This window comes from Molossus molossus, unplaced genomic scaffold (genome assembly GCF_014108415.1).
Source record: "Molossus molossus isolate mMolMol1 unplaced genomic scaffold, mMolMol1.p scaffold_m16_p_13, whole genome shotgun sequence".
Lineage (NCBI taxonomy): Eukaryota > Metazoa > Chordata > Mammalia > Chiroptera > Molossidae > Molossus > Molossus molossus.
The window spans coordinates 13,334,638-13,393,583 of NW_023425348.1; the positions used below are offsets into that span (position 1 = coordinate 13,334,638).

The 58,946-nt window shown below is 57.9% G+C and overlaps 1 protein-coding gene across 3 annotated transcripts; it reads right to left on the reverse strand.

The window, feature by feature from the left end:
* Nucleotides 1-22,556: 22,556 nt before the first annotated feature.
* TRIM29 (tripartite motif containing 29) lies at nucleotides 22,557-46,371 on the reverse strand. Of its 3 annotated transcripts, none has more exons than XM_036260148.1 (10): nucleotides 45,515-46,371; nucleotides 38,609-38,704; nucleotides 37,429-37,662; nucleotides 36,164-36,362; nucleotides 33,532-33,633; nucleotides 30,724-30,816; nucleotides 29,215-29,310; nucleotides 27,933-28,031; nucleotides 26,216-26,292; nucleotides 22,557-23,740 (listed from the first exon to the last, which is right to left on the reverse strand). In XM_036260148.1, exons 1-10 carry the CDS (start codon nucleotides 46,331-46,333, stop codon nucleotides 23,678-23,680), a joined length of 1,878 nt encoding a protein of 625 aa, XP_036116041.1. In that variant the 5' UTR covers nucleotides 46,334-46,371; the 3' UTR covers nucleotides 22,557-23,677. The 3 variants fall into 3 exon arrangements, with proteins under 3 accessions (XP_036116041.1, XP_036116040.1, XP_036116042.1); XM_036260147.1 differs by having other exon boundaries at nucleotides 27,933-28,034; XM_036260149.1 differs by lacking the exon at nucleotides 27,933-28,031.
* Nucleotides 46,372-58,946: the final 12,575 nt, after the last annotated feature.

Here is a 58,946-nt window from a genome sequence, read left to right on the forward strand (position 1 = left end):
CCAGGAAGTTTTTAATTTCTTTCTTGATCTCTTTGTTAACCCATTCATTGTTTAATAACATGCTATTTAGCCTCCATGTGTTTGAATGTTTTTGCTGTAATTCATTTCTAGTTTCATGCCATTGTGATCTGAGAAGATGCTTGATATGATTTCAATCTTCTTGAACTTGTAGAGACTTAGTTTGTGTCCTTACATGTAGTCTATTTTTGAGAATGTCTCATGTGCACTTGAGAAGAATGTGAATTCTGCAGTTTTGGGGTGTAATTCTCTGTAGGTATCTATTAAATCCACTTGGTCTTCTGCATCATTTAGAGTTTCTGTTTCCTTGTTAATTTTTTTGTCTAGAGGATCTATCCAGTGATGTCAGCAGGATGTTGAAGTCCCCTGCTATGATTGTATTGCTGTCAATTTCTCCTTTGAAGTCCTCCAGGAGTTTTTAAATATATTTTGGTGCTCATATGTTGGGTACATATATGTTTACCAAGGTTATATTCTCCTGTTTGATAGATGTTTTCAATATTATGTAGTGACCTTCTTTGTCTCTCGTTATGGCCTTCATTTTGAAATCTATTTTATCGGATATGAGTATTGCTACCCCAGCTTTTCTTTTTTCCTTTCCATGTGTTTGGAAAACTTTTTTCCATCCCTCCACTTTCAACCTATGTGAGTCTTTCGTTGTGAAGTGGGTCTTTTGTAAACAACATATATATGAGTCTTTTGATCTGAGCTTATAATCCATTTACATTTAAGGTTATTATTGATATGTACTTATTTATTGCCATTTTTGGTTATGTTTCTCTTCCCATTTCTTCTGTTTATTACAGCAGTCCTTTTAACATTTCTTGCAGTGCTGGTTTGGCGCTAATATATTCTCTTCACCCTTTTTTCTTGGTCTGGGAAGCTCTTTATTTCACCTTCTATTTTGAATGATAGCCTTGGTAGTTAGAGTACCTTGGATTCAGATCCTTGTTTTTCATGACCTTGATTACTTCCTGCCATTCCCTTCTGGCCTGTAGTGTTTCTGTTGAGAAGTCAGCTGATAGCATTATGGCATATGCCTCAGTTGCAGTTTGTCCTAGGCCCTGCTTGGTGTCATGCAGAAGACAACCAATCGATGTGTCTCTCTCACATTGATGTTTCTCTCTCTCTCTCTTTCTTCCTCTCTCCCTCCCTCCCGCTCTATCTGAAGATAAATGGAAAAAATATCCTCAGGTAAGGATTAAAAAACAAACAAAAAACCAAGAAGACAACCTAAGAGAACTGTGGGACACTATGAAACATTTTTTTTTTAGGTAACCTGTTGCTTATCTTTTGTCATCTTTAGGATTCTCTCTTTGTCTTTAATTTTTGTCAGTCTAATTGTTGTGTGTCTTGGCATGGGCCTCTTTGGGGTCTTCTTACTTGGAGGTCTCTGTGCTTCTTGAACTTGTATGTCTATATCCTTCACTGAGTTAGGGAAGTTTACTATCACTATTTCTTCAAATACATTCTCTAACCTTTGCTCATTTTCTTCAACTGGAACTCCTATGATGTGGATGTTGTTATGTTTCATAGTGTCCCACAGTTCTCTTAGGTTGTCTTCTTGGTTTTTTGTTTGTTTTTTAATCCTTACCTGAGGATATTTTTTCCATTTATCTTCAGATAGAGCGGGAGGGAGGGAGAGAGGAAGAAAGAGAGAGAGAGAGAAACATCAATGTGAGAGAGACACATCGATTGGTTGTCTCCTGCATGACACCAAGCAGGGCCTAGGACAAACTGCAACTGAGGCATATGCCATTGGCCAGAATCAAACTCGGGACTCTTTGATCCATGGACTGACAATCTAACTGCTGAGCCAAACTGGCCAGGGCTGTCTTCCTGTTTTTTAATTGTTATTTTCTTTTTTGGTTCTCTGATTGGGTAATTTTTTCTACCCTGTCTTCTTATTTTCTGAACCAATTCTCAGCTTCTTCTACTCTGCTGTTTATTCCTTCCAATGTGTTCTTTATTTCTACTATGTCATTTTTCATTTCCAATTGGCTGATTTTCAATGTTTCTATATCTTTATTCATGCCGTTGAGCTTCCTCGTAATCATTACTCTGAACTCTACCTCTGATATTTTGCTTAATTCCATTTCATTTATCTCTTCTGTAGAATTTTCTTGTTCTTTCATTTGGGATTTGTTTGTTTCACCATTTTGGTTGTCTCAGGGGGTTTTGGAGCCTGCCAAATTTTCCCTGTGGGTGTTGGTGTTCTGCTGATTGTGGCTCCCTGTCCTGGGTTTGGATGAGTGTGGGAGGGCCTACATTAAACACCACTGCCAAGTTTTATTTTTCTGGGTAGATTTTTAGGCCAAGGAAAGGTACAGTTATCCTCTAGTTTTTTGCCTGGAGTCTATTAGTCTCAGTTACTTGATGAACCTCGTTTTGTAGCCCTCAGCTGAATGAAAATTCTCTCTGCTGTAAGGGGATTTCCAGAGGGTGGGGCATTTGCTTGTTGTCAGACTCTATATGCTAATGAGCCTAAATTTGCATTTCTCTGGCCTGGTGTGGTGGTGTTGAATTTCTGAGAGAGGGGCCATTGCTTCTCCCCAGGGCTTTGAGAAGGGGCTCTTTGAATAATATGGCTACTGTCCTATGAAGAAGTGATTCAGCACAAAACTCCCAGTGTCCTCCCCTCCAGCTCTCTCCTGAGCCAGGAACCCCAGGCTCTCTCCACACAGGTCCAGTCCAGTCCACCCTCCCTCTGCTGGAGCCCAAGGTGAGTGGCTGTAGCTGATTTTGTGCTTTTTAATACCCCTGCTTTCTCAGCAGGAACTGCTCACAGGTAAAACAACCCTCAGTTGCTGTCCATGGGCTCCCAGCCCACCCTCTTGCACCCCTGTAGTTCCTATCAGGCTTGATTTGGTGTCCTCTTTCTGTCCCTTGTTACACAGTTACTCTCCAGCTGCTTTTCAGTTGGTTTTCCCCAATTATTTGTCTTTATTTTAGTTTTAATTCCAGTTTAGTCCTGGGAGACAGTCGGTGTAGCTTCCATTCACTCTGCCACCATTTTTCCTCTTCACCTTCTATTTTGAATGATAGCCTTGCTGGATAGAATAGTCTTTGTTTCAGGTCCTTGATTTTCATTATCTTGAATGTTTTATGCCATTCCTTTCTGGCTTGTAGTGCTTCTGTTGACACCTTTCTGGGAGCTCCTTCGTAGGTAACCTGTTGTTTTTATCTCATTGCCTTTAAGATTCTCTCTTTGTGTTTAATTTTTGGCATTTTAATTATGATGTGTCTTGGCATGGGCTTCTTTGGACCTTCTGTGCTTCCTGAACTTGTGTTACTTTTTCCTTCACTAAGTTAGGGAAGTTTTATGCCATTATTTCCTCAAATAGGTTCTCTATCCCTTGATCACTTTCTTCCTCTTCTGGTATTCCTATGGTGTGTATGTTATTATATTTCATGTTGTTCCATAGCTCTCTTAAACTGTCCTCCTGTTTTTCAATTGTTTTTTTTTTTCTTTTTGGTTCTCTTATTGAGTGATGTTTTTCTACCCTGTCTTCTAATTTGAAGATCTGATCCTAGGCTTTCTCTACTCTGCTGGTTATTCCTTCCATGTGTTCCTTATTTCTGTTATTTCATTCTTCACATCCGACTGGTTATTTTTCATTGTTTCTATATTGTTTCTTATGCTATTGAGCATTCTTATAATCATTACTCTCAACTCTATATCTGATAAATTGCTTATCTCCATTTCAATTAGCCCTTCTTCTGGAGAATTCTCTTGTTTTTTCATTTGGGACTTGTTTCTTTGTTTCACCATTTTGGCTGCCTGTTTGGGTTTGTTTTTATGTGTTAGGTAGATCTTCTATGACTCCCAGTCTGAGGAGGGTGATCTTATGTCATAGGTGACTTCTGGGACCCAGTGGTGCAGCCCCCCTGGAAGCTATAACAATGTCCCATGTGTGCTTTGTGTGGGTCCTTCTGTTGTGATGGAGCCTTGATTGCTATTGGCCCATTTATGCATGGGCTTGACTCCAGCTGGCTGACAGTGATGCTCAACCTCCAACACAGTGAGCAGACTGCATTGCTATTGCTTAACATGTGAAGCACCATTCACCTCATCAGGGTTTGGAGCCTGCCAAAATCTCCCTGTGGATATCAGGGATCTGAAGTTCCTGGCTCTCTCTGCTGAAGCTGAATATGCACAGAGCAGACCAAGCTGAACACCAAGGTCTGGTTTTACTTTCCCAGGACCAAGTGCATTCTCAGGCCAGGCAAAGATTCAAAGCACCCAGAGATCAATCTCAGTCACTTAATGAGCCTCAGGCTATAGTTCTCCACTAGATGTAAACCCCACCCAGCAGAGGGGGGAGAGAAATTCCAACAGGTGGGGCAATTTCTTCCCTCTGGGCTAAAGCTGCTTTGGTGGGAACACTTTCCCTGTGAATGATGGCTTCTGCAGCTTGGGGCAATGACTCAGCACAGAGCTCCTGGTGTCTGCCTTCCCAGCTTCTTCCCAGGGCCCCAAATCCCAGACTCTCCTTATGCAGCTCTAGTCCACACTGCCCTCCTCTTCCGGAGCCAAAGCTGTGTGGCTATTTAGTGCACTGGCCTTCCAAGAGGATGTTCGTGTTTCTAGCTCTCTCCCTGCTGGACAGAACCTCTGGTGCTTTTCACAGCCAAGTGTTATGTGAACACCCTTCCCAGGTCTGCCGCTCTGGGCTGGGGTGCCCAGCTTGGGGTTTAGGCCCCAGACTTCTCAGGGAGAACCCCCACAGCTGAGATATCACTTGCAAATTTCAGCTGCTGATTGTGAGAGCCCATCCAACCCTCTTGCACCCCCACAATTCCTACCTGACTCAATGTGGGCTCCTCTTTATGTCTTTGATTATAGGGATTCTCTCCAGCTGGTCTTCAGTTGGTTATTTTGGCTGACTTTTCTATATTTCAGTTGTTCCAGTTTGGAAGATCAGCGTAGCTTCCATTGGATCCTGTATTGTAGCTTCTTTTGTCCATCAGTGATGTGAGCGACTTCTTTGCTATATGAGATAAAAGTTTTCAATTACTGCAAGAGTGTTTTCTCAACTTTTTGTGCTATTTACAACATAATAACTGCACACAAAACTACACTTTTAAGTTTAATCTGCATTAAGATGTTCTCCATCACTATTTTCAGTCTAAACAAATAACAAAACTACAAACAAAGTCTCGACTTACAGCATTTGCTAATTTCATATTGTGAGTACTCCCACCCTAATGATTTTAAGGTGACATTACTGAGTGTGGGTTTGGGAAGAGATGCTTAGAAGTTAGGTATCATAGAGTATTTTCAACTTCCAGATACAATTGATATAAATAAGGGCATGGGTAATAGTGAAATAATTAGGAAGTAATGAGTTTTGAGAATGTATTACCTTTGTGTTTACTATAACTTAATTGTCGGTTTATATAATCTAGTTTTAATAATACCGTGTTTATCAACACGCTTGCAAAACCACTGAAAATTTAAGAGTCGACCCCTGTGAGCCGGTACAAACCAGCTCTAGGACCCAAGTGATTGCCTAATGCTCGCATGGAGATCACCCATTTTCCTGACTGAGAGGTCTGGTAGCTCCCTCTACCAAAAATTGGGGAAACTGAGGCTCATACAGCTGACATCCTGAAACAAGGATGGCCTCAAGGAAGCGTGTGAGAGGAGGGTTGTAGAAATTCAAGAGAGCCAGAGGAAGTCGCCTACCAGGGCATGAAGCAGATGGAGGAGTGTAGAAGGCACATCAAATCCCTGCCCCTTGTCACCACCACCAGTCCCCCCAGCCTGCTGGGCCAGCCTCACAGAACGACATCTTGGATCTTTACAGAGAGACAGCCACACAAGTTGTATAGGCTGTGGTTGATTAACAAATTAGATGTAAATCACACACCAATTAAGGTAAAGAACAAGTCTGTCCACAGGATGGAAGGGCTGCAGTGCTTGTCACAGTCAGCCTGTGGGGATTCGGTCCCAGGGCGTCAGGCAGAGTGTCCGGCCCTGTTGACCAAATAGAGTCATGTTTCATTGCCTCAGAACTTAGGAAAAGGCCAAGTGAGGTGCTGAGAGGCAGGAGCTGGGAGCCCCAAGGTCGCAGGTGCCTCTGACACCTAGAATCTGCTGTTTCTTGGAAAAGCTACCTCTAAATCCTCAGAATCCGTTTCCCAAGTTCCTTTGCTGCCCACCAGTGCACGCAAGGTGCCCGGCTGACTCTGGGTCCCAGAAATGAGCTGTGGCAGCAATGACAGCCCCCCAGCCTCCCCTGGCCCAGTCAGGTCCTGTGCAGGGAGGGAGGACCCGTGCATAGTCCTAAACAGCCAGGGAGACCAAGTGGTGGCCTGAGTGTGCTCCCTCTGAAGGTTGCCTTATCAGAAGCTGAGGGCAGTGCAGGTCTCTTGAGGTTCAAGATGCTGCACGGGGCCCGGGCAGCAGGGAGGGGGGCAGGGACTGGCTGGAGAGTAGCCCACACCCCAGCTGCTGTGCAGGAGGGTCAGCCCTCTCAGCCCAGAACTCTTTCCTGAACCCACCTGGACAAGTGAAAGAACCTCTCGGAGTCTCCGTTTTCTCCGTGTTAAAAATGAGTTAGTCATAGAATACATATTTTTATAAATTTAATATCTGTCTGTTTTTTATGGTTGTTAACTGTTTCGTGGTCTGCCTGTTTGTCTGGGCAACCCCCCCTTCCGGGTCCTCGCCGTCTACCCAGGACCCCTCTGTCTCCTGCTCACCAGCCCTGATGAAAGTTCAGGGAGAAGGATCTCGCGTCTGCGGGCAGCCTCCTGCCCCGAGTCCTCAGCCCCGAAGCTCTCTCCCTCTACGTTCTCCTTCCCAGTAGGACTCAGAATCTGGCTGCAGCTCACACCTCATGACTGGCGGCAAAGCACCGGGGTCTGCACGGCCCTGAGTGAGGCAGCTGTGCCCACCGTCCTGGTGCCCAGACTTCAACCACCCTGGGGGTGGAGCTCACGGCCCTGGGGGTGGAGCTCTCACGGCCCTGGGGGTGGAGCTCGCACGGCCCTGGGGGCGGAGCTCACACGGCCCTGGGGGCGGAGCTCACGGCCCTGGGGGTGGAGCTCACGGCCCTGGGGGTGGAGCTCACGGCCCTGGGGGTGGAGCTCTCACGGCCCTGGGGGCGGAGCTCTCACGGCCCTGGGGGCGGAGCTCACACGGCCCTCGGGGCGGAGCTCACACGGCCCTGGGGATGGAGCTCACGGCCCTGGGGGTGGAGCTCACGGCCCTGGGGGTGGAGCTCACGGCCCTGGGGGTGGAGCTCTCACGGCCCTGGGGGTGGAGCTCACGGCCCTGGGGGTGGAGCTCACGGCCCTGGGGGTGGAGCTCTCACGGCCCTGGGGGTGGAGCTCACGGCCCTGGGGGTGGAGCTCACGGCCCTGGGGGTGGAGCTCTCACGGCCCTGGGGGTGGAGCTCACGGCCCTGGGGGCGGGGCTCACACGGAGCCCCACAGGCCGAGGCTCAGAACTGGTTCTGCCACAGAACAGGTAACTGAGCAGAAGCACCTGCCTTAGCCCTTCCACCTCCAGGTCCCTGTTCTGCCTTTTCCATACAGGGCCTCAGGGAGACCACCTGGGACAACAGGGAGCAGGTCTGCCCCGGGCTGGGGAGCTCTTCCTTCTGCGCTCTCCCCAACCTGCCTGCCCACCTTCGGACTTCCCAGCTGCTAGAGACAGCTGGGCATCAGCTCCTTCATTCCCGAAGGGAGCTGACCTGGGCCCAGCTGGGCCTGGGGCGACCTGGCTGGGAGCTGTATGCCTGGGAGTTCACCCCAGGAACGGTGCCCATTCTCCTAACCCGAGAGCTGCCCCTCACCATGGAAGACTAACAGCCTTGGCCCTGCTGGTTTGGCTCAGCGGTTAGAGTGTTGTCTGGTCCCATATACCAGACAGTCCCAGGTTCAGTTCCCGCTAAGGGCATGTACCTCGGTCGCAGTTCGTCCCCGACACTGGTTGGGGTCGTGTGGGTGGCAGTCTGTCCGTGTGTCTCTCTCACATCGATGCTTCTCTCTCTCTCTCTTCCTCCTCTCTCCCTCCCACTCTATCTGAAGATAAATGCAAAAATGTCCTCAGTGAGGATAAAAAAAGAAGACTAACAACCTTGGAATCTAGGAGGCGTCCCTGGAGACAGCCCACACCCCAGCTCACACCCCCAGCATACACCCAGCCCACACCCCCAGCCCACCCCCCAGCTTACACCCCCAGCCCACACCCCCAGCATACCCCCAGCCCACACCCCCAGCCCACACCCCAGCCCACACCCCCAGCCCACACCCCAGCCCATTCCCCAGCCCACACCCCAGGCCACATGACTCCCCCACCCCTGTAATCTGGAACCATCTTACCCTGTGAGGTCCCCTTGCCCATTTCCCACGTAATAGCCAGCACGAGCCACCTGCCGGTGGGGAGCCGAGAGCAGATGTCAGGCTGGCTCACTGCTCTCCCCGGCCGCCCGCAGCGCTGGGGCGAATGTCCTGTGCGAGTCAGCTTCTCTCCGCTCCATTGTCTCGAGTGCTGACAGGCAGCCTGGGCCCGTTCGTTGTCCTGTTTCACGTTTACCCCACTGCTAAATGGGGAGCCCTGTCCCCTTCTCTTAGGTCTTGTACAGAGACTGGTTGAGTCCCCAGGGGCATCAGGGTGCCCAGGCAGAGGTGCCTGGATAAACAATGGGGTAGTTACTGTTATTTCTAACTATTAACTTCAAAACCACAGGAAGCAGATAGGGGTCAAGATGTCGTGTAGGTTAAAGCGTTCCTCGCCTCCCACAACCGCATCAAAATGACAACTGAACGACAGAACAACCGTCATGCAGATGCAGATCCGCCTGACATCTGGCTGAATGGAAGCCCCGCAACTGGGGAATTAAAGCAGCAGCCACATCGGAATTAAAGGGCAGGGGGTGGAGACGAGGAACAGGCTGGCCCCACACCCACGTCGGGAAGGGTATCTTGGGATACCGAGGGATCCCAGCCCTACACCAGACCCTTCAGCCCCCGTCCCAGTGCATGGAAGAGAAGTCCCCGTATCTGGGGCTGTGGTGAGTGACCCCAAGGCTGCTGGAGTCCCAGGCAGCTCCTCTTAAAGGGTCCGCGCACACGGACTTGCTTGGACTCGCTCCCTCTGAGCCCCAGCACTGGGCAGCAGCTTGAAAGGTGCCAGGACACATGGGGAGGAACTAACTTCTCTGCCATCTGGGCCAGGGTGGGGGGAGGGGAGCAGATTTCTCCCAGAAAATCGTGCTGGCAAAGGCCACTGTTCCTTTGCTGAGCCCTCCCCCAACAGAGTCCACAGGCAGGCACCCTGTCTGAGTCTCCGTCAACCTGGCTCACACTCTTTGCCCCGCCCTGGTGATGCCCCAAGGCCCCACCCCACCCAACTTGCAGGCTCATCCAGCTGCTTCCAGTGAATTCCAATTGAATGGCCTGTCTTGGCTCAAGCTTCAGACTTTCCTAAAATCTCTCAAACAAGCAGCAGCTGGCCTCAGCGAGCCCCACACCTCTCGCAAGGCAGCCCCAGGCCCTGCACTAGCATCAGCCTGCCTTGGTTCCCAACTGGGCCCCTCCTGGGCACCTCCAAGCCCAGCATGAGTAGCAGCATCTGCAGATCACTCTGTAGCTCGTGCCTGGTGGCCCCGGGCAGGGCACAGGCAGTGGCTGACTTTGCACCTCCCAGGAAGCGCCAGACCCCATGCACCCAGTGGTCAGCCTCAGACCACACTGGATGACAACCCTACCACCTCCACGAGTGACACACTCAAGGGGTGGACCGTGTAAGCACCAAAGCCCCACAGAAGCAAGTCCTGCTCCACAGGGTCGGCTCCTACACAGCAGCTCTTCAACTGTAGTCACAGCTGGTCCTCACAGCCTATTGGCCTGGAGGTCAGCCCCTCCCAGTGATGCCAATCAAGGCTCAACTACAGGACAGTGCACACAGCCCACCCAGGGGTGCACCTGGAGGGCCCAGCTCAGGGGACTGTGGAGGCTGAGCCACTGGGCCCTACAGGAAACCTACTGCACAGGCCACTCTACCAAGTCCGGGAGACACAGCAGCTCTACCCAGTACATAGACACAAACACAGGGAAGCAGGCAAAATGCAGACACAAAGACACATATCGCACATGAAATAACAAGAGAAATCTCCAGAAGAGAACTAAGTGAAATGGGAGCAAAAAAACTATCAGATACAGAGTTTAAAAAAATTAGTTATAAGGATGCTCAAGGAACTTAATGAGAACTCTAAGGAGCTTAGTGAGAACATCAATGACATTAAAAAGACCAGTCAGAAATAAAAGATACACTATCTGAAATGAAGAAGCATTTACAGGGAATTAACAGTAGAGGACACTGAGGACCAAATAAAAGATGTGAAACATAAGGAAGCAAAAAACACCCAATCAGAATAGCCAAAAGAAAAAAGAATCCAAATATATGAAGATGGTGTAAGGAGCCTCTGGGACAACTTCAAGTTTGCCAACATTCACATCATGGGGGTGCCAGAAGGAGAAGAGAGAGAGCAAGAAATTGAAAACCTATTTGAAAAAATAATGACAGAAAACTTCTCTAACCTGGTGAAGGAAACAGACATACAAGTCCAGGAAGCACAGAGTCCCAAACAAGATGAACCCAAAGAGGTCCACACCAACACACATCATAATTAAAATGTCAAAGGTTAAAGACAAAGAGAGAATCTTAAAAGCAGCAAGAGAAAAGCAATTAGTTACCTACAAGGGCGCTCCCATGAGACTGTCAGCTGATTTCTCAAAAGAAACTTTGCAGGCCAGAAGGGAGTGGCAAGAGATATTCAAAGTGATGAAAAGCAACAACCTACAACCAAGATTCTACCCAGCAAAGCTATATTTAGAATTGAAGATCAGATAAAGAGCTTCCCAGACAAGAAAAAGCTAAAGGAGTTCATCACCACCAAACCAGTATGATATGAAATGTTAAAGGGTACTCTTCAAAAGAAGAAGGAGAAGGAGAATAAGTGGGAGGAGGAGGAGGAGGAGAAGGAGAGGAAGAGAAGAGGAAGAAGAAGAGGAAGAAGAAGGAGAAGGAGAAGGAGAAGGAGAGGAAGAGGAAGAGGAAGAGGAAGAGGAAGAAGAAGAAGAAGAAGAAGAAGAAAGGTTTAACAAATATGAACAATAGCATGGCAATAATACATATCTATCGATAATTGAGCCCTAGCCGGTTTGGCTCAGCGGTTGGAGCGTCGGCCTGTGGACCAGATAGTCCTAGATTCAGTTCCCGCTAGGGGAACGCACTACTACTACTACTACTACTAATAATAATAATAAAAATAGAGTCTAAAAATCAAAATAAATCAACAAGCAGAAGAGAAACAGACTCGTAGACACAGAGAACATTTTGACACTAGCCAGAAGGGAGGGGGTTTGAGGGGATAAGTGAAAAAGGTGAAGAGATTTAGAAGTACAAATGACTAGTTATCATGTAGTCATAGGGATGTCAAGTACAGCAGAGGGAATATAGTCAATAACATTCTCATAACTGTGTGTGGTGTCAGAAGGGTATGAGATCTTTCGGGATGATCGCTTAATAAATTTTATAACGTCTAACCACCGAGGAACTTAGTGAGAACTAAGGTGTACATCTGAAACTAATATAACGTTGCATGGCAACTGTAATTGAAAAGTAAAAAATAATTTAAAATACATTAAAAATAAAAATCACAGGGAGCTCGGAACATGACTGCTCCAGGTTGCGGGATAACGATGTAGCGACGGCACATGAAGACACGGCCCTGCGTGGTCTCCCCCTTGACCTCCACCACACGGTAGCAGGGCAGGAAGGGCAGGGTCCCCTTTCACGATCTTCCAGGTCCACAGCCACCGACATGCCAGTCAGAGGACATCGCCAAGGTGCCGGTGTCCTGAGCGGAGGTGGAGGGAAGCAGGAATCGAGACCCCGGGGAGTTAAGAGGCTTCTGATCTGACCTTGGGCTTGGAGCTGACCTGAACCCAAGCAGGTGCAGGACAGGAGATTTGCTCCTCACCATGATGAGAGAGGACGCTTGGGGCCGTACCAGGAGTATGGGCTCTGGACCCTGACGGGTCTGAAAACTAACTTCGACTGTTCCCTCCATCGTGAAGTGGGATTGTAACAGTCCTACTGGGGATGGAGTGTGGTTATCTGGTCAAGGGCACCCCTCCCTTCCTTCACGCGGTCAGGATAAGGCCAAGATGCGAGACCACTGGGCAGACCTGCCTGAAGACCGGGCTTCCCTGTTGTGTGAGCGTGTCCTGGGGTCGGTTCCCTGACACAGACCCTCTTGTCAGACCGGGCTGCTGGGGGGAGCACTGTTTGAGGCCTCTCCCCTTCCCAAGGCACGGCAGCTACCTCAGCCTTTCAAAATATACCCACCCACCTGCCGCTATGACCTCAGAGACTGCACTGTCTCCCTTGATGGCTTCTCGGTGCCTGGTCCCCCACCCTCTCCCAGGGTCCCCTACACCACCTTTCCCCGTGTGGGCATCACACGAAGTCTCCTGCTGGCCTCAGCCCTGCACAGGGGAACAGCCAGGTGGCTGCCCTGTGGCTCTGCAGCTCCCGGGCAGCGGTGTAACCCAGCCCAGCTGCACCTGCACGCGGTTCAATAGCCCCGTTGGCTCCTGGGAGCTGCCTGCTGCTTATCAAGTGTGTGTGCTTCCTGTTTGCTGCCCCCCTCCGTGGGTGCAGACGGCCAGTCTCCTTCCTCCCACAGGACAGGGCCCACGGGAGGGGACGCCAGAGCCACTCACCTTGGCCTGGCATTGACCCACCCGTCAACCTGCGCCGGACCCTCCGTCCTCAGCCCAACCTGGGCTCCCCTCTCATCGAGAGGCCCTGACCTGTGCTCGGATCAGGGTGCGTCTGCTGTGAAGCCAGCAGGAGTCGGGGTGCTCTGAGTAGTGATCAGAGATCTGTTCCCAAGCCTCTGTTTTCTTACCTGTGAGACGGGGCGGACGATACCTGTCCTGAAGGTAAAACGAAAGCAGAGTTGGTACCGCTGTGGAGGGTCAGCCCGCCGGGCTCTCAGGTGATAGACGGCAGGGCCCAGCTCCACCCTCTCTCACCGATGTGTCATTTGGTGAGCCCCCAAACACGCGGCCTCTCCGTTTCTTCATCTGTGAAATGGGCACAGTAACACCTGCCCTCTCTACTCATGGGGTTGATGAGAAAACCCACTGAGATCAATTTTACCCATTCTTTAAACTCTTACCACGTAGCACCTGATTTTCTCCTGGGCAACCCAGTGAGGGAGAAATGACCGCCCCAGTCTACTGATAAGAGGCCTGAGGTCAGAGGGGTCACACTCTGTAGGTGTGTCCTTCCGCCATCTGGGCTCCCCTGAGCCCGGTTCTGTCCTGTGCAAGTCCCTTCCGTGGTGTAACTGCCTCCCCCTGGGGAAGAGAAGCAAAGGCCACTCTCCACAAACCCGCTCACCTGTCATCAGAACCCCAACTCCCCCCAACATTGCAAGCCCTCCCTTGCTGGAGAATCTGAGAGCTGCCAGAGGTCACTGGCTCGGCCCTCTTTCTGCCCGGGCCTCACCCCATGAAGGCATTCCTCCTGTTTCCTTCTGTCAACCCCTCGGGAAGTTCTCCCTGAGCCCGGTCACCCACCTCCTGGTCTGCACGCGTGACTCCCCAGCCTTGTGCTTGCACCTCACCCCTCAGCCTCGGATGTCTTCCATTGGTTTATTTCTTTGTTTAAACAGCTTTATTGAGATAGCAACTCATGGATCGCTTAATTCATCCATTTATTTTCCTTTTATTTTTCTTTATTGATTTGAGAGAGAGAGGAAGGGAGAGGGAGAGAGAGAGAGAAACACTGATAAGAGAGAACATTGATCAGCCGCCTCCTGCACGCCCCCCACTGGGGATCGGGCCCACAACCTGGGCATGTGCCCTGACCAGGAATCAAACCAGCGACCTCCTGGTGCATGGGTCATGCTCAACCCCTGAGCCACACCAGCTGGGCTAATTTACCCATTTGAAGTGTTCAAGGTAATGGTTTTTAGTATATTTGCAAGCATTACCACATGTGCAAGCATTACCACAATTGATTATAGAACATTTTCACCGGCTCCGAAAGAAATCCAAGCCTTTGAGCTCACCCTCTGCGCCCCCCCCCCCCCCACCAGTCTATTTCCTGTCTCCGTCTCTGCTTACTCTGAAATTTTATAGGAACAGAGTCATTGACTATGTGAACTTTGATGTGCTGACTTCTGTCACTTAGGCTAATGTTGCCGAGGCCCATCCATGTCGTGGCGTGTAACAGTACTTCATGTCTTTCTGCGGCTGAATCACGTTGTAACATGTGGCCAGCCCACATGTTGTTGATCCGTTCATCAGCCGATGGCCAGTTGGGCTGTTTCTGTCTTTGGGCTGTCATGAGGAAATGCTGCTATAAACATCAGTGTGCAAGTTTTGTGTGGCTGTCCATTCCCATTTCTTTGGGGTATATCCCTGTGGTTATAGTACAGTTTCAGTTATGGTAATTCTACGTTTAACCATTTGGGGAACTTCCAGACTGTCTTGCAACGTGGTCATACCTTTTTCCATTCCCACCCAAAATGTGTGAGGGTTCTGATTGTCCCACATCCTTGACGACACTTATTGTCTTCTTTTTGCTCGTCACTGTCCTATTGGGTGTAAAGTTGTATATCATTGTGGTTTCGATGTGCATTTCCCTGATGGCTAATGATGTCGAGTATCTTTTATTTGCTTATTAGTTATATGCATATCTTCGTTGGAGAAATACACACACACACACACACACACACACACAAATCCTTTGCCCATTTTTATATAGAGTTGTCTTTTTATTAGTGAGCTGTAAGTGTTCTTTATACATTCTAGATACAAGTCCTCAGGCTCAGATTTGAGCACCTAACTGGACCTAGGCTCATGGTCGAGGGAGGACCAAGGTCTCTGGAATGAGACCAACTTGGGTTCAAATCCCCACTCAGATACTAAGTAGCGGAGAATTTATTTAACTCATCTAAAGAATACAAGCAGCTCTGGCGGGTTTGGCTCAGCAGTTAGAGCATCAGCCCACGGACAGAAGGGTCAAGGGTTCGATTCTCAGTCAAAGGCACGTACCTGGGTTGCAGATTTTCCCCCCGACCCCAGTAGGGGTCATGCAGGAAGCAACCAGTCTATGTGTCTCTCTCACATCAGTGTTTCTCTCCCTCCCTCTCTCCCTCCCTCTCTCCCTCCCTCTCTCCCTCCCTCTCTCCCTCCCTCTCTCCCTCCCTCTCTCCCTCCCTCTCTCCCTCCCACTATCTAAAAATCAATGGAAAAGTATCCTCAGGTGAAGATTAACAAGTAAGAGCACCTGGGAAGCGGCACCTGCATGTTGCTTGCGTTCAGCTGTGCTGGGCCTGAGAGTCTTCACAGTTTCCCAGCAAGGCAGGTAAGGAGCCGTCAGCCATCCCGTTTGGCAGACGAGGTGCTGAGAACATGCTAAAGACAGTGAGTGGTTGTAGCAGAGCAGTGACCCCGCGGCTGCAGGATTCTGGAGCTGACGCACAATGGTATGATGTCTCCCCGAGGCAGAAGATGGATGTGTGTTGAATAAATGAATGAGTGAGTGAATGAATGAATGCCTTCCCTGATGGGGACCTCACTACCTCACAAAGCAGTCTGATCTACTATTGGATACTTTTAGTTACTGCAAAATTCTTTCTTCCATTGAGTAAAAATCGCCCACCTGTCATCATAACTCCCACCCTGGTTCTGCCCTGTAGCGGACTTTTGATGCCCAGGCATGTGGGCAGCACTGCTGACTCCTCCTAGTCTACAGCAGGCCCCTCCCCCACTCATAAACGCACCAGCCCAGCCCTGCCTGTGCACCCCAAGGCTGAGTTCGGGGTATTCCAGCCCTTTCATGGGGTGCAGGCAGAGCCAGATCCGCATCCCCGGGGGTCAGGGGCTAAGGTCTTCACAGAGCAATGAAGCCCTTGTCAGTGCTGATGTGGGGGCCATGGATACTGGCTTTATGACCCCTGGAAGCCACCAGGTCAAGTTAACACAGGGACAGGACTCTGGCAAAGCTACAGGGGCCTGCAGCTGTCTGGGGCGGGGGGGTGTTTGTGTGGGGAGAGGCACTGAGCAATCCCACGTTTGGTTAGCTCTTCCAGTGATGTTGCTGCCCCCCAAAAAGGCCGTGAGACTCAGTCTCAGGCTGTGAGGCCTGGACAGCCGTAGGTGATTGGGGGGACCTCAGAGCATGAGACTTCTCCCACCCCCATCTGAGAGTGAAGTCAGTTAGGCAGGAGAGCACCCCTGAGTCCAGCTGCCAGCCCCCTGGATGCAGTGGGAGCTCCTTTCTGTCCCAGGTAGCATCGTCCCTGGTCCCCTTCACCATAGCTGGGGTCTCGGGGTAGGGAGCCTCTTCTTCCTGCCCTTAAAGTGCAGCTGGGGCAGGGGCAGGTTGAGACTGAGGCCTCCAACAGTGCAGGGTCAGGACCTCCAGCTCTGCTGAGGAGCTCCCCTGACGTGGGGAGAATCCTGGGCCGTGTACCCCAACAATACTTGCAAGTCAGTGTTACAGTTAGAGCCTGTTTCCGGGGTTAGAAAGGCCAGGGCTCGCATCCTGCTTCTGTAGGTTACTTTGTTGCCCTGGTGCTTCTGTTAAAATGAGGAGAGTGATATTTGCTCAGCGAAATCGTTGTAAGAATTCAGTGAGTCATTCAAGCCGACCCACAGAGGATATATACTCTATGATTCCATTTATTTGACGTTCTTGAATAACAGAACAATAGAAATGATCTTGATGTGATGAATACACATCATTAGTGTCCAGGGGGCAGGGAAGAAGGAGGAAGGGGAGATGAGGGTACACATGAAAACAGAATAGGAAAGATCTCCTGGTGACGGACGCTCTGCCTCTGACCGTATCCTGTTAGTGTCTCGCACTAAGGTTGTGCAGAATGTTACCTTTGGGGAAAAGTACATAAAGGTGCAAGGATTTCTCTCTGTGTGATGTCTTACAACTGCATGTAAATTGCCTCAAAATTAAAAGTTTCATTTAGAAAAGCGTTGTTACATATAGACCATGAGATGTCACTGCGTCACAAACATGGATACAATGTTGCCATCTGTAACAACATGGATGGACCTAGAGGATACTGTGTTGAATGAGATAAGTCAGACAGAGAAAGACTAACACCACCTGATTGCACTAATATGCAGAATCTAAAGAGCAAAATAAATGAACAAACAAAACAAACACAGACTGATGGATACAGAAAACAGGCTGTCGCCAGAGGGGAGGGGGTTTGGGGGCTGGGTGAAAAGGGGGATTAAGAACTAATTGGTTGTTACAGAATAGTCACGAGGATGCCAAGTACAGCAGAGGGAAAATAGTCCATAATATTGTAATAACCGTGTATGGGGCCCAGGGGTACTGAGAATATTGGGAGGAACACTTTGTAAAGTATCTGCTTGTCTAACCACTATGCTGTACACCTGAAACTAATACAATGACACCGAATGTCCACTATAATGGAAAAATAAAATGTTTTTTAAAAAGACAGAGTTATTTTGTGTCTGGTGAAGAGTAACATCTGCCATTCATGCTCCCCAAGTCCCCGCGTCTCTCTGTGAGCTCCTGGGGGCTGGGGGTCAGCATCACAATAAGGCGTCAGGGCAGATGGGGAGTTAAAAGAGCTGACTGTGCGTTTAGCATCTTTTATTTCTGTGTCTACCATGACTGCTTCACAGACGCACATTTCAGTGACTGACTGAATGAGTAAATGACCGAATGACCATCACCGCAGGTGAACTACGGACTGTGGACATGTCCGGAAAGGAAATGGACTTCAAACAAGAGAGACTTGGGGGAGACGCAGCCCCCGGACCAGTCAGCTCGGGTCCCAGCCTTGTCTCATCCACCTCGGGCTGCATTTTGGGCTCAGGGGCAGGCCGCGTGCCCACGGGGACAGCAGCAGGACACCCTTTTATTAGTAAACTACTCGGGACACAAGAGCTGGCCCTTCTCCCGACGGCAGGGGAAACGGACACCTGGCATTTCCGACGTGGCCGCCGCCTTGGCTGCAGAGGGGGCATGAGTACTGCAGGGCTGGGCACTGGAGCGACGGGTGGGCCATCGGCAGGGAGCTGCTGGCAGGAGCTGGCCCGCTGTCCTCAGCCGACAGAAAGCCTCTGGGAAGGAACCAGCAGACCCGAGGCCTGCAGTTCCCACCTGCGGCTGCTGGAGGACTCGGGATCCGGTGACAACTGAAGGGGTTGGAATCCTTTCTCTTACTGGCTCCCTAAGCAAATTCTCTCCACGTTAGAGGTCCAGATGCTCGGGCCCAAGGGCGCCCCAGGTCCAGGCAGGCAGAGCAGGAAATCTCATTCCGTCTCGGTTAGCTCCCCCTCTCCTCCCCATCTGGTCAACCCCCACACTGCCTGGAAAATTCCTCAACCTCCCACGTGGATGCCTTTCCTGTGAGCCCCAGAACTCTGGATTTTACTCCTCGCTCGTCCATCTCCACCCAGGACTTAGTCTGCTCCCTGCCCCGCTCTCGAAGGGCCAACCTACAGGCCCTCACCCCCAGCAGAGACGAGCCGCACAGACGAGGCCTTCACATTCGATTTGTAGAGTCTGAGCCCCCACAGCATCCGAGACACAGAAGGTGCAACCACCCGAGCAGAAGCACCCCACCAGCAGCTCTAACTCCCCCTTCACCCCGGTTCTCTCCAGATCCCTCTTCTTTGTTTATTTTAGTTTTTAAATTGTTTTTCTTTATTGATTTTAGAGAGAGGGAGAGAGAGAGAGAAACATGGATGAGAGAGAACATCAATGGGCTGCCTCCTGCACGCCCCCCACTGGGGATCGGGCCCACAACCTGGGCATGTGCCCTGACCGGGAATGGAACCGGCGACTTCTGAGTGCAGGGTGGACGCTCAACCACTGAGCCACACTGCCTGGGTCTTCTTTGTTTTGTTTAAAAAGGATTTTTATTGGGGTGACATTGGTTAATAAAATTATATAGGTTTCAGGTGTACACGTCAATAGTCCATCATCTATATTTTGTGTGTTCACCCCAAGTCCAGTCCCCTTCCACCCCCACTATCCCCCCTTGCCCTCTCCTACCTCCCCCACCCCCAGACCCTTCTTCCAATCATTACTCTCCCATGGAGGCAGCTACTGCAGTTACAGTAAAATCCTTACGAGGTGGTGTGTGATCAGCCCCCCAACCTGCTGTCTGTCACTCCCCCCCCGCCCCCCGGCCAGCTGGCCTCTGTCCTCCTCACACACAGAGCTCACTCTGCAAGGCAGGTCCTTCTGCTCCCACCTGCTCCCCCAGACAGTCTCCAGTGCAGCTGTCCATGGTCAGAGGAGACCCACCGCCCCGTCGTCTCTCACGGTACATGTGCTGGGCTCGGCCTGGCCCCTCTCTCCCTCCGGACCAGCCCTAGGTTCCCTGGCCGCTCCCTCCGCTCCCTGAGAAGCAGCAGCCTGTGCCTGCAGTACTCCACAGCCAGCTCTTGCACCCCACGGGTGTGTGGGAATGAATGCAGAGCCCCTCCGTCCTGCCCCACATGAATCCTCGCGCCCAGAGGACAGCTGTGCCCCCCTCTCCCCCAGCCTGCTCCACGACCCAGTCCTGGCCTCCGTTTTCTCGTCCAGTCCCCCTCTCAAAGGAGTTCCTCACCGCAGACCAGAACCTGGCATCTCGCGGAATGATTGTGATTCCTTTCTGTGCCGGGCTCTGCGGCTGGAGCCCCCTCTGCCAGTTGCCAGTCAGAGGTCTGCGGCCGCAAGGCAGCTCCAGGGAGGAGCCAGCCAAGGGCCAGGGAGGACATGCACAGTCAGTCCGCTGGGATTAATTTCCTGATTACTGTGAGCAGCCCAAGACCTCCCCCCTTTCTCCGCCCTGCCCCCTGTCCTCCCTGGAGAGCCTGGGGCCCAGTGTGTGACTCCCAGCACCTGGGAGGAGTTTCTGCTCCACCCGCACCCCGCACCCTATTGTGAGAGGGTCGAGCTGGCCCCCTCTCCTCTTTCCCTTCGCCTCTCCCCAGCCTCGGCCTCCGCAAGGTGATGAGTTAGGAACCCGGAGTCAGCACATGAACCCAGCAGTTAGGGTTCGTCTCCCGGTTCTGTGGCCGAGCGAGTTTACGTTTAAATGTAACAGTCAACACTCAGAAAGAGACAACTGCCCGGGTCCCTCATGGGAGGGGACGGGAGGCTTGGTGGGAAAATGAGGCCGGTCAGGAGCTGGGCCCCCACCCTGCCTTCAGGTTCCCCCCCAGGTTGACCCTTCCCAGCTCTGTAGGTTGTGAGTCAGAAGGGAGGTACTAGTGTCCCTGTCCGCAGGTAGGACATCTGAGGATGGCAGCCAAGGGTCTGCAGCTGCTGGGCCTCTGGGACTCCGCAGCCGACTCCTCACTCGGGTCTGCCTTGTGCAGAGGCTGCAGGACTGAGCCCTCTGCCGGCTCAGCCTCTCCCTCAGGCCCACCCTCCAGTCCACCGAGAGCTCAAGGGCAGCGGCTCGGACCTGGAGGGGCCGCCCTGCCCCCACTCCGCCCCCTCTGGCCCTGAGCAGCCTGCTCAGCTGGGGACCTGCAGAAAGAGGGGGGACACCGGACTCCTGGGCGGGGGAGGCAGGCGCGGTGCCGACCGCTGGGTGAGATTCTGCCACCTGCTGGCCTGTCTCAGAACCGCAGGGAGCGCTGGTGGGGTCACTGGCTGGGGAACCACCCAGCACCTGCAGAAGGTCCACGAGAGAGACACGAGCTCGGGCCCAGGCTCCGCTTCCCAGTCCGTTCCAGCCACCCCACTCGAGTCTTCACCCCACAGACTGTAAGAACCGGGGAAGGGCCTCGAGAACGATCCAGCGAAAACAGCTCGTTGGGTAGCTGGGAAGGTCAAGCCCAGAGCTGGGACAGAACCCCAAGTCCCCCCAAGTCCCCTCCAGGCTCCCTGCTGAGTCTCAGCTCTGCCTCCCCCTCCTCCAGTCCCTTCCCCCGCCTGCCCACGGGCACCCACAGCCCTGGGGACCCCCAGCGCGCGAGCTGGGAGAGGCCACGACACAGGAGAGGGCCCAGCCTCAGGGGAGCGAGAGTGGAATGGAGTCTACGTGGTGGTTCGGGGGAGACGCCTCCCCTTCCCGGGTGTCGCACTCATGCTGAGGAGTGGGGCGTCCTGAGAAGTGGGAATAGAGGTTCCCCCACATTGCTTTGTGACCACGGGGCCAGCGTTGAGGGGACTGAGGGGGGGCCACGCCTGGGGATGTCCCCATGGAGGCTCCAGCTGGGGTTTGTTTTTCTTCAGATAGAGCAGGAGGGAGAGAGGGGGGAAGAGAGAGAGTCATCGATGTGAGAGAGACACGTCAACTGGTCGCCTCCCACACGACCCAACCGGGGCCGGGAACAAACTGCAACCGAGGCACGTGCCCTTAGTGGGGACCGAACCCGGGTCTCTCTGGTCCGCAGGCCGACGCTCTAACCGCTGAACCACACCGGCCAGGGCCTGACACGGCTGTTTTGTCTCCCCGCCTTCCTGGTTTCCTCACTGCGATGGCCACTCCCCGTGAGGCCTGGACGGGCAGGGACCCAGCTGCCCATGACTGAGCCTGGGGAACTCAGCCGAACCGGACCGGGCCCTGTCCATTGCCCTCCTCGGGAGCCCACGGGCTTGAGGAAGGACCCTGTGGGCAGCAGGGCCTCCTTCAGGGTCGGGCATCCCTGGAGCCAGGAGCGTGGCCACAGGGGCCGCAGGTCCTGCAGGAGGTCGGGGAGCGCTGGGTGGTGTCTGTCCTCACAGGGCCCTGGGAACCAGCCAGGGCATGGCCTCCAGAGCGACAGCCCCCCAGGGCACCTGCTCCCAGCTCCAGGAAGGCCCCCATGGTGACCCCGCTTCCTGACAGGGCTGAGGTCCTCCTGGTCCTGTCCCCTCTCCCCTCCTTTCTCTCCTTCCTGTTTCCCTCCCTGTCCCGAGGCCAGGGGGAGGGGTGTTCCCACGAGGAACCAGTGGAAAGTCTTTCAGGTGCTTCACCTGGGGAGGGAGGGGCTGCTCTGGTGGGAGCAACGCAAGAAAGGACCGGAGCCTGGGGCACCAGCCACTGGGCGGGAGGGGGTGTGGTTTCCTTGCTCCTTCCTCTCCCTAGTCAGTCTTACTTCCTCCTGCCTTGCTCGCCTCCTCCAGGAAGCCTTCCCGGACTGTCCCCCAGCCTCTTGGGCTCCCAGGGCCTGGAAGTGCTCCTTCCCTTCCTCGGCGCCCGCGCCCAGCACGCCGCCCTCAGGACCCGGCTCCCCTCCCCAGGACCCAGAAGGCTCTGAGATCAGGGCCTCCGAGCAGCCTGCTCTCCTGGCCCCTGGCACTTCTGGAGACTCTGGGGCAGGTTTGCCACGGGGTCCGGGCACTCATGGGCCTCGGGCCGTCCACACGCCCCAGGACCGCTCCCCACAGCCCTCCCTCTGCTCCGAGCCGGCCTCCGAAAGGTCAGTCCCCTCGGCACCCCAGGGACCCTGATGGGGGCAGGGCTGGAAGGGAGGCCCCAAGGAGCCACGTCTTTCGGCGGAAAGAGAGACGGCCACACTGTCGGAGTGGAAAGTGTATTCAGAAGAGCTGCAGCTGGTCCCTCTGGGACCCCGAGGAGGCACTTGTTCGGCACAAGCAGGTGATCGAGGGTTGGGGGGGCTGAGCTGAGTGTCTCCCTCCCTTTGCCCCACCCCTGCCCGCCAGGCCCCACAGGCCAGAGGGGCTGAGAGGGAGAACCACCCCCCTTGCTGCTCCTGCTTTGGCCCCTGCCCTGTGGCAACACGCAGTGTGGAGGGTGCGGAGGGCAGAGGGCGGAGGCCTGTGGTGGGCGGCAGGCGGGCGGCACCGGCGGTCACCAGCCCAGCCTCCATCCACCGCAGGAGAATTCAGAATCTTCAGCTCGTGAAATCTGCAGGTAAATGATGTTTCGCTCGGGGCAGCTGGGCCCTGGCCACCTCCCCTGGTGTCAGGCCAAGGGAACTGCTGATGTCGGCAGGTGGGAGAGAGGCGTTTGGCTAAGACCTGCCAGCCGGGAGCCCGTCCTCAGGGACCCAGCGTGGACGTGGTGCGACCGGGCTGGGAGGGAGATGCCGACACGGTGAGGCCTCCCTCCTGCTGGCCACGGGCTGTGGCTCCGCCAGGCTGGGCACTGCAGGGAGGGCCAGCGCAGGGCACACACAACCCGTGTTTCCCCGACGGGACCCTGCTGCTGGAAGGAAAATGAGCAGCTGCCTTGGCCAGACACTGACTGACCACACCATGGGGCAAGGGTCCTCGGAGAGAAATGGCCAACAGGCCTGAAGCCAGCAAGCGTGTGGGTGGAAGAGGCAGCTGGTACATGGGGGCCCCCGCTGCTAGCCCCAGTGACCCCATCAAAGAGAAGGGCAGTGGGTTAGGGGAGGGTGGCCCATCGACCACCCACCCTGGTGATGCTTGGCCGCTGAGCTCAACCAAGACGATGACCGTTCGAAGCTTCAAAGCAGGAGAGCGGCCTGGGTGGAGCGTGGCTAATGGGGGGCGTGGGGGAGGCTGAGACGGCCCCCAGTGGGCTGGCAGGGGTCGGGGGACAGCAGACATAGGACCGGTCTTCCTCCAATGCAGTAAGAACAGTAGCAAGAGCAGCAAGGTCAGCCGGGAGGGCAGGGGTGGCCATGCCTGGTTCCGCCCGTCCGGAGCTCATGGGGCCTCGTTGGACCCGATCCCATTGCCTTTGTTCACGTAGAATGGCCGGTAGTGAGACTGTGGGAAACAAGGGCGGTTAGGGGGGCGACAGTGGTGGAGCCTGCTGGCCAGACCCACGCTCCCCGAACCCCACCAGAAGCAGCCGTGGTCTGAACCCCAGCACCTCTACGGGCCGGGCCTAACCTGCAGGCTCCGTCTGCCCCACGACCAGATCGGGCCGTCGTGTTATCAGTCTCCAGGTTCAAACCCCAACTAGAGGTCACGTCCACCAGTCGGCCGGAGAGCTTGGCCGCAGCCCTCGTCAGACTCTCTCCCGGCCCAGGAAGGCCCCCGGCGCCGTGACAAACCCCTTCCCTCAGGCAGTGCCGTCTCCTCCGCGGGACCTCAGACGGACTCCTGGGCTTTCTAACCCCCACGGAAGGGGCTACTGCTGTCGTGCCCACTTCATAGATGAGCAGCCCGAGGCACAGGGGCTAAGCAACTGGCCCCCAGCGGGTGGGCCGAGGCGCCGGACTCCAGGCCCAGCAGTCTGGCTCCAGAGGCCAGCCGCCACCCCATCCATTTCTCCAAACCGCGTCCCGAGTCGAGGGCTTCTGTCTTCTTCTGCTGTCTCTGCGCACAACTCCCTGCGGGAGGCGCAAAGGGGGCGGGCACCGTCCAGCCCGGCACAGACCAGGGCGCCCCATCTCCCGCCCCCCCCCTGTCCTCTTCAGAATCCGGGAGCGTCTCTCAGGACAGCACCTGGCACGGGGTCCTGCCAGCTCCGTGCCTTATATTTTGTGGCCGTTTCCCAAAACCAGCACCCCCGCTCTCCCCAAAACTTCATCACGGCCCGAGAAGCTGCCCGCCCGGCTGACGGAACAGCAGGTGTTAATGCTGGCTTCCCGGGCAACTGAGCCTGAGAGTCTCTGGGAGGGACTGAACCCAGCAACTGCCCGAGACACCAAGGGGGCTCCAGCCCTGTCCCTGGCCAGCCCAGAAACTCGATGTCCTGGTAGCTCCCTGCCCACATCTGGTCCACAGCAGGGCTGGGCCCTTAGCTCGGACGTAGTGAAACCAGAGATTAAACAAAGGGAGAGATGGCAGCCCATAGAAGGAATGACCCAAAGTCCCACAGCTACTCAGTGGCAGAGTCTGGGCCAGGTCCCCTGACCCCCAGGTGCCAGCCTGGACCCAAAGCTTTCGATGAAGCAAAGTGGACCGAGCAGGCTCTGGCTGTGGCCTTTCTTTCGAGGAGGCTGGGTCGGTGAACAGGGCTGTCCTTGCAGAAGCCCAGAGCGGGGAGGGGCAGACACCGAGAGCCCGTGGCATCTGGGCGGGGTGCTCGCCCTCTGCCTCTCCCACCCCGTTCCCGCCCCGGTGGCCACGGCCTGGGAGGGCTGTGACATCATCCCAGCCGTCTGCCTCACGCCTCAGATGGAGAAACTGAGGCCCAGAGGGAGAGGGACTCCCACGAGGTCACATAGCACGTTGGTGAGAGGGTTGGGGCCAGAGCCCCGGCGGACGGCCCCCAGCCCTCCTGGCACATCGCCATCTGCCCCTCCTCTCCCAGCGCTGGGTTCGAGCGCAGACACCCGAGCTCCTTGGCTGGGCATCTCCCGGTGGCCATAAGCCTTCTCCAGCGGACGCGGGCTCTGGGGCGGGGATGGGGAGGAGTGTGCAGACCGAGCCCGGAACAGAGGCTTCTACTTCCTCCCGGTGTCCGCGGGGTACGGTCCTGCTGCTGCAATGCCCCGAGCCCAGCTCTGAGTCACACAGTCACTCAGCTCCAACTGCCAGCAAGGGGTGCTCCTCTCCCACCAAACCAGCCTCAGCCACCCCTTGGGGCCCAGGTCCATCGCCTCCCGGGCTCTGCCCTCCGTGGGCAAACAGGGCGCGGGGCCGGGAGCCGCAGCTCTGGTTCAGCAGGACCACACCCCACCGCTGGCTGACCTCCCCGGCAGGACGGTCCCTCCCTGGGAGGACGGTCCCTGACCTGTGAGGTCTTGGACAGGGGTCAGGCATGTCAGGACGGCAGAGTATGAGGAGCTACCTCCTCTCAGCACCACTTCATAAACAGAGAAACTGGCCCAGCTCGGGCCATAGCTTCCCAAACCGGAGCACATCTATTCCTAACTGCAGACTGCCTCTCCGCCTGGTCCCCCTGGCCACCTGTGCTGTCCCAAGCACAGGGGGCTCGTCTCCAGGATGCCTGCCCCCTGCACTGAGCAGGTCTCACCACGTTGTCCTTCAACAGTCAGGCGCCCAGCAACCCTTTGCCGAATGAACAAGCAGGCTGCCCATTTTGCAGATGAGAAGACCGAGGCTCAGAGTGTGCGCTGACTCAGGCCCCTGCCTATTGCCTGGGCTCCTCCTGCCCTTTGCTGTCTGTAGGTACCCAGGCCACAGCGCCTCCTCCTCCTGTCCCGGGCCCAGAGACATCACCGTCCTGCCACAGGCCCTGGGCATCGAGCGGTTGTCCCTGGGGAGCCCAGGAGCACCCCATCTGGACATGCCAAAGCCAGGCCGCTCCCCTGGTCCCCGCTCACTCACCAGCAACGTCTGCTTGCCGGATTTCCAAGTCTGGGGCTGGACCTTGGGCGTCTGGCTCCTCATGAGGGAGGGGTAGCCTGGGGAGACAGGAGGCTCGGGTCAGAGGAAGCAGGGTGGGCAGTCGGGCACCCGGGAGCAGATGCCGTCTCCACAGTGACCACCAAGCTCCATCCGGCCCTTGACCAAGTACAGCCCCCCGAAGAGGCCACAGGAAATCCTGGGGAGGCTGGCCGAAGAGAGGTGGCCCCAAGGCAGACAGAAGGAGCAGGAGCAGGTGAAGTAGGTGGGCCAGGCAGCAGGGGTGTCACCCCCAAATCCAATCAGGCCCAAACTGCTCTGGGAGTTTCCCCCAGGCCCCCTGCACACCTCCCTCCCAAAGCCCAGGAAAGTTGCTTGGTAAGCAACCTGCCAGGGTTCCAGGGGAGGCGCTCACCCCGACCTCTGTGCTGCATGGACCCCCGTCCATCAGCCCCCCGTGCTGAGCACTGAGCTGGGACTTTGTATGTGTCTCGTTGAGCCCGGCCCGACTTCTGTGAGCTCAGCACCGGAGCTGCAGCTATGGAGCCGGACCTGAACCCAGGTTTTGCTGGGCTCCCAGCCCACCCTCGGGTCCCTCCTGCCCAGTTCTGCCGCAGGAGCAGGAGGACGGACCCAGGGAGAGGCAGGGTCTCCCCGCGGCTGTGGTCCAGGGTTCAGACTGCAAGCCCCCGGGCAGGAAGCACTGTGGGGGGCTCCCCCGGGAGATCGTGGGGGCCTGTGGTCTGCAGGAGGACAAGTGCCCAGCTGGCCAGCCACCCGCAGGGGCCGGAGCGGTGCCCAGGCAAGAGCAGGCTGGGACCGGGATGCGAGGAGCTCAGGGAAGAAGCAGGGCCCTGGCCGGCGTGGCTCAGCGGTGAGAGCGTCGGCCTGCGGACCAGAGAGTCCCGGTTCGGTTCCCGCTAAGGGCACGGACCTCGGTTGCAGTTCAATCTCTGGTCAGGGCACATGTGGGAGGCAACTGATCTCTCTCTCTCTCTTCCCTTCTCTCTACACATCAATAAGCATATGCTCAGGTGAGGATTAAAAAAATAACAGTATGGGATCCAGGGGATCAAAACAGTTTTTATTTTTTGGTATAAGCCCCCAGCGGGGACCGAACCCGGGACTCTCTGGTCCGCAGGCCGACGCTCCAACCGCTGAGCCAAACCGGCCAGGGCTCAGAATGATTTTTAAAACAAAGAAGTCGCTGGGTCTGTCTCTGGCTGGGGCCTGGAGTCCTGGTCCGCTCTCAGGGGCAATAAGCTGGTCAGACCCAGAAACCCCTGCGGCTCGGCCCGGACGCCCACTGGCTGCCCCTCCCTGGCTGGCACTTGGCAAGGGGCAGAGACAAAGCAGAGAACCCAGGTCTCTCCCTGCATCTGGGGATGGGACGACCTTGGAAAAGGGGTTCTACTGATGCTGCGTGGGGGGCTGGGGGATCCGGGTCTCCCAGGAAGAAAGTCCCGCACCAGCCGTCGGAGAGGTAGGAGGGGGTGTGAGGAGCGTCCAGGGGGCCTTAGCAGCAGGTGGAAGTAAAGGGCAGGGGAGCCAGAGACGACCGCGGGCAGTCACCCCTCTTCCCGAGGGCTCTGGGGAGGAGGCGCCAGGACACCCTGGAAGTGGCAGAGAGCCCCACAGGCCGCCCCGCCTGCCCCCGTGTGGGAGAGGAAGTGAAGGGGGGCGAGGAATGAACAGGTACCAGCATGATTTTTAAACAGCCCATTGCTGTCCAGTGGTTTGGGAAACTCTGTGGTGGGCTGCCCCAAGGTGGCGGACTGATAGGGGAGCCTCCCAGGGCCTGCTGGGAGAGAGAGGGGCATTAGCAGCTTGGCGGTGTCTCAGGAGGGGTCGAAGGGAGCCCCTCTCCCCCTGGGGTGCTGCCACCCACAGCTGGCTGAGCCCTAGCCCAGCACCCCGAGCATGTTCTCTGCCTCCCCCAGAGCTGCTGGAGCAGGTGCTGGGGTCCTCACAGGTGGGGTTCTCCTCGCACACATTCAGCCCACCCAGCCCCCTCCAGGGCCTTCCCAGGGGATCTGGTGGGGGATCTGCATGACGGTGGACGTCCCGGGCTTCCTGAGGCCTCAGCTCCTTCCAGGGGAGGCCTACAGGAGCCGGTAGGCTGCAAACCACTCCTACTGGGCGGCCTTCGCCCTGGGCTTGGCCCCCGAGCGGGGAGGGACCTGGTAGAAGCCAGACTGGCCGAGAGGAACCCCGTTTCCCAGCAGTGCTGCAGGCTGGGACCCTCGAGTCTTATTCCCTCTTCTCCTTCACCTTGCTGGTCATTCCCAGGCGCCGCCCTGGACGCAGGCTGGGATCGCAGCTGGACGATGGAGCCACCCTCAGGGGCCATGGCTTGGGGTCTGCCTTCCCCTCCCCAGCCGTCCCAACCGCTATCCGTCCTGCCAGGCCAGACACCCTGGGCGCCCGACGACGGGCCAGGTTACTGACCCGTCAACTGACCGCCCTGTTCTTGGGTACCTCCAAAGACACGAGACTGCTGGCCCCAGCGGTGAGCTGGGGTGTGGCTCAAGCCCTCCCCGAAAAACGACCCCACCCGAGGACAGGAGGCCCTAGCGGCTCCCCCGTGCCGAGCGCTCTGGGGGCAGACTCGGGCTCGGGGGCCTCAGACCCCTCGGCCACCTTTCCAGCGGAGCTCGGCTGGTCTCTGGCTCTCTGAAGTGTTGGTGGGTGCCCTGTGCCCACAGGGTTCTAGAGTTGACCAGGGCTGGGAGTCAACTCTAGCTTTCTGTAGCAGGAAGACTCGGGGTTCAACCTGATGGAAGCACCCCGGGATGTCTGGGGGGCGGTGAGGGTGTGGGTGTCCCCACCCCTGACCGGGAGCCGGTATCACAGGTGTCCCTGGGGACCCTCTGGCTTTCAGTCCAGGCTCTGTCCCTGGACAGCGAGGATCCGGAGAGTGGGGGGGGGGACCAGTGCAGGGCTTGGGGGGCGGCCGGGAGGGCCAGGGGTGCTGAGCTCACCTTTCAGGGAGAAGGAGGAGCTGCCCTGGACCACGGGCAGGTCGTCGGGGCTCTGCATGGTGGAGGAGTACTCCCAGACTCGCGACGTGTAGTTACCTGCCAGGCAAGGGGAGGCATCTCAGCAAAGCCGTCGGGCGGGGCCAGAGGCAGGACCGGGCTGTTGCTGGGACTCTCTCCTTCACTGTGTCCTGAGCCAGGACAGTGCTGGGCCCAGTTAGCCTCCTGCCAACGCTTCTAGCCCTCAACCTGGTCCTGAACGTACAGGCTGGCGCGTCCCTGCCCTGCCCCCGTTATCAGATGAAAGTCCAAAGCCCATGATGCACGACCACAGCTCTCTCTGGGGGCTGCCCTCACCTCTGTCTCCTGGCTCCCCCTCCCCCGTCTCCATCGCTGACACCCCGCCCAGGCTTCTTGCACAGAGTGTGTGCAGACAGTGTGGTCGAGTGGGGGCTTCGGGGCCCATGGACCATGCACTCTTCTCTGGCCCCCTCCGGCAGGCCGGGGAGCCCCGTCCTGGACAGCTGGCTGCACGGGGCTGGGGCTGCCCTCTGGGCTCAGCAGTCAGAGACTCGGGCTGTCCACCTGCCCGGTGGGAAGCCCCTCCCACAGGGTCCTCCGTGGGGTGACCTCGTGAGCCTGCCCCAGGCTCTGCCCATGTGCCTGTCTCGTCATTCACTCACTCACGTGTCCACTCTCTTTCTTTCAACAAATGTGTCCTGAGCCCCTTCTGGGCCCTGAGGCTGCAGCAGGAAACAGGACAGACCCAGCTGCTGCCCCAGAGATCGGCCTGCCGTGCGTGTGAATCCTGGACAGAGAGGCCGCCAGGCCTGGGCGTGGGAGCTCCTGACCCTGCAGACCTCAGAGCACCCCAGCACGGCCTTCGTCACCTCTGCAGACCCCGGGCCCTGTGTCCGGGGGCCCTGGGGTGGCCCCGTCCCTCCCTCTCTGCACACGACGGGAAGCATGAGGAGCCCTCAGGGTGGACGGCGCCTCCCAGACCCGGTCTCCTCGAGCACACGGACCTGTCCCTGCACAGTGGTAACCTCAGCACACTGGGCGGAGGGGTTCTGCACACGGCGGGCCCCGGGGAGCCGGGTCCCGTTCCCATTCAGTCTCCTCTGGGTCTTATGGGTCATCCCACCCCTCACCTGGCAAGAGCACCTCCTGGGCACCCAGGGTGGGCCCATCCGGTACCTTGACAAACTCTCCATCTATCACCACACTAGCTGGTCGCAACCACCGGACGACGTCGCAATGAGGACACCGATCGGTGAGGGTCCTCGTGCCTGAGACTCACTGAGGGAGTCTCCCCCGCCTCACCCTCCAGGACACCCCACCTGGACGCGAGGTTTCCAGTGCGGCTGAGGTGCCCCCCGCCTTTCCTGCACCCGATTAACCGCGTCACACACCCTTTAAATGCAGGAGGACCCCTCTCCCCCTCCCGGAGCTCGCAACCCCGCCCCAGACCCCCACACCCCCCTGCCCACAGGGGCCCCGCCCACCCTCTACCTTTGGTGCCATAGAGATTGCTGAAGTTCTTCTGGCTCACGTCCTTGGAGAGGCGGTTGGGGGACACTGGCTGGTACGACGTCCTGGCCCCCCCTGGGGAGAAAGGAGGTGGGGCTGTCTCTGCGGAAGGGGGTCTGGCTCAGACGCCTGTGGCCTCGACTTGAAGGGCAGGGAGGCAGGACTCCTTGCCTCCTGGGGGCTCCCAGGGCCTTCCCAGGACCCCGATTCCACCACCACGGCAGCCCATGTGGCTCTAGAATACAGTGATCACTTAAGTCACCACCCAAGTCAGGGTGCTTTGGGGAGTGAAGGGGTGTAACCCGGGACAGTCCTGGGCAGACAGGTCCGAGGGTCAGATGGTCACCCTACTTGGGGACTTTGAGGGTCACCCGAGGTTAAATGAGCCGGAACTCCCTACTGAGCCAGTCCCCATGTGACTGAAACCCCTAAGGCTGGGAAATGGGGTGCCTGTGCGGAAGGGGGACCATGGCACCCAGAGGCATTGGGCCCTTGGCACCGGGGGGCCTGGTAGGCGGGCGCGGTAGACACGACCGGGTGCTTCTCCCCAGGAGTGGGGGCCTTGTGCTGCCCACAGGTGCTCACCGCCAGCACTGCCCCAAATCTGGTCCGACACCCATCTTCAAAGGATGGCAGAGTGGGGTACGCACCCCCACTTTATAGACCAGAAAACACCCCCACATGTGATTAGGGTTCTTCTCTCAGCTCCTGCCTCCGGCAGAACAGCTCCCTCCACGGCCAGCCCGACGGCCCAGCACTCAGGGGCGCTCCTCCGCACCCCTGCACCTCACTTCCCTCCCAGAGCTGCCGCCACAGAGGCCCGTCCTGGGCACACCCCCTTCTCTGCGGGAGACCAGCCCTCCTGGGAGCCTCGCTGACCGCAGCCCCGACTCCGCTGGTGCCCCCAGGCGCCTTGTCTGCGGCTCTCGCTGACTCCTTGGCCTGCTCTCGACCCCCCTGGAGTCTGGGAGCAACCGCCTCCTCCCTCCTGTCCGGGCGCAGGGGCAGGGCCCTGGGGAACCTGTTCCTCCACCTGCACGTCACAGGTTGACTCCGAGGCCCAGCGAGGATCTCTCCTGGCATCTGAGGCCAAGCCCCTGTCTCCAGACAGGGACACAGGGGGCAGTGCCACCCCAGGCTCTCGGGGCGACATCTCGGGGTGTCCGTGTTCTTCCCCCCGTGCCCTTCTCACGCCTGCAGTGGAGCCTCCGCTCTCCTCGGGCTTCTACCCAATGGGGCAGCGAAGCAGGGACAATTTGGGGGTTGGAGGCCACCCCAGAGTCTGGTCCTCAGAGGACTGGAGAGTTGGAAGAGCGAGGGCGGGGGATGCCGGGGCAGCCGCTTCCAGTAGGTCGCACAGAACTGAGTCTGAAGGGCAGCACCCCGGGGAGCTGGGGGCAGGACTGGCTGTCCCACCGCAGGATGTGGGGGTGGGGGTGGGGGCCTCCGGTGCCTCCTGCCTGGCCAGGCCTCCACCAGAACCCCACATTGTCTTCAAATGAAGTCGGGCAGCAGGGGCTCCTCCCACTGAGCTCAGGACTCCCAGGGCCCTGGCCCCAACCACTGTGTGTGTGTGCACATCCGTGTGTGGTGTGTGTGTGCGTGTCCATGTGTGTGGTGTGTGTGTGGTGTGTGTGCATGTGTGTGGGGTGTGTGTGCATGTCCATGTGTGTGGTATGTGTGCGTGTCCATGTGTGTGGTGTGTGTGTGCGTGTCCGTGTGTGTGGTGTGTGTGATGTGTGTGGTGTGTGTGTGGGTGTGAATGTGTGTGCATGTGATGTGTGTGTGGTGTATGTGTGCGTGTCCATGTGTGTGGTGTGTGTGATGTGTGTGGTGTGGGTGTGGGTGTGAATGTGTGTGCATGTGATGTGTGTGGGGTGAGTGTGTGCGTGTGTGTGTGGTGTGTGTGCGTGTGTGTAATGTGTTTGAGTGTGTTTGTGTGGTGTGTGTGGTGCGTATGGTGTGGGTGTGGGTGTGAGTGTATGTGAGAGTGTGTGTGTGCATGTGTGAGGGTATGAATGTGTGTGTGGTGTGTGTGGGGGTGAGTGGGGGGGGAGGTGAGTGTGTGTGGTATGTGTGTGCGCTTGTGTGATGTGTGAGTGTGTGTGCATGTGTGAGGGTATGAATGTGTGTGTGTGTGGTGTGTGCGCATCAGGGCTCAGGACCTTCTCCAGACTCCCCCCTCCCAGGCCTGCACACCCGTCTGTGAGGCTGGCAGCCCACCTTAAGTCACAGGCATTTTCATGCTGCTGTTGGTGCCCAAGAAGGCGACAGGCTGCCACAGGGCAGAGACAGGCAGACACTGGGCTCTGCCCGCCCTCTAGGCCGTCACCCCTGCAGTCTGGGACTTTCCGGGGCCTGGAGCAGGGTCCCCACACAGGGAGGGGGTGAGGAGACGGAGCCCAGCTCTGAGCCTCGCTGCCCCGAGGAGCAGGTGGTTCTGCAGGAGCCTTCCCACAAGACTCCGCGAACCTCAGCGGGGGCCGCGCCCCTCCTGGTCTGGCCCAGCGGAGGGGGTGAGACTGGCCGTCAGGGCGCAGGAAAGAGAAGGGTGGGTGTGGGTGGGCGGTGAGGGCCGGGTGGGCACGCACCCCGGTGTCACAAGGCACGGAGGCCCCAGGGGGCAGGAACCCGAGAACATGGCACCAAACTGGGTGCGTCTGAGACCGAGGGGGGGTTCTAACGGTCACGTCGGGACGGCAGGCACATGCCAGCGCCGACCCAGCAAACTGAGGGCACTGCTCACCCGGCGGAAGCCTGGCTGAGTCCCCCCAGAGGGGGGGCCCTTACCCTTGGGCGTGAGGTACATGGAGTATCTCTTCACCGTGTCTGGAGAAGTCCACTCGCTCCCGTAACTGTTGGTGTAGCTGTTCATGTAGCGATGGTCACCCCCTGGGAAGGACAAGGCTGGGTCAGCAGGGGGCGGTGGGGGGAGCTGGCTACTGGGGGCAGCCCTGGGCGTGGCCGGGTCAGCACCGTCACCTCTGTCCTGGGGAGAGGCAAGGGGCTCCTGCTCGAGAGAAAGTGACCCCCTGCCAGCTTCCCCTCAGCTCTCAGCTCCCCGAGGCTGCAGTGAGCCGCACACCTGCCCTCGGGCGGACCTGCTGAGTGTGCACAGCACTTCACAGTGTACAAGGGGCTGCTGAGGCCCACTTCCTGCGCGGTGCCCACCCCAGCCCTGGACTACGGCCAAGGTCCATCCCCACTTGGCGGACAAGGAAACCGAGGCTCAGGCGGGGAGCAGAGTCACTGCCCAATGGGACCTGGCCAACGAGGACAGAGCTGGGGTCTGAGCCCAGCCCCACTTCCGAACCCTGTCCCAGCCTCTGGCAGGTGGCTCAGGAGACGGGACGACGTCCCAGCGGCTCAGGGGACGGGACGACATCCCAGCGGCTCAGGGGAAGAGATGACGTCCCACAGGCTCAGGGGACGAGATGACGTCCCACAGGCTCAGGGGACGGGATGACGTCCCACAGGCTCAGGGGACGGGACGACGTCCCAGCGGCTCAGGGACGACATTATGTCCCAGGACTGAGCACAGCTCTGCCGAAAGGAGCTACGTTTCTCAAAACGAGCACTGGCTCCTCCCTACCCCCCATCTGACCCCAAAACCCAAACAGAGGTATGGCTCAGTGCTTGGCTTCCCCAGCCGCCCTCCACCCTGTTCCTTTCTTCCCTGTCTCCACTGCCCCCCTGCTACCTCCATCCTGGGCAGAAGGAGGAAGGAGCTGCTCAGACCCTCCCTCCTCACCCCACCACGGGTGCCAGCAGCTTCCGGCATGCACAGGCGGTGGGACAGACAGACTGTCCTCCCAGGCAGAGGCCCAGCCCCTCCTTCCCTGTCCCACCCTGTCCCTTCGCCCCCAGGCCTTGGACAGTAAATGAGGCCCTGGTCTGGCAGCTGGGCCGTCTCAGAGGGAAGAGGATGGTCACGCCAAGGCCTCCTACGGCCAAACACATTCCCATCATTGTCAACAAAGACCAGCGTGGCCCAGGCCCCAGGCTCAGGTGCTGCTGACAGAGAAGCACCCGTCCTGCTCCCGGAACCACCTCCCCACACACCTGCACAGGCCCAGGGCCACACAGCCGTGACCTAGAAATGGCACTGTGGGTGGACGGCAGGCAGGGCGTCTGCGACTCACAGGCCACCTGGACCGGGTCAGGGCCACCCTCGTAGGTCTGGCCGGATCTCAGCGGAGAGGCCGCCCCACCAGGTTGTACCCCAGGGACAGTGCTCATCACGCTCCCCAAACCCTGCGCATCACCGGCAGCAGCAGCGTCTCCCAGGAGAAGACAGGAGACGGAGGAGCAGGGTGTGAACCCAGCTGCTGCCCCCATGAGCCAAGTACCCTTTGAAAGCTGCTCCTCAGCCTTTGGGTCTGCGAGACGCAATACAACCCACAGAGAACATAAGACACTGCGCGGGGGGCTCCCACACAGCCGGCTACAGGGGGCCCCCATCTGTCAGCTGTCACCATTGATACCATTGCCATTGTTCGAAGGAGGATTTCAGGACACAGGTACCAGTCAGAGCCAAGTGCTGGTGTTGCTGCAATGGCTTATCCGTGCCCCCCGTTCACAGGGACCCTGTGTGGTGTGGACCCTGGTGCTTCCTTCCCCTCTCCAAAGAGGCGCGCACTTCATCCGGAGACCAAAGACAGGGTCCCCTGGGTTTGGGGCCAGAGCTCATTCACCAGGCTGTGTCCTCAAGGCCCGTGTGGGGCCTAGTGCCGGGAGGAGCTCTGGGTGGAGTGTCCAGGCCTCAGGCCCCAAAGGGACGGGGCTGGGACTGGTGGAAAGGACTGAGCAGGGCGGTTTCTCAGACTTTCTGTGAGATTATTCACTTAGCCTCTGTGGGGTGGAGCGTGACTCAGAGAGAAGCTGACATCAGGAGAGCTGGTGAGTCACCAAGACATGCTGTGTCCACCGTCCCCAGCCTGGCCCACCGGGCCAAAGCCAGCCTCTGAGCTCAGCTCCTCAACATGGTCAGGGCGACAGGTGTGTCCTCCCTCCGGGCACAGAGGTGCGTCCTCCCTCGGGGCACAGGGGCAGTTCTCCCTCGGGGCACAGGGCAGTCCCAGGTCACAGGAACTGGAGTTGCAAAGCCTCCAGTTTGCAGTCTGGCCCTGGCCAGCGTCGGCACCCACGCAGACGCAGATCAGAGTGAGGCCAACCCTGAGTTTGGTGGATGACCCCAGAGAAGAGACATCTGGCAGCAGGTGCTCAGACTCTCTGCCCTGGCGGCCCCTTGCGATGCGGCCTGACTTTGGCAGCAAGGTCAACGAGGGGCTGCAGTCTCTGAGTCCTGGTAGCAACCCCTGGGCGCCGCGGGGGCCTGGGCACCATCCCCTGCTGGAGGCCCGCGGGCACCGGCCAGGATGGACCTGGAGGAGAACGCGCGCCTCAGGCCCACGGGACCCACCGTTCTCCGCGTGGCTCCGCTCGATGAAGCTGCGGCTCAGGTCGGCCCGGCACATCTTCTCCACGTGCCGCATGCACACGTTTAGCAGGTCGTCCTTGAAGTTGCCCAGCGACTGCCCGAGCCCCTCGCCCTCCAGCAGCACGTGGTAGGTGGGCAGCGGCGGCGGCAGGGAGTAGCTGCTCATCAGGGCGCCAAACTCCTGCCAAGAGAGGGGAGCACCCGTGAATCTCCTGGGGTTTAGAAGTTTCGGGGACCCTCGCTTCAGGGGCGGTCACCGCCCAGCGGAAGACTCAGCACTGGGGGCCGGACGTGCTGCTGGTCCTGATCCAGCTCCGCTGGGAACCCCCCCCCCCCATTTCTCTCCACGGGGCACCGGCTCCTTCTTCCGTGAAATGAAAGGTTTGGCTGAAACCCACTCGGCGCGACACGGGCTCCGCGGTCCCCACCTCCGGCCCCTGCACCCCGCCCGTCTCGATGTCTGGGGGCAGCCCTGACGGCATCAATCCGGCACGGCCCCCCTCGATCTCCCTGCTGCCCTTTTACCCTCTCCTTCCTGCGCCTCACAGGGAGCCCTCGGGTCTGTCTGGTCCCAGGCCATCAAGGGCCGGTCCAAACACCGCCTCCACCGAACTGTCTCGGATCCCTCCGCCGGCCCCCCTTCCAGGGCTCCCACAGGCACGTAGCCCCAAATCCCATTTTCTCGGGTAATTACGCGCGAGTGTGTTGTGCTCTGTCCCCGGGGACAGAACCACACCTGACACGTCCCCACGCCTCCTACCACCTCACACGAGTGCCAGGCGTGCAGGGGTCCCCAGAATCTCTAGGAGACAGGACGGATGAACCAACAGACAGACCAGGTCAAGGACACAAACATGCAACGTGATGGGCCACCACCCCGCGGCCAAAGCAGGCGTCCCCCACCCCGGGGCCTGCCCACTGCGTCCCCCACCCCGGGGCCTGCCCACTGCGACCCCCACCCCGGCGCCTGCCCACTGCGTCCCCCACCCCGGGGCCTGCCCACTGCGTCCCCCACCCCGGGGCCTGCCCCCTGCGTCCCCCACCCCGGGGCCTGCCCACTGTGTCCAGCCCTCGGCGCCTGCCCACGGCGTCCAGCCCTCGGCGCCTGCCGGCTGGAGCTGGGACAAGGCGCTGCCTGCGTGCGTCTCTGCCCTGGACGGAACACTCCGCGGAGGGACGGCGGAGCGCGGACGGATGGGGCCGTGTCCGAGGAGGCGGGAGAGGACGAGGGGGTGGGGACAGGTCACCTGCAGAAACAGCACCGAGTCGCTGATGCTGTGCAGCTGCTCCCGGGTCTGCTTGTCGTCCTGCAGCACCTTGGCCCTCTGGTCCAGCGCGTCCACGATCACCTTCACCTGGTCCACGGCGTCCCGCTCCCGCTGCTCCAGCGCCGCCCTCACCTCCTCCTTCTGCTTCTCCAGGTCTCGCACCAGGTCCCGGAAGCTCTGCTCCAGCACCGCCTTCTCGTTGGTGGTGAAACTCTAGGTCCGAGGGGACAGGACGGAGGGGGTGAGCCTGGAGACCCCCCTGGGGCGTTTGCATGACTCCCCGCGGGCGCTCCGGCTCCCAAGACATCAGGGTTTTCCCACCGGAGGTCCTGTCCGGAACCTCACTCGGGGCATCACTGAGCCCTGGCCGGTTTGGCCCAGAGGTTAGAGCATCAGCCCGTGGACCGGAGAGGCCCGGGTTCGGTTCCGCTAAGGGCACGCACCGCGGTTGGGTTTGTCCCCGGTCCCGCTTGGGGTCGTGTGGGTGGCAGCCACTCGATGTGTCCCTTTCACATCGATGTTTCTCTCTCTTCCTCTCTCCCTCCCTCTATCTGAAGATAAATGCAAAAATGTCCTCGGGTGAGGATAAAAGTAGAATAAAATAAAGAAAAAGGCGTCATTGAGAAACGCCATTTTCGACAGAGATGACCCGGCTTATCCGTCTGGGGCTCCTCCCGACCACCCCTCCGCCCTGGCAACTCCGCGGGCCCAGAAGTGGCCCCACAGTCCGGGTGTGCTGGGCACAACCCCAGCCAGGACCGGGCGTCACTCAGAACGCGAACTGATGGACGCTTATGCGGGCAGGGTCACCGGCGATCATTTCCGATCGTGCTGTGCGGTTACCCAAACCATGGCCACACGGGCCCCGGTCAAAGAGGAAAGCCGGCACCCCGCGGCTGGGGGGTCCAGTGGGCAGAGCGGGCCGTGGGGCGTGGGCAGCTGGGTTGTTCCAGACATGTTACTTCCCAGCACCAAGTAAAATCCCTGCTACGTGATGGACAAGATCCCACCAGGAGGCCTGGCCCTGACCTGGAAGGGGATTGGTAAGATGCCGAAGCAATGGGGGACCCCAGGACAAACAAGGGTGGGAGACCCATGGGGCCGGGACCTGGCACAGGGTCCCCCGGAGGGCGCGGGCGCCGCGGCTCGAGCTGCTCACCTTGATACGGTCCTTCTCCTTCTGCCATTTCTCAGCCTCATCCTCGATCTCGATGATCTTCAGCTGCAGCTGCTCCTTTTGCAATGACAGCTCTGTCTGCAGGGAAGGGCCAGGGGGGAGAGAAGTCAGGGGAGGGAGGTGGGAGAATCAGGGAGGGGGCCCCCCAGGAGTAAATGTCACCGGCTCCCTCCTCATCCACTCAGTCCTTCATTCCACAAACACTCAGCGGGACCGCAGACGGGCCAGGCCCCGCGCCAGTTGCCAGGGATCCAAACCACGGTCTCATTGTGAAGGTGGACCTCTCGGGTTGGACATCCCGGCCATGTCTCTAAAGGGCGAACCCTCTGCCAGGCTCCTCCCTGTGAGCAGGAGGGAGCCCGAGTATGGGGTCCCCACTCCTGCCAGTGAACCTGCCTTTTTCGAGCTCAGGGGAGGAAGGGGTCCCAGCCCGGCCCGGCCCGGCCCTGCCCTGCCCAGGGAGCGGCCCGCACAGCAGGGCACATTTCTAGGGCATGACGTGGGCCCTGGAACATGCCGGAGCCCGGTTGCTGCTGGCTGGGACTCTGTCCGGGCCGGCACAGCCGTAAACCTGTTTATGGAAAAGGGAATGTCGTCTGCTGTTTGGACAAGGTGGAAACTTGATCCAGGCCAGGGGAGAGGCAGGCGCGTGACGCAATGACGGGGGCGAGAGAAACCTGAGGGGTTCTGGGGACCCGGAGCAGGAGACGACCAGGCTGTTGAGGTCCGGGGTGGGCTGAGAAGAGTTTATCAGGAATGTGCTGGGACATGAGCTCTCATAGCCATACTTCCCTTCCCTTCGGAAAAATGACCAGCTCTGAAAAGCAGCTACAGCAGAGACAAAGGGTGGGGGGGTCATGAAGCTAAGGCCGAGCCAATTCGGGCCAGCCAGGAGGCACCCCTTTGCTTCTGCTGAGCCCCCCACTAATTCTCACAAAGCACCTTCCAGCTTGGAAGACAGGTGGGTGGTCGCCGCCCGACAGGCGGAGAGAATGGGCATCTGAGAAAGCCTTGGGGTGCACTGGTCTCCCTGCTACTCTGGGTTTGAATGCAGAGCCCACCCCTTCTCCTGCCATCTCTGAAGAAGCCACAGGTAACCAGGAATGTGGCCCCTTGGCCAGGAGCCCTGAGCAGCTGGGCCCAGACTTCACCACACCCCACACCTGCTGGAAGTGTCCACTGCCCAGGGCGGGTGCTGCCCAGAGAGCCCGCTGCAGACCCCTGGGAAGCGGGCTGACGCAGGGGTAGCTGCCCAAGAGCTGGGGAGCTGGAGGACGAGGAGGAGGGGACCTGGGGCGGCGGAGAGCCCCCGACCCCCCTCCCAGCCCCACACTCCCTGCTTTTCACTGGGAGACCCTGGGTCCTTAGAAGCCACCTGCCAGCCACGGGCTGGAAACTCCACAGCATGGGAGATGCCGTCACCAGAGGCGGAAAATCGTTGTCAAGAGGAAGAGAAGAGAACAGGAGGGTGACTTGGCCTGGTGTCTGGAAACAGGCTGAGGACAAGCCAGCTGCCCACACGCAGCGGCGGCGGGAACACAGTGAGGGGAGTGAGCCCATGTGGACGCAGACACTCGGCCCCCACGCTCTCGGAGGGCGTAGCACCCCGGACGCAGAGACGGGCAGGGCCAGTGGCCTCGAAGTCCCCGGGTTTCTGTGAGGACGGGACCCGGAGGTCGGAGATGGGTCTGTCCCGGGCACCTTTCCGTCCCCAGAGAACTCCTGCCCTGGCGAAGGGGGAGGGGAGAGCTGACACGTCCCAACCCGGCCCCGGAGTGGAGAGTCATCCCCCAAACACAGTCTGATAGACAGGAAAGCAGGGAATGAAAGTGCAGACACGGACGCTCCCACCTCGGGGGGTATCCAGGGGGCACCCCCCAGAGCACAGGCCTGGGGACCCAGAGGCTCCATCCGGTTCCCACCTCCAGGCAGGTGGCCTCTGCGAGGTACCTGACTTCTCTGTGCCTCGGCCACTCCATCCATCACGGGAGAGGTAGGAGGGGGCGCACGTCCATGGACCGGCTCGGAGGGGAGTGCGGGGTGCCAGGCAGGCCAGCAGGGCACAGGTGGGTGAGGGGAGTGGGCAGCCATGACCAGGCGAAATCTCAGGTGTTGTGGGGAGCACAGCCCTGGCCGTGTGCCCAGTGAGCACAGAGGGCCAAGACTTTAGATTAAAGATGCAAACAGGGGGTTTCATCGTGGGTAACTGAAGTCTGGAGAACACGGGGGAACCAGAATGGAGGTAGGACAAGGGGGCAGGGTGGACCCCTCATCTGTGAGTGGGGGAGATGTGACCAGAGAAGGTAACAGCCAGAGGAGTCCAGTGTCCGGGGTGAGCAGAGGGGCTCGGGGACCTCCCAGGAGCCCTGGGGGGGACATGTCAAGGCCAGCAGGTGAGGTGAGGTCACACCCAGACACGCCCGGGTTCACCGGCCAAGCGAGAGCGAGAGGTAAGGAGAGTCCGTGAGGTTTAGGCCGAGGACAGAGGGACGGACGTAGCCCGGGGCTCCCATCCTGAGTGACAGGGAGAGAGGGGGCGGTGAGGCAGCTGAGGGGTCTGCCAGTGGCCAGGGCGGCGGGAGAGGGGCCGGTCTGGGACCCTGGGAGGTCAGAGAGGAGACACCATCTGCAGCAGTCGGTGTGGAGACTGGTCTTGTTTCTTTGAGGCCTAGAGAAGGTGTTAGGCTGGGAGGGGCCTGGCTCCCACAGAGGTCTCCAAAGACCGCATTCTCGGGACACGGCAGGACTTTGGAAGGGACCTTAGACTGGAAACTGCTGCTAGAAAGTCCTTTCTGGCCTGCTTCCAGGATGGGGTGCAGGGGGACCTCTGCAGGCGTGTCCGGCATCTGTTTACCTCTGCTCAGCACTCTGCTGCCTCCCCCCACACCCTCCTCATCGCCCCTTAAGGCTTCCTGTCTCCTCCTCCCTTGGGAAGGTGGTTGAAGTCCCTGGTGTCTGTGGGCCTCCCACAGCTCCCCGTGTGCCCCCCCGCTGACTGCCTCCTACGCCCCATCTCTCCCTCTCACCCTGCCCAGGCCCGTCCCTCAGTGTCTGCTTTGTTCCCTGCTCACACCTGTCTGGTTGCGTCTCGGACGGATGCCTGGGGAGGGCCCTGTGTGGGCCACCCAGCCTTGGGGAGCAGAGGTTTCCTGGGGAGCAGTCGGTGGGACCTCAGCCTGGACGGGGCCTTCGGGGGCAGACACCCCTGAAACGCACCGGGACCGGTGTCCTTGCCCTGCCCTCCGGGAAGGGAGGTGGGAGACCAGACTCTTTCTGTGGCCGAGTGAACCGCATGGGCCACTGGCTGTAACGTTTCCAAATGAGCCAGTTAATTGCCAATTTGTCCTCTCAGACAAATGGTGATTATCCGGATAAGAATCTGAACTGCTAGATGGAGCTCCCCATCTCCACGCAGCTCTCCACAGGCCCGGGGCCAGCCTGCCTCGTTGGGGACGCCCGTCCTCTGCCCCCAGGGGCGTTAGGGCAGGGAAGGGTCCAGACGGGAAGGCCAAACCCAGGCTGTCTCTAGAGGAAGTCACCCCACTTCCCCGGGCCATGGTTTTCTCCTGGTAAAACGGACGACGTGTTAGAGCCCTCGTGCAGACGTCAAGACCCCAGCTCCGCTCTCCTGCTCAGATCCTCCCGGGCGAAGCCCAGGGAACTGAGTCTCAACAGTTCGTCCAGCAACTCAGGCCAGAGGTCGGCTTCTAGAAGCCAGTGGACCCAGTGACCCCAAGGAGAGCCGCGGCCCTATGGGAACAGGGTGTAAGGGGGCGGCGAGGGACCAGCCGGAGCCTCAGCCACGGGTGTCTCCTGGCATCCGGGAGCCCATCACCATCTATAAGGTCAGGGCAGTGTCCCCACCAGGGCAGTGTCCCCACCAGGCAGGACTGCTGTCAGGAGCGATCGTGTAAACACCAAGGCCAGGGCCCCGCACACACCTGTGTCGCCTGCCCCTTCGCCTGTTACACTCCTCCCCCGCCTCCTGCCTCTAACCTCTCTCATTTCCCACTCAGCGCCGGAGGTCACCGCCTCCTCTTCCCACTCATCCTGAGCCAGAGCACCCCAAGACCCCTGGGAAAGCGATCCCAGCCCCCCACTGTGCCCGGGCCTTCGCCTGCTTCTCGTCCTGAACCCCAGTCACCGTCATCTCTCCGAAGAGGGCCCAGGCCCCCACCACACAGCCTCCAAGGCCGAAGGGCCAGGACTGCCCGTGCCCAGCTGCTTGGCAGGAACTGGGCAAAGGGGTGACAGCACAGCCACGGGGCACGGCGGGAGAAACACACTGAGCCAGGGACTGGCGGGGAGAGGCTGCTCCGCACTGAGGTCGGGGAGTCACGCCGGCAGAGCGATGCCCAGGCTAGTCCTCTCCCACACGGCTGCCAAGAGCCACCCAGAGCCCAGCCTGGACCCAAACAGGGAGAGGCCCCTGGCAGGCACAGAACCAGGCAGCCACCTGCCAGGAGGAATCCATTGTGAGTCAGGCAGCAGGAGGACCGGGGGTGGACAGAGGGAAGGGCACGAGACCCAGGACAGGTGACCATCATGTCACCAGGCTTGAGCCGGGGGATGTCCAGAGGCAGAGAGGGTGGGGTCTTTGGGACCCCTTGTGAATTTAGGTTGGGATTGAAAGAGTCTGGCTGCAGGCCCCCCAGAAGGACTGTCCTGTGGCCACACAGGGGACCCTGCCCAACACTGCTCAGCTCAGAGGCCCAGCAGACGGACACCCACAGCCCACGTAGCAAACCAAGATGTGTCTGAGCGGACCTCCCTGGGGTCCACCCACCAGCCCGCACGACAGGTTCTGGGCAGAACTTGTAAAGAGCTGCGTGGGCTGGTGTTTGGGCTGAAGGGACTGCCTCCGAAATATGCCAGGGTGAGGGCCTGTCCCTTTTGATCCACTGACCCCCAAGTCCTCTCGGCACCTGGTGCTCCAGCAGAGCCGGGCCCAGACGCTGCGCTTTTCGTCCGTGTCTGGCTGGTGGCCGCCTCTCCTCCCTGCCCACGCCTCTGCGGCTGGCACACGCGTTGCATGAAGCTGCCCCGTTAAAGTTATGCCAGAGGATGACACGCTCTGCCCCGGAAGCCCCCGGAAAGCCCCCACCTCCTGAATCCTACCCCCCCAAGACTTTCCTCCTAAGTCGCTCTCAGATCCGGCCAGGGAACCGAGGGAGGTTCTTCCTCCGACTCTACAGGCTGGGACAGGCCCTCCTCCCTCTGGCCTGTGCTCCAGCTGCGAGGCGGAGAGGAGGCAGCGGAGACGCTCACGCGCCCTCCAGCCTGGCATCTGGCTGTGCCCGCAGCTGCCGCCCGGACGTGTCTGTGTGAGCTCTGCCTCGGCCCCTGTGCTGAGGACCCTGAACCCGCCGCACCCTCTGCCTGCTGCTGCCGGAGCCGGGTCCAGAGTGTGAACCGCCAGCTCCCGGTGCCCCCAGGGAGAGCTGCTGGGACCCCTCAGTCCTCCAGGGGCACCTGGGCTGGTCTTACGTGGGGACACCGTTCTTCCAGGTGAAGTCTGGGGCCCAGCCCTCCATTCACACAGATAAGTAAGAGTGTGCTGCTTGCGGGGACCTGGACCCCTGCTGCTTGGCCCCAATTCCCCCTCCTCACCTCGAGGACTTGGAGACTCTCAAGACTCCTAGGGCTCCCTGAGGGCACCCTGAAAACCTCTAGTCGGAACCCTCGGTGCCCCAAAGGGGAAACAGGAGAGAGAGGAAGGAGTTGTCCTCAGCTGGTCAGAGTGAAAAGCCAGAGCGCAGCCGGTACCGACACCCCGGCCGAATCTGCAATGTCCTGGTGCCGGGACGCGGATGGCGCCCCTGCTCTGCGTGGGGCTCCCGAGGGAGCTCCTGGGGGTTCCCTGGCCCCTGTCCACCCCTCTCCCCGGATGAAACGTGAAGCAGGCTGGGGGAAAGTGGGGCACGGGGAACACCGTCTCCTGGGCCAAATGGGGCTCTGAGAAGCGCCCTGGAGTATTTCCCGCCTCCAGCGCGTCCCTCCTTGTCGGGGTGCAGACAAGGGCTCAGGGGGGGTCATCAGCCAGCTGTCCCGAGGTCGCCGGAGGGCGTCCTGAGGGCTGAGGGAAGCCACGCTGCTGGGGGCACGCGTGGGTCAGGGTCGCTGCCAAGGCCTTTACACCAGACCCCTTCCCGGGGTCACCTCACCCACGGCCTCCACCCGCCTCCGCCCCCCGGAAGTACAGGCGTAGCCACATACGCGGAATTTGCGCACACGCACGTACACGTCGCGTTCACAGACACACGCAGACATGCACACAGGCACATAAACACTCGCATGCGTGTAAAAATGCGCACACATGTATACACGCACCCACACTCCCATGCCGACACTCACTAACACTCCGCCCGCCGGCCCAGGCCCCTCCCCACGCAGCCCCACACCAAGCGCACGGACCGCTAAGAGGGTGAAGGGCCGAGGGGAGCCCACAGACTGGCTGGGGTCCAGGGAGGACCCCCAGAAGCCACTGTTCTGCAAATGCAGACTCTGAGCCAAACTAAAGGACATTTAAGGGCCACGCTTCCTTCTTCCTCGCCCATGACCCATTCCCCAGGGGCCTGTCCCTTAAATTAAAAGAAAAAGAACCCCCCGCCCCCCACCCAGCAGACCGAGCCCAGGATCGAGTCTGATTCTCCCATCGGACTTGAATGTATCCTACGATCTTGGCCAAACCCCAATCTTTTCTGAGCCTTGTCCGCTCATCCAGGAAAAGCCCCCGTCTCCTGAGGCCTCGGAGGACTGGGGAGCTGCCTCTGACCCCCCGCCTGGAGGTCCCGGGCCAGGGACGGGGGAGACGCAGGCCGACGGAGGAGTGGGGGGGGGGGGGCGCAGGCCGGCGGAGGAGCTGGGGGCGCGCAGGCCGGGAGGTACCTCCTTCTCCGCCTTGGCCTCCTCCACCGTCACGGTGCTGTGGTTCTTGTGCTCCTGGAACATGCACAGGTAGCAGATGCAGGTCTGGTCGGTGCGGCAGAACAGCTCCATGGTCTTGCCGTGCAGCGGACACTTGCGCGCCTCGAAGTCGCCGATGGGCTCCAGCAGCGGGTGGTCGCGGAAGGCGGCGCCCTCCAGGTGCGGCTTCAGGTGCAGCTCGCAGAAGGACGCCTGGCACACCAGGCAGGACTTGACGGCCTTCTGCTTGTTGCCGATGCAGGAGTCGCACAGCACCTCCTCCGAGCCCCGCTTGGCGCGCGGGAGGACGCCCGGGAGGGCGCCCGGGTCCGCCCGCGGGTAGCTGTTCCTCCGCACCTCGCTGGGCTCCACGCCGCCGGGCGCGGGGGGCTTGCGGGGCTCCGAGAAGATGGACTTGCGCAGCTCCCCCTTCTCCGCAAAGGTGACCGGCTGCTTCTTGGCGGCCCCCAGCTGCAGCCCAGCGTAGGGGGACCGCTTGCCCTCCCCGGAGTCCATGCTGAAGTAGTGCGAGCCCTTGTCATCCGTGGACTCCACGAACTGGATGATGGGGCGCCGCCAGTCCCCCCCCAGGAACAGGGAGCTCTTCCCCTCCCCGGGCTTCAGGGCGCTGCCCAGGCCCTTGCCCTCGGCCCCCTCCCCGCCATGCCCGTTGGCGGTCTTGGCTTCTTTACCCTCGGCCTTGGCCCCATTCTCCAGGCTGCCCGTGGGGCCGGGCAGGCTGCGCGCCTCCCTGGCTTCTGGGCTGGCCCCGTCGCTGCGGGCGGCTTCGGCGGCTTCCATGGCAGACACTGGGCTCAGGGGGTGCGGGTGCTGACCTCTCCGGTGGGTGTCTGAGCCGGAATGGGGCGCGCAGCGCGGAGCCCGAGACACACCTGCAGGCAGCGGGGGAGGAGGGGGCGGAGGCCCAGGGAACCTGACACAGCGCCGCCTTCCCAGCACCGCGGCTAATTGCGGGGGCCACACCCTGCACACCCAACCTGATTTTTAAAAGAACTGTGTTTTTTTTTCTCCCCCAGTTAACTTATTTTCTACAGCTCAGCAACCAGTTGGGCTGCTCCCTTTCAATGCACCTCTTTTCTCATCCGGAAAGTGGGGAGCCTCTGTCCTCACAGGTGGGCAGGCGTTGCCGAGCTGAGGGGCCCTCGGGGCAAAAGCTGAGGTGTCAGAGGAGGCCCAGGGATCAGGACTGTGAACTGGGTCACACAAGCCAAATCGCCTTGTAATTTGCGGGTCTGGGTTTCAGAGGAGAAATTCCCTGCCCTGGGACAGTGGGGTTGCTTCTCATCTGAAGGGGAATGACGGGTTCCAGGGACTTTAGGGTTCAGAATGAAGTGGCTACTAATTATCTCACCCACCTGGCCAACTTCCAGGCACTGTCCTCCATCCATTAGCAATACAGCAACCTGTTTGATGATCCCTTTTTAAAGTTCTTGTTTTCTTTTTTCTTTCTTTATTGATTTTAGAGAGAGAGGGAGAGAGAGACAGAAACATCGACGAGAGAGAACATCGATTGGCCGCCTCCTGCCTGCCCCCCAATGGGGATCTGGCCTGGGCCCTGACCGGGAATCAAACCGGCGACCTCTTAGTGCAGGGTCAATGCTCAGCCACTGAGCCACACCGGCCGGGTGATCTTTTTTTAATAGATAAGAAAACTGAAGCTGTAAGAAGATAACTCACTGACCCAAGTCGACAGACAAAACCGAGATTTGAACCCACAGCCTTTGAGATGCTAAAGTTCTTCTTCCACTGAGGGGGTCACAGGCCACCTGAATAACTCAATGGAAGGTGGCCCCTGAAAAGCACGCCTGTCCCGGGAGCTGACGAGGTACATACAGACCTCGTGTTGTTTCTGCAAGAGCGTGTCAGGACTTGGTTGGATCTAAAAGCCAGAAGCAGCAGCAAGAGGAGGTGAGGAATGCCAGCCGGCTGAGTCCCCAGGGCCCAAACACGTCACCCTCACCTGTCTCCACAGCGGGTCTGCCGTGTGACTCAGAAACGCCTGCCCCCACCCCCAGCTGGGCCTCCACCGAGGGGCATGTGGAGCTGAGACTGTTTTCAGAAGGGAGCTGCTCAAGTATGACTGTCATGTAAATACAGAGAGAGCTCAGGAAGAAAAGGGAGAGAAACTTCTCCTGCCCAGACACTGTGGCTCTGGACTGAGCACCGTCCCATGAGAGGTCCCGGTCAGATTCCCAGTCAGGGCACATGCCCGGGTTGCGGGCTCAGTCCCCAGTGTGGGGCGTGCAGGAGGCGGCCAGTCGGTGTTTCTCCCTCACATCGATGTTTCTATCTCTCTCCCCCTCCCCCTCTCTAAAAAAGCAATAAGAACATATTTAGAAGAAAAAAAAAGAAAACCCAGCAGGGTCCTCTCTTGGACCACCTGCGGGAACACAGGCCAGGACATGCCACTGGCCACTGCCATGGTCCTGGGAAGCCTCCCCAGCCATTGTAACTGTGCCTTTCCCAGGCTGGGCTGGATGGGACGGGACAGCAGGTGGGTGTGGCCAGGGCGCCGGCTCCGGGTGGTGTGTAGGGAGGGGAGTGGGTTTCCCTCCCTCCTCCTTGAATCCAGGTCAAGCCCAGGAGTCCCCACCCCTTGGGCTCACAGGTTCAACAGCTCATCCTCCGCAATAACATCCCTGGGTACAAGAGCAGAGACAAGTGTGGTTCACAAATATGCCCGAGTTTTAAGAGGTGTGGGTGGTGTTGGGGGGAGTGTGGGCTCAGTGATGGGAACTCCCTCTGCCTGGCGGCTCTGGTCTCAGGCCCCACGGAGGCCCGTCCTGTTCAAACTCACTGGGAAGTTGGCTAAGAGCTCACGGAGGCTTCTCGGAAGGGGAACCCTTTTTCAAACCCGGGGTCCTTGCCAGAGGCATGGAGGGACAGGGAGAGGAGAGGGGTGCTGCCCTCGTCTGCCGGGCGGGACATGTCCCCGCCTCTCCTCATGCGCCCCCCCCAACCTGTGAGAGCAGGCTGTCGGGAAAGAGAACGGGGAAGCCAAGAAGGAACAAGAGAGAAAAACAAAGGGTTCTGGTCTGGACCCCATACCAATGCTGGCTGAGCCTGAGGAGCTGCACTAGGAGGCTTCTGCTAGTCCTCAGAGTCCATGCACCTGTCCCCCAGATGTCTGGGCGATGATGCTGAGCCTTGGGAATAGGCTGACTCAGAAACTATGGATGGATGGATGGATGGATGGATGGATGGATGGATGGATGGACGGACGGATGGGTGGATGGATAAATGGATGGATGAGTGGATGGATGAATGGACAGACAGATGGATGGAAGGATGGATGGATAGGTGGGTGGATAAATAGATACACGGATGGATAAATGGACAGATGGATGGATGGATAAATGGATGGATGAGTGGATGGATGGATGGATGGATGGATGGGCGGATAGATGGATGGATGAATAGGTGGGTGAATAAATAGATACACGGATGGATGGATGGATGGATGGATGGATGGATGGATGGATGGATAAATGGATGGATGAGTGGATGGATGAATGGACAGACAGATGGATGGAAGGATGGATAGATGAATAGGTGGGTGAATAAATAGATACATGGATGGATGGATGGATGGATGGATGGATGGATGGATGGATAGATGAATAGGTGGGTGAATAAATAGATACATGGATGGATGGATGGATGGATGGATGGATGGATAGGTGGGTGGATAAATACATACATGGATGGATGGATGGATGGATGGATGGATGGATGGATGGATAGATGAATAGGTGGGTGAATAAATAGATACATGGATGGATGGATGGATGGATGGATGGATAGATGAATAGGTGGGTGGATAAATACATACATGGATGGATGGATGGATGGATGGATGGATGGATGGATGGATAGATGAATAGGTGGGTGAATAAATAGATACATGGATGGATGGATGGATGGATGGATAGATGAATAGGTGGGTGGATAAATACATACATGGATGGATGGATGGATGGATGGATGGATGGATGGATGGATGGATAGATGAATAGGTGGGTGAATAAATAGATACATGGATGGATGGATGGATGGATGGAAGGCCGGCTGGTTGGATGGATGACTACACAGTTGGCAAATTGCATAAAATAATTGAAAAACAGCAAAGGAGGAGAGGCAGGAATGCAGAGAGGAAGGAAGGAAGGTGGGAAGGAGAGAGTTGAGAGGGAAGAGACAGGGTGGAAGGAGATGAATAGGTAGCAGGTCGGGGGTGTGCCGATGAAAGTTTGGCAACAGGCTCTCCCTGGGTGGAAAAGCACCGCTGTGTAGTGTGCCGACTTCTCCCTCGTGGCCAGTTTCAAGCTACCAGCACGAGATGTGTGGGGAAGGACAGACGTGGGCCGTTCGAGCCATTGGGAGCCAGCTCCAGCGTGTCACAGAAGAAGGGTGGGTACCTGAGGTGGAATGACAGACTGTAAGGGGGAATTTGTCCCCCGGGAGGAAACAGGTCCGAGTGATTTCGGAGCCGTGGAGATAAGGTTTCCTCGGACCCAGGGCCAACAGTGATGGCTCCTTCCTCTGACCCTGTGACATCCCCGTCTGTCCCACTCAGAGACGTTTAGCTCCGACCACTCGATATTGCCGAGTGTTCACTCACGGACACAGATTTCTTGAGCGTCCTAGGATGTGCCGGGCTCCAAACAAGGGACGGATCACAAAGGCACGGGGAGCTGGGGGCGCTCGCAGCCCCGTGGGGAAACAAACCAGTGAGTCAACTATTTGAATTCGGCGTGAACGGGGAAGAAGACACCTCCGTCCGAAGGGCTGGGGCTGCCTAGAGGAGGAAGAGCCAGGACGTGCTGAGAGAGTCCTGTCCCTGCAGCCGGGCTAAGCGTGGCAGGCACAGAGCGTCCTCCCCAGCAGACAGCTGCCATGGCCTCTGACTCCGCAGATATCTATTTAGTGGAATGCTTGTTGACTGGTCTTTTGATCCCCCTGGGCAGGGGCCCAGACCCCTTCCTCCCTTGGGGGAGCTAACCCTTCCAAATGCCTGGTGGGTGGTAGCGGCTCCTGGGGACCCCCAGAGTGCACGGCCTGAAAAGATCTCAGGGAAAGCCAAAGAAGTCACTGTTCTTCCAGGACTGGCTGCAGCCCCGACACTGATACGCCCTGGGGTACCCCAAAGAGAAGGATTTCTATCGGTCAAATGCTGAGGTCAGAGATGAGCACTCGGGACCGCTCTGGAAAGCGGGTTGCTCCCAGAGCCCCCCGGGCCACTCCCTGCAGCCACCTGTGCCCGTCAAGCACCTAACAGCACTCAACCCATCTACCTGGGTGCCCCCTCCACCCCGAAACCCAGCTGCACAGGTCCCACAAAAAGACACTTCCTGACCATCTGCAGAGCCTACATGTCACACGCTAACTGGCAAGAAAAGACCCCAAAAGACATCTGTCCGACACTGTAACCAAGGGGGCCTGGAAGCAGAGAAACCTCTTCAATTTTATTTTATTTTATTATTTTTTTTATCCTCACCTGAGGACATTTTTTTCATTTTTTGTTCAGATAGAGCAGGAGAGAGAGAGAGGAAGAGAGAGAGAGAGAGAGAAACATCGATGTGAAAGGGACACATCGAGTGGCTGCCACCCGCATGACCAACCAGGGCCGGGGACAAGCTGCAACCGAGGTACATGCCCTTAGCGGGAACTGAACCCGGGTCTCTCTGGACCACAGGCCGACACTCTAACCGCTGAGCCAAACTGGCCAGGGCTCCTCTTCAATTTTAAAGGCTTGAAAGAAAGAGACCCCATGAACCCTTCAACCATTCATCTTCTCTCTCGCCCTGTTCTCCTTCTCGTGCAGTGTTACGTCTTCCTCCTACAACAGTTCTCCCTGTTCGGGGCGGTGGTGGGGTCTGAGCCGCCCCTACTCCTTCCCTTGCCAGGAGGTGAGGAGAGCTGGCAGGGGGCTTGCAGAGAAGGGTCCCTGTGAGCGGGGTGCATTCTGCCTCTTCGGACGGGGCATCCCCTGCCAGCCAGTCTGCACGAGGTGCCTTCCTCCCGCCATCCTCAGGCCTCCTCCGAGGCTTCTTCCCCGAGGCATCGGAAGCTGTTCCCTCCTGACCCACCCGCGGCTGTGCTGGTGCCTCCCCACCAGCCACCTTCAGGTGAGAGAAGACACCCCTTGAGAGGAGCACCTCCTTAGCTCCTTGGAGCGCAGGGTTGGGAGAGAGCAGCCAGCCCCTCCTTTCTCTGAGCAAGACCGCACTGAGAACATCTTTTAAAAGGCTCAAAAGAAGACGGCAGAGTAGGTACACCCAGTGCTCGCCCCCATCAGAACACCAACTAAACTGCAGAACCAGCGCCGCCGCAGCACCTGAAGTCTAGCTGAACAGAGTTCCTCAAACGAGGGCTGTGAAGAGGGAGCCGTATAACACGGCAGGAGGGATGGAGACTTGAACCCGCACACCCACAGGTGGTGGCTCAGAATCAGGGGGACACCCACCCTCAGAGATCCCCCTAAAGAGCAAAGGGATCCAGCACCACACTGGTCCCCAGCTTGGAGGACCAGAGCTGGGAAGAGAGGTCCCCACGCCGTCTGGCTATGAAAATCTGTGGGGGTTCCTCCAAGGTGAGGTGGATCCCCAAGGTGGAGGGCTGCAGCAGACCCAGGCCTCCTCCTACGGGGTCCGAGCACAGACTCAGGAACACTCACGGTGCTCAGTGCAGGGACAGCACTTCAGGAATACATGGGGGAAAATGAATTGTCTGGTTTTGGGGTGAGGGCCGGAGGGGCAGGACCAAAGTGCTGACTGGCACCTTTGTTCCTCGGTGGAGGCCTCCCCCACACAGCCAGCTGATGCAGGCCGGCGCCCAATCCGAGCCTCCATTAACCTGGTTAACACTGCTCACCGCACCCTGCTTATCCCCTGAGATTCAGCCCCACCCAACTCACCTGCCTGGTCCAAACATCTTTCAACGGCTGTTCCACATACATCCCCAGTCTTGCTTGCACAGTGATCTTTCCTAAAGTCTCTCGAAGATCCACAAATCCCAAACAAGCAGTGGCTGGCCTTGGCAGGCCCCATGCCTCTTGGGAAGTGGCCCTACGCCAAGCACTAGTGGCAGCCGGCCTCTGTTCCCAGCATAGCTTCTCCACGGTCCTTCAAGGCCGGCACAGGCAGCTACCAACCACGGATCACTTCGTAGCCAACACTGGAGACACAGCAGCTCTACCCAATACGTGGAAACAGACACGGGGAGGCAGTCAAAATGAGGAGACGAAGAAACATCCCCCAAATGAAACACCAGAACAACACTCCAGAAAAAGAACTAAACGAAGTGGAGACAAGCAAGCTACCAGAGGCAGAGTTCACAACACTGGTTAAACTCCTGTGCACTGTGGGTGGGAAGGTACATTGGTATAACCACTATGGAAAACTACAGTTTCCTCAATAAATTAAAAATAGAAATGCCATGTAACCCAGCAATCCTACTTCTGGGTGTTTATCCAAAGAAATCCAAAACTCTAATTCAAAAATAGATGTCCACCCCTATGTTCATGGCAGCATCGTTTACAACAGCCAAGACATGGATGCATCCTAGGTGTGCATCGACAGATGAGCGGATAAAGATGTGGAGCCCTGGCCAGTTTGCTCAGTGGTTAGAGTGTCGGCCTGCGGACCAGAGAGGCCCAGGTTTGGTTCCCACTAAGGGCACGTACCTCGGTTGCAGTTTGTCCCCGGCCCCGGTTGGGGTCATGTGGGTGGCAACCACTCGATGTGTCTCTCTTGCATCGGTGTTTCACTCTCTCTCTTCCTCCCCCTCTATCTGAAGATAAATGCAGAAATGTCCTTGGGTGAGGATAAAAAAGAATTCTCTGAATCAAGAAGCTCTGTGCCTGCTATCATTAATTCCCTTCTTGAAAGCCCTTAAAAAACAGGACTGATTTCTCCATCCTAGAGGGATTTAGGCACCTGCCTGGGAGGACAATGGAAGAGAGACAGGCAAACATTTGTAGCAAATCTCCAGTGGGCCGCGGTCCCGGGCTATGAAGAAGAGAAGACATGTGTCCACCCTCAAGGCTCTTGTCCTATGTGAGCAGCAATCTCTTACTCCTCCTGTAGGGATTGCCCTTCGAGCCTTCCCAGCCTCTGCCTCCTGCAAGGACACCAGGTCTTGACAATAGCTCTCAGGTGAGCCGAAGCCAGGTGGGGCCTCCCCAGGGACGGTGGTGAGATAACCCTGACCAGGGCCCCTTCCTAAGCGGGAGGTCAGCAGGGGGCTCTGCCATCCTGGGTTGGCACTTCCCTGACGCTCACCGAGGACTCAGGGAAATGCCCAGTAGATAAGGTCAACTTCTGTGGTGTCCCACCAACACCCATGAAGAAGGTGTGATGGTTCCTTTAACCTATCAGCTTGCTGAGCTACAATACCTGTTCTTTCATCGAACACTGGTGCAGGGGGAGGTGTTCTGTGCAGTGTGGTCAACCTTACAGTCCGCTGACTTTCAGTAAAGGAGATTGCCCTCTTTGATGTGGCTGGGCCTCATCGAACCTGTGGAAAAGCCTTCAGAGGTGTCCTGGAGAAGCAGAATCCTACCACAGGACTATGCCATCGACTCCTGCCTGGATCCCCAACAGCCAGCCTGCCTCCCGCTTTCTTTCTTTTTTTTATCCTCACCTGAGGGCATTTTTGCATTTATCTTCAGATAGAGGGGGAGGGAGAGAGGGAGGAAGAGAGAGAGAGAGAAACATCGACGTGAGAGAGACACATCGAGTGGCTGCCACCCACAGGACCCAACCGGGGCTGGGGACAAACTGCAACCGAGGCACGTGCCCTTAGTGGGAACCGAACCTGGGCCTCTCTGGTCCACAGGCTGACGCTCTAACCGCTGAGCTAAACCAGCCAGGGCTGCCCTCCCGATTTCAAACGTACCAGCCCCCACCATGGCTGGAGCCAGTTCCTTCCAATAATCTGTGCACAAGCATATGTCCTACTGGTTCTGCTCCGTGAGGTCCTGAGTGAGTCCTGTGCAGCCCAGCTCCGGCCCCGCGGGAGCTCCGGCCGTTTCTCAGCGAGAGACGACCGTCCGCAGGAACCTGTGGGAACGGCCCCTCTGGGGGTGCACCGGGAACTGGGGCGAGGGAAGCGAGCAGGGAGAATTTGGGTGGAGGAACCCTGGGACCTGGTGCTCCCTTGGTGTGTGCAGTTGGGCATTTCGTAACCTCTCGGATCCAGCTTCCTGGCCTACAAAACGAGGCCAACCACATCTCCTGGGCAGGACTGAGGAGGCAGCACTGGTGGAAATCCCTCAGCAGGTCACGGCTCGCAAGCACCGCCGAGAAGTGCTGTCCAACGCGTCGCCCTCAGAGAAGCCGAGCGGGGCTCTCCTCTGGGCTCTGCCCCGCTGCAGACGGACGGACAGGGCACAGCCTGCGGAGCGCTGGCCCGGGTTTTGCTCCCTTCCGGAGGCTGGTGGGCAGGGCACCTGGTGCTCCCCCACGAGGCTCCGAGGTACCTTTCTGCCCTGGAATTCCATGATTACAGGGTGGCACCCTCAGATACAGAGGAGGGCAGTAAAAATAATTAGAGGCTTGGAAAACAGAACCTGAGAGGAAAGAGTTAAAGTCCCTGGGATTGTTTGGCCTGGAGAAGTGTCTTAATGACACCCTGACGCAGGGAGGGTTCTGGGCAAGTGGGGTCAGCCAGCTTCTCCCCACCTCTCTCCGGGGCAGGACAGGCGGGAACAGGCTGGAGCAGCTAGAGGGACCCAGTTGGACGGCTGCCGTCCTGAGATACCATCTCTCCCTAAAGGACTTGAGGGGGTGATTTGCAGACCTGCCAGGCAGCAGGGAATGAATTAGGCCGCCTCTGGCTTTCCCCTCCGCTGCCTGAACCCTAGAAACCAGTTTTCCCCCGGAATTGTGAGAAATCGGAGGAAAGGAGAAGAAACCAAGAGTTGAAGAGGTTGAGTCATTGAGAAGGAGAAGGAGCCAGCCTCTGAGTCACTGCCCAGCCTGAGGCCGCTGGGAAGGGAGGGCCGTGCGGGGAGGGGAGGGAGCCAACTGGGGGCTGCCAGGCACCAGCTCAGCACCTTCGCCCCTAAACCCAGTGCTGCTTCTGGGGCTGCAGGTCTGCCCACCCTACAGGCTTGCCCGGGGGGCATGCACAGGGGGGCTGGGCAGGGAGACCAGGCAGGGAGACCCGGCAGGGCAGCTCCTGGTAGGGACGCTGCTGAGCTCTCCAGGCCTCATGGGCCAGACCATCCTTCACACCCAGAGTCTAACCAGGATGAACTTTCTGCCGTTCCCAGAAGACCTCGCCAAGGCGTGCGCACCCCAGGGCGCTTCACACGCTGTTCCTGTCCACCCCACCCACTGTGGTCTCAGCTGAGCTGGCATTTCCTCCAACGATCACTTCTGAAGCTTGCACCCCGACGCAGGCTGCGTGGCCCTGGCTGTCTGCCCAGTTCCTCCTGGTTCCCCAGGGGCTGCCCTGGCCTCAGTGCATCGTGACCTCCGTCCCTCCACACCCACCCCCACAGGTCCGGGCACCGCCACAGCCACAGTGTCTTGCGCGATGCCAGGCGCACAGTGAGAGCTGGGTCAACGCCTGTTGAGCTCACCGGTGGTTAAAACAACAACAGCGAGAGCAGACGGCAGGCACCGTGGGTCCTGCCCCAAAGCCCCAGGCTCCCAGAACGAGGTCAGGTGTTCAGCTGGTCTCAGTGAGAACAAATCAGAGTTCAGGCGCTGAGATGCCAACAACAACCCTGAGGCAGTTACCAGGGGGAAGCAGGCGAGGGGGCAGGACAGCTCCAAGGGAGAAAGGGGCCCCGGGTGCAGGCTGGTACCCGGCTCAAATGTCCCTCCAATCTGACAGTTTTGGGGAAGCCAGGGGAGGAGCCCCCCCCCCCCCCCCGGGCGAGCGGCCTCTATCCTGGGCTCTGAGGCAGCCCACCTCCTGGCTGAGGGAGAGCGAACCTGGCAGAGCTGGGGAGCCAGAAGGAGAAAGGTTAGCAGCAGCGCCTTCCACGGTCTCCCCGAAAAGTGCTTGCTGTGTATCACAGCGTCCAGACAATGCCCGGACCCCGACTGCTGCCCCAGAGCCCTCCTGCAGCCAATCCAGACACGGGGCCATGCACCGGGCAGGGAGGTCACTTGGCAGGTGAGAGAGGGGAAGGAGAAGGGCCGCAGGAAGACTGACCAGGACAGGACGCAGCCGTGAACCCACGAAGGGACAAGATGAGGTAGCCCCCCCCAAAACTCCTTCCCCACCTACAGACCCTTTCCCGACCTCGTCCGCACGCACCCACAGCAGCGCCGTGAGGCAGAATCATGCTCGCCTCTCCCTTTATTTTATTTCACTTTTTATCTTTATGACCCCTCTGTGGGGCTGGGCAGCCTCCTCTGGCCCCTCCGCCTCTCGGGGGTGCTCTGGCTTCAGGTCTGATTCTGGCTCTGGGTCTGTCTCTGGTTCGGGTTCTGGGCTCCACTGTGCCCACAGGTGAGACCACACACCCGGGGGGGCCTGTGTTGCCAGGGGAGCCGACGTGGACCACAGCCGCCGCCTGGGGAGGGGCCTCGCCCTGGGCTTGTGTGAGGCTCCGTGTAGAAATGCTGTTATGTACTATTTTAAAAATTGCGCCCAGTTAGCTACCCGGAGCCCTTCTTGGTGAATATTTTCTTTTCTTTTTTTTAATGTTTTTTTCTTTATTGATTTTAGAGAGAGAGGAAGGGAGAGGGAGAGAGAGATGGAAACATCGATGAGAGAGAACATGGACTGGCCGCCTCCTGCGTGCCCCCCACTGGGGATCGGGCCCACAACCTGGGTGTGTGCCCTGACCGGGACCCGAACCTGCGACTTCTTGGTGCAGGGTCGACGCTCAACCCCTGAGCCACACCAGCTGGGCTTGGATATTTTCTTTCTCAGGGTCAGCAATGTGTTGGGATTCATCCATGTTTTTGCCTGTATAAATATTTCCTTTTTAAAAAATCAATGGTATTTTATTGTATCAATAACCTACAGTTCTTTCATTCATTTGTCACGTGATGGACACTTGGGTGTTTCTCTTGCAGCTGATGCAGACGAAGCTGCTACGAATATCTGCATAAATGTCTGTGTGTCTTTCCCCAGGCAGACACCTCAGAGGGGGTGGGCTGGGTTATAGAACAACAATATGCTTAACTTTATAAGTAACTACAAATTGTCTCCCACAGTGGCTTTGCCATTTTGCATTCCCACCGACTCGTGCACTTTTTCGTTGCTCCTCGTCCTGCCATGATACGATCCGTCATTTCCATCTCAGCCGTTCCGGGGGCTGTGCAGTAGTGGTTCCCCAGATGGTGTGTGGATTGTTTAAGATTTTCCAGATACACAATCATGTTAACTGTAAATAACAACACTTTTGAATCCTCCTTTTATAACCACACGCCCTTTATTTAGTTAGTTAGTATCACACTGGTGAGGACCTGCAGGACACCGTCTATTGAATAAAAATAGTTATTACATGGATAGGGAAATGGTACCAACTTTAGTTACAGTATTAATATGTTCTGTGGGTATAGCATACAGTGTGGCAACTTTGGTGAATGATATAGTATCCGTTTACTTGAAAGTTGCGAAGAGAGTAGATCTTAAGAATTCTCATCACAAGAAAAAAATTATAATGATATGAGGTAATGGATGTTAACGAAACTTGGGCTGATCATTTTGTAATATATACATAGATCAAATAATTATGTCGTACACTCTAGACTAATACAGTGTTACATCTCCATTGTATCTCAATACAATTGAGGTGGGGCATAGTCGTAACAGACTTCTCCTGATCCGAGAGGGAAAATGTTGAGGCTTCACCACTAAGTATTATGCTAACAGCAGGGTTTTTTGTGGAGATCCTTTTTCAGGTTGTGCGTGGGTGTGTTTTCTATTCCTCGTTTGCTGAGATTTTATTGTGAATCTATATAAAATTTTGTCAAAATTTCCTCTGCGTCAGTTGACTTGGAATCAGTTGCAGCCTTTTACGCTCTGTGTTTAGGCTTCTGTAAAATGGGTCCGTAGCAGCCTTTGGGCTAGAATCAGTGTAGCTTCAATCCCAAGGCAATGCCCTTCTGAGCATCCCCTTATCACATGATGTCCCTGTTTTGTGAGGTCTCTGAACTCTGGCTGGTGGGAGCAGAAGGTGCAAGGTCAGTGTGAATTCCAGAAGTTGTTCTGCCCAGTCCTTCTCCCGTGATCCTTTCCCCAGCTTGGGGCCACCTCCTCTCACACACTGCAGATCGATAGCCAGTCAAAGACGCAAGGTGCATCTCTGCAGTCCTCCCGCGTTCTGTCTCTTTCCGTGTAGCTCCTGCCTGCAAATCAGCACGTTGGCTTCTCTGAACTCCAGCGTTTTCTCCTCAATTCACTTTCTGCTCAATTCGCTGAGATC

Bases quoted from the DNA above. Each gene is read 5' to 3' on its own strand.
- TRIM29 (XM_036260147.1), bottom strand. From the start codon at position 46,333: ATGGAAGCCGCCGAAGCCGCCCGCAGCGACGGGGCCAGCCCAGAAGCC. The intron at 37,663-38,608 runs GTGAGCAGCTCG...CCTCGGACCTAG, and splicing joins AGGAGAAGGACCGTATCAAG to AGTTTCACCACCAACGAGAA. The intron at 23,741-26,215 runs GTGAGTGAGCGG...TGTTTCCCACAG, and splicing joins CCGGCAAGCAGACGTTGCTG to TCTCACTACCGGCCATTCTA.